We start from the raw sequence: 69,226 nt of genomic DNA, 5'->3' as shown, positions 1-69,226 counted from the left end.
GTTGTCCCTTTTGTTTTAACTGTTCTTGCCTTCTGGAAGTTCTGTGCAAGCGCGCACTGGGAACAGGCTCCCCCGTTCCTCTGCCTCTCTGATGTCCGACTCTGGAGGCTCCGGAGGCAGAACATAACTCCCAAATGGCTCCCTCTCTGCCTCCGACGCAGAGCCCTCGTCCGAGCCTTTTCCAAATGCCAGGACTGGCCCATGTTCCTCCCCAGCCTCCTCACTGTCTGACTCCGCTGCCAGCTCCGCAGAGTCAACAGGTAGCATAAGTATCTAGAAACTAATCAAGGAGAGAAGCAACCTAGAACTAAGGGGGGAATTTCCTGACAGTGAGAACAATTAATCAGTGGAACAATTTGTATCGGGAAATTGTGGGGTGCTCCATCGCTGAGGTTTTCAAGAAAAGATTGGACAATCATTTATCCGGAATGGTATAGAGCACTGATGGCAAACGTTTTCGGCATATGCGCGTGGCGGCCAGCTGGCATTCGGGTTTCCGGTGATCCAGTGCGTGTGAAGACCAGCTGGCCAGCGCACATGTGCCGGAAACCAGAAAAGCAGCTGGAAACGGCGCATTTTCCCACAGAAAAGGCTCTGCATGCTACTTCTGGCACTCGTACCATAGGTCCACCATCACGGGTATAGAGTCTTCTACGTGACCAAGGGGTTGGGCTAGAAGACCTCCAGGGTCCCTTCTGACCCTATCGTTCTATGTTCTTCAAACATGATGGTGTTTCTCCAGTGTCACAGGGGCTTCCTGCGATTTTGGGGGGAGTGATGGCTGTCCCAGCTTCTCCATTTTGAAGTTCTCGCGCTATCCGAAGGTCACCGCTTCTCCCAACATAGGGGAGTTTGACTTTTTGGAGAACCATTATCTCTTGGGGCACATGCATCGTGATTCTTTTAAGTCATGAGGTCTTTGGTGTTCTCTGAGCTTGGTGGTTTTCTTGAAGACCTTTCGTGACCCAACTAGGGAACATCATCAGTGCTAGGAGGGAAGGGGGGGGTTGTTCTCTGTTTATAGCGTTGTTACTTAGTTGGGTCATGAAACATCTGCAAGAAAACCACCAAGCTCAGAGGGCACCAAGGACCCCCATAGTTCTCCTCCTTCCCCCGCTCCTCCTCCTCCTCCTCCTCCTCTCTACAAACGCAGCTCCCTTCTACAACTGATGATGTATCCTAACTGGGTCACGAGACATCTGCAAGAAAACCACCACAATTCAACCCTGAGCTTCAAATATTCTCTTCTACCGATTCTGCAAATCACCCACCCATGTGCGCCCACCCAAAGAATGGGACATAGTGGTTCTCGGGCTTCGGACTGTCTACCCTTTTGAGATGGGCAGACGCTAAAAAAAACCCTCCCATCTCAGCCCAACTCCAGATGTGTCCCTTTGATCTCCTGAAGAACATCTCCAATGTTCATGAACTTCCTGGGGCGACTAAGGTGGTTGACTTGAGAAGTAGGATAGGGAGTCCTGAATCTCTCTCCTCCAGCCCACAGAGGGGTGTGTTGCGTTGTATTGATGTAGGAAACACATCTCTTGGGTGTTAGCGGCAACGGAAACAATGGATTTTATTGTTCTTTCCAGCTTTCTGGTTTTGTGTTCTTTTGGTCCTGCAAGGAGACCAAATGGCAGTTGGGATTGCGTAACCAAACGTCTCCTATTTCTTGCTGGTCCCTGAGGGTGCTTGAAACATCTGGAGAAGATTGGAGAAGACTTGATGCTCAAGCTTCCTGGGGGGTGGGTGGGATGGGGTGTTTAGAATTCAGCCCTTTCCCCGATCTTCTAAGAGCTCGAAACCCCCAGAGGTCCTACATCTGGTCCTATCCTCTTCTGTCCAGCTTCTCTCCTTCTCCTTCTGTCCTTATCCCACCCCATCACCACTTTGGAATAAATTATGCAGAGGGTCTTCCCCTTGCATGAAATATATTCTGAGCACATCTATTCTGGAGTCGGAGATTTCTAGACCGTCGTCCAAAGATCGGCGCTGTTGGGATGGGTGGCCTTGCTAGTCAAGTCCGTTCTCGTTGGATAGGTCTTCTCCCAACTCTCTTTTTATGGCAGTCTGCTCACATTTTAGGACTCTTGAAAGGTCCTTCTCGCCAACCCCGTTTCTGTGCTGCAGGAGATCCCAGTGTCTTGCAAGTTCCTGGAAGAACAGCTTCGTTAGCTTGGACCTGGTGGGAGGAGAACATCTGGGACTCTTGGCCCCTGGAAACGTCTGCAGAACTTTTGGAAAGACCTGGACTTGCTTCTCCCTCAGTTGTCCCTTTCTTTCCTTCTCCTCTTCCATAGGTGCAGATCCAGAACAAGAAAATTGACCTTTCTAAGGTGTCTTCCAAGTGCGGTTCCAAGACCAACATCAAGCATAAGCCAGGTGAGAAATAGGTGGCCACCAAGGGAGGTGGGCTACTTGATGGGTTTGGCTTTCACTTGAGCATCAACCTAGGGTGGTGAATATGGAGGCTGAGTGAGAGACATTGAGGAGAACAGTGTGGGCCTTCAACCCAGAATCCTGATCTTTCTACATTGGGCCTAGAGGTCTTCTGGGAAGCTTCTAAGCAGGTCATGGTGCTATCCTCCAACTTTAATCTCCCAAGAGCATAAATCCAGAGGGACAGGATCTTGGGAGCAGATCTTTGAGCAAAGGAGAGTCCAAAAGACATCCACTGGACAGAAGATCTGCAGCTCCAGAGCCTTGGGTTGGAGGTAGATGATCTCTCAGAAGGACTGGTTGAAGCTTCAGAGGACTTATGGTTGATCTTGGAGAAGGTGTCAAAAGAGCCACCAAGGCAGAAGTGATGACCCTGTCCTTTCTTGTTGCAGCCAGGTAGCAACGTGGTCTCTGTTTCTTGAACCTGGCCTACCTTGAAGAGCCAACCCAAGCCGATGTGTCCTAGAAGAAGACACATCAGTAAATGGTCAGATCCTATCTTAGATACCTCCAGGATCTATCTGTTGGATCACAACCAATCTGTAGCATCAGAAGGACTCGGTGAGATCTAATGAGTATACGTCTCGAGTATACGGCAAAGAGGCTGGTCCTCGCACTTATGACCACTTCCTGACCAAGTCACATGATCACAATTCATGCCCTTGGCCCTTGGCCACTGGCTTGTATTGTAGTGTGCCCTGCAATCATCAGTTTATGACTCGCAACCATTGGTTTTTTTTTCCTGATTTCGCACCTGAAACCCTGGCATTCACAGAACAACCGGTGATTCACTTAGCGACCATGGTAGAAAGGGTCGCCAAATCAGATCTTGGGGACCGTAATGACTTACGATGAAAATTCTGGTAGTTGTAAGTCGTATTCTTAAAGATAAGGGCATGGAGAATTCAGGTGGCTTTGTCTGGTGATCTCCTTCAACCAACAGATCGAACGTTGGCGGAGATCCTACTTGGACCCCCCCTAGAGAAGCCGTTAATGATGGGATGGACTTCCCTCCAGAGGTTCCTCACGGACCACTCACCAATCATCCCTCATCATCATCTCCTTTTAACAACCCCATAATCCCTTGTGGGGTGGAGTCTAGGCAATTGAATGGAGCTAGCAGAGTGTTTTTTAATGGCCGGATGCCCTTCCCTGTCGCCAGTGAGGAGTTTTGTTCAGCAGATACATTCTCAAGAGTGCCCAGAGAGAGAAATATCTGCCTCTACCTAGGATCGAACTCACAGCCTCCTGATTTTGAGGCGAGAGCTCCGCCTCTAGGCCACCACACCACTCCACTCACCCATTAACCCTGCCCCAAGCAGAGCGATTCGAGTTGGTGGTTGGTAACAAGGCTGTTCACCAAGTTGTTGTGGTCAGGACGATGGACCTCTGGTTGAAAATTACGTTTCCCTCTTTTCTTTCAGGCGGAGGAGACGTGAAGATCGAGAACCAGAAGTTGAACTTCAAGGAGAAGGCCCAAGCTAAGGTGGGCTCTCTGGACAATGTCGGGCATGTGCCAGCTGGAGGCACTGTGAAGGTACACTTGAGGCCTACCCTCGTTGAGGTTCCTCACCGTGAACGAAGTTCTTAGTGGCCTGTTGAATCAAATCTCTAGAGCACACTAGGTGGAAACTGAGGACTTGTTAATAATATGGTGGGCCCTCAGGGAGGCTGGGTAACGAGTAGCAGAGCAGGAAGAACCGAGGAGGGAGATCTTGTGTGATGTTCTCCAGCTTCCTCTGCTCACATCTGTTCTTCCTCTTGGTAGCCATGATGTGAGCAGAGAGGAGGAGGAGTTGGCAGGCAGCCTTCCACATGGTCCATCTCCGTTTGGTGCGTCGTCATCCTGTGGGGGCATGAGCAGGACCTCTGCCCACTCCCGTTCTATCTCTCCACCAGAGAAGAGACGTCTCTGCAACATCTCCTAAAGGGGTAGTCCTTGACTTGCGACCGTGCGTTTAATAACTGTTCCGAAGGTGCTTTTTTTTTCTTTCTTTCTTTCTTCAAGAGGCAACTGGATTTCCTCGGTTTTTTCTTTGATGACCTTTCGCTTCTCCTCCGAGAAGCTTCTTCGGCTTCTGAATGGATGGTGTGGAACGGAAGGATTAATACTCCTTGCTGGTCATTTGCATTCTTTTTAGAGAGGCGTTGAAGCTACTTGGAGGTTTGTCGGTGACCTGTTGTGGCCCGTCAGTGGCCTGTGCAGATTGTAGCTGTTTCCGACAGCGAGGAGGCTGGTGTGGTGCTGCGCCAGCAGCCTGTGCAGCCGGCGCTCGAGTCCGACAGCGAGGAGGCTGGAAAAGATGTGCCAGAGGCGGGGATTCAGCCAGGGCCTTCAGAACCTCCAGAAGCTCCCATAAGTGAAGAGGAAGAAGAGGAGGAGCCTCTTCTCGATACACGGGCACGCAGAGCTGCCAAAAGGCAGGAGTGGCTCCTCAGGAGGAGTTTTCCTCGAGAGTAAGGCTTGGGGCTAATTGGCCACTCCCTTCGCCTATTTAAGGAGGAACACCGATTGCAGCAAGCTGTAGGGAACAACTTTAGTTCACTCTCCTTCGCGTCTGGATTCTTTGCAAAATTGCTTCTGGGCTTTCTGCCAACCCTAGTAAGACTGTGATTACCTTATCTCAGAATTCTTGTAGGCTGTTAAGACAGTTTATTAACAGCCTTTGTTTGAAAAAGACTGAGTTATTTGAGTAAAATAAGCTTTGTATAGATTTTGTGTGTGCTGCGTTCTTTGGGGTCCGTAGCTGGGGCAGAGCACCACCTGAGGAGTGTGGACAGGTATGTTACCTTCTTGGCACTGCTGGGAGGACGGTGTTGTGGAGCTGTGTTTTCTGCAGGATGTTCAGCAGTGCCAAGAAGGCTCACCGACAAACCACCAAAAACAGGATGCAAATGACCAGCTGTCTGCAAGGAGTATAAATCCCCACCATCCAGTCAGAAGCTGAAGAAGCTTCGTGGAGGAGAAGCAAAATGTCTTCAAAGAAAAACAAAGAATGTCCAGCTGCCTCTTTTTTTCCTTTTTTTTGTTTAAGCACCTTCGGGACAATCGTGACCCGGGTAACCGAGAGGTTCCATGGACCTTTGTTTAATAACGGTTTTGTTTCGTTACGAGATGGGCGACCGATCAATTCAATTGGTCGATCAATCAACAGGGATGACGGCCTAGGAAAAAGTAGCGTACGACCCATCCCCAAAGTTACGACCGTCACAGCCGCCCCCCTGTAGTCACTTAATCGCAATTGGGCGACTTGGCCACCAAATCCATTTACGACGGGTTGTAACTTGCGACCTTCCCAGCTGACTTCCGATAAGCAAAGTCAATCTGGGAAGACAGATTCGCTTAATGACCATGTGATTCACTTAACAGCCAGGTAGTTCACTTAACAACTACGGGATTCATTTAACGATGACAGCCACAGTAAAAATGGTCCCAGTCATGTGATGATTCACTTAATGTCCATATTGTTTAGGGAACAAAATTCTGCTCCCAATTGTGGCCGTAAGTCGAGGATTGCCTTAAGGTTGTCTTCAATCCTTGATGACTGCTACAAAGACCAGTCGAGTTCCTCGACAACAGAGAGAGTTAACATTTCTAAAAGTCCCTCTCACGGGCGTCTAGAGCAGAAGTCTTCAAATTTGGCAGCTTTAAGACTTGTGGACTTCAACTCCCAGAATTCTCCAGCCAGCATAGCTGGCTGGAGAATTCTGGGAGTTGAAGTCCACAGTCTTAAAGCTGCCAAGTTTGAAGACCCCTGATCTAAACAGTCGGAGTTGCATCCTGGGTAGCTTTAATTCCTCCTAATGTGCCTGTCTTGAGCCTTCAGAAAAGTCTTTGAGTGGGGGAGGGACAGGACAGGTCCCCTCCCAGCATCCTTCTCAACAATCGCCTGTGTCTGTCGTCCCTCCATCGCCGTTCCCCACATGCCACCGTGTTCTCACGTCTCCACTTCACAGCCAACCCAGTCCCCGAGATTGCAGAAGAGTACAATATTTGGGCTGGGATGCAGGACAGAGGAGGTGAGGAGCTGATCAGGAGAAACGAGCCTGGATGAGATTGAAGCGAAAGGGATCAGTTTCGCCCCAGACTAAATGACGATCTTCTCGGAACATTCGTGTTGAAGCCTCTCTGTCTAGGACAACTGATCACAGCCAACTCGCTATAGCCATCACGGTGGGGCCAATCTGTCGTGGCCATCTCGCCATGGCCAACTCGCGCCGGGACAATTCCATGCGGGATAACATGATAAATATTATCCGCTGCTGTTTCCTCAACATTATTTCTGGTTTTGTCCATGGACAAAATGTCAAAGATGTCAGCGTTCCAACTAACTCCTCATTGCAATTCAGAACTCCATTAAAGTAAGATTTTATTAGAGAAGTCATATTGGCACATCTGGGGAAAAGCCGAATCTGAAATCCCGTGTTTTCCCCCACCCACACTAAAACTCACACCCTGCCCTGTCCGGTGACATTCACATCCCATGGCCCAATCCATCCCCTGTCTCAGCGGCTGCCAAAATTGCTTCCCTCCCCTCTAGCCCAGCCTTGATCTCATGTGAAAGAACGTTGTTACGGTTTACTCCCTTCGCTACTCTCCCGTTCCCACTGTGGCAGCCCTGTAATCAAAGATGGCTGACAAAAGAAACATTGGCGGATTACATCATATTATCCCAGGTAGAATTGTCCTGCGGCGACAGCGGTGTGCTGTCTTGAGGAGAGATGGCCGTGGCAAAATAGCCGCAGTGGGTTTGCCGTGATGGCTGCGGCAAGTTGTCCCATTCCGCTGTCAGTTCGTTCCCTCCAGAGAGAGCGGGACCCTCTTCCTCCCAGCCGTCCTCCCGTACATCCCATCCCCTTCCCTGTGTGTAGTGACCCTTCATTGTCCCCCCCACCCCACTGTTTCCTTCTAGACTGAGGGGGGCAAGGAGGCAGCCCCAGAAAACGGAGCGCCCCCATCGGGCAGCAGTGCCCCGCAGGAGAATGGCGCAGGGCCGATCGCGCCCGCGCAGGACAGTGGTGACCAAAGGGAAATTCAGTGCTTCGACACTCACATACAAGAGACAAGTAAGTGCCCAGGGAAACTGGCGGCCCTAGAGGAGGTAGCGGGTCTGGGAGAGCCATTGAATTCTGGTTTTTTTTTTTCCAGGGCTCGGAGGGAAGGGAGGGAAATAAACCCTGAATGACTGCTTGCGGGTGATGTTGTCTTCTGCTAATGTTGTTAATGCAATCAATTGCCTTTTATTTTCCAGGCCTTTAATGCTGACATTCTGGTATCGCCTTCCGTCCCTTGTCTCTCCCCTCCCCCTTTTTACCGTCCCCCCAATGTGTCGCTGCAGATTGAATCCCACAAGCTGACCTTCCGTGAGAACGCGAAGGCTCGCACGGACCACGGGGCGGATTTCGCGGTCTGCGCCGGCAGCCCCTCCACCTCCCCACCACTGAGCACTTCTGTCAGCGAGAGCCTGGGCACCATCACCGCCGCCGCCGCCGTGTCCTCCTTGCCCCCACGGCTGCCCTGGCGGGCTCCCCTTGCAGAAGACACCTCTGCCGCGCTCTCTCGGCCAGGCTTGTGACTCGCTTTCCTGCCCTCTACCTTATCCCAGACCCCAAATATCCCCCAGAACCTCAGCTTGCCTCCCTTAATCCGGTGCCGTCCACCTGCCCAGGCTCCAGTAGGGTTCCAGTAAGTGGTTTGTCCATTGATCCTTCGTACGAGTCTTGGACTCAGATGGGATGGGATGACCTTTCGGGCAGGGGATCTTGCTCATCTCTGGCCTCCCAGATCTCATTTCAATTCTTGCTTATTTGGGTGCCAGGATCAAAGTGCAAATTGCAAATAAATTTGGCTTCGCAAATACTGGATTCTTCTCGGAAACCCGGCTCGAGACACCGAGAAAGGGTTCAAAGGCCGATGAGAGTTAACGGGGGCAAGTTTTCTTCCCTTCTCTTTCCGACTTCCTCTCACCCCATAGATCTCCTTTGCACCCCGTTTAGCGCTGACCTGTTACTCACACATAATGTCATGCTCATTAGCGTACCCCGCAAACAATGCCGTAATTTTTAATTTTTTCGTTCTTCTTCCCCTTGCGCCCCAACTGAGCGGTGTGGCTGTGCCGAGCAGTGGTCCTTGTGGCTTTCCCCCGCTGGCTCATGCTTCCCTCCCTGCTGGTCCCCACCGCCCTTCCCTTTGCCATAGGAGACTTTTTTTAAAAAAAAAAACAAAAAACCGCACCCATTATCTATCTGCTCTTGCAGCGCTGTTGGCTTTGTTATCCACATATCCTGCCATTTTAAACCGTGTTCTGTTTTTGTTTTCTTTTTCTCTTTTTTTTTCTCCCCCTTTTCTTTGGTGTGGTGGTTCTTTTGCGTGTGTGTTTCAAAATATTTGGAGAACGACGGAGCCAAGGGACTCAAAGCCCCCCCTCCCTCCCCCGGGGGCGACAGGGATAGTGGAGATGAAAGTGGACAGGCGAGTGAGTGTGTACGAGAAAATAGGCGATGTAGAGCTGGGTCTTTGCACCAACATGCTGCAGACAAAAGCTTCAAGATGGGCATTGAAAGTCAGCCACTCCTGCACAAATATCGGGTGGGTTCCCCTTTGAGAGACCCCTGCCTTTGCAGGTGGTTTCCAAAAAAAATCAAACACTGAGCAGTCTGTACCGTACGGGGGAATCCGTTCTGGAGATTTTGCGACCACCGAGGGACGTTGAAATATGCTGGAATGTGTGCGAGGAAATCGGGCAGGGGGACAGGGAAAGTGTTTGAGGGTCCGAAAACGTTGGGCTGTGCAGGATGGAATCGGGGGTCCTTCTGGCTTTTGAGTCTCACGGGGAGATCCTCGTCCGTGTTCCGTCTTCCACACTACAAACGACACTAAACAGAGTTGTAAATAAAAGTTTTAAAACGACCTGTGATGAGAGTCTAAGAAGGGGGTACTTCAGGCTTTGGGGGAGGGGGAGGGGGTTTTACGTTGGAAGGCATTGGACAGGAACTGTGTAAAAATAATATTAAAAAAATAACCTTATTCTCTTTCCCACTACCCCGGCGTCAAGATGCTCCTTCAGAGGCTCTTCCAAATAGCCCAGTTTGCATCTTCCCACCGAGAATTCTTACGCTCGTGATTGTTTTATATATATAAATATATCTATTAAAGATTGCATGGTTTCTAATAAAATAGCATTTCAAACTGTTAACAAGGGTTTATTATTTGTTTTTTGGGAGCATCCAAACAGTCTGCTAAATGTTAAAAAAAAAAAAAAAAAACGCAAGTTCCAGGAGAGAAAACGGATGGGTAATAGAAATTTTGCAGATTTTGTTTTTGAAGGAAAGGTACAGTTTAGTCCTCGACTTTACGACCTCAAATGAGCCTGGAATTTATCTTGCTAAACGATAACAATTGTTAAGTGAGTTTCGGCCCCTTATACGAATTTTCCTGCCAAATTCCGGAATCACTGCAGTTGTTAAATTAGCAACCCGGTCGTTAAGCGAATCTGGTTTTCCCCATGGATTTTGCTCATTAAAATGTCACAAAAGGGGATCACACAACACCCAGGACATTGCGACCGTCATAAATATGAACCAGTTGCCAAACATTCAAATCACGGGACTGTGGAAGATGCTGCGCCGGTCATAAGTGTGAAAAACAGTCGTAGTTGCTTTTTTTCAAGCCGTCGTAACTGAATGGTCACTAAATGAACTGTTGTTAGTTGAGGGCTTACCTGTCTTTCATTTCCCATTTTTGCCCTCTCATCTCCCTTCCCCCCCCCCTCCTCCTCCTCCTCTACATTCCAAGTCAGGAGGGGCTCTCTCCCACCCACCTTGTGGGTATCCTGACTTCTTTTATTATGTGGTTTTGAGAAGGGGGAGACAACATCACAACTCGCCTTCCACAAACCCGATAACAGGTGTGGTGGGCTTGGAAGTCAATCAGAATGGAGCTGGAAGGTACCTTGGAGATCCTCTAGTCCACCCCACCTACTCAAGCAGGAGCACCCCAATACCAGGGGTGTTAAAATCAATTTCATTGAGGGTCGCATCTGCTGGCATGTTTCCTCTTCGCATTGGGTAGTCCGGGCCAAAGTCATAAATTGAGGATTACCCATCCTTGCTCCCAACCTTGTAGAGTTAGTCCTCGACTTACAACAGTTCATTGAGTGACCTTTTTTTAAAGTTAACTACATTCTTGGAGAAAATGACTTTAACGGCTGTTTGTCATACTTAACGACCGTGGGTGCATGTTCAAAATTTAGAGGCTTGGCAATTGATTCCTCTTTATGACGGTTCCCAGGAGTCACGTGATGAGTCACATGATTCCCCCCCCTTTGCAACCTGACAACGGGGAATCCGGATTCACTTAACAACCATGTTTTTTTAACCAGTGCAGGGATTCATTTAACAACAGTGGCAGAAAAGTTCTTAAAATGGGACCCAATTCAATTAGCATCTCTCGCTTAGCAACAGAAATTTTGGATTGTATTGCGGTCGTAAGTCGAGGACTACCCGTATATAAGAGCGGTTGGGTCATTATTTCTACAGGTCCTTGGCTTACGACTGCAGTTGTCCCCAAAATTTGTTTAATGACAATTGGATGTTACAACGGCCGGTCATCACACTTAAGGACCGGGGCAGCATGCCCACTATACAGGAAGTCCTCGACTTACGATCACAATAGTGCCCCAAATTTTCATTTGTAACCAATATATTGTTAAGTGAGTTTTGTCCCGTTTTGTGACCTGGCTTGCTGCTAAGTGAATCACTGTAGTTCTCTTTAATCACGTGGTCGTTAAGCGAATCTGGCTTCCCCGTGGACTTAGCTCGTCAAACGGTCACAAAAGGGATCACGTGACTGGTGGGACACTGTGCCTGTCTTAAACACGAATTGGTTGCCAAGCGTCGGAATTTCAATCACTAGGGGGACACTGTTATGGTCGTAAGTGCGAAACACGGTCCTAAGTTGCTTTTTTCCCCCCACCGCCGTTGTCACTGAGTGAACGGTCGTAAGTCCAGGAGAACCGGGGAATGTTTGGCAAGGAGAGTCTATGGGGAAGACAGATGTCAGGCCTGGAAGAAGCCATCTTTTGCGTTGGGCCTTCAGGCCTGCCACGTTGCTTACTGTGGGAAGCTGGGAGGGGGGGGGATTGTATGGAGCATGGGTGATATGTAGTCATATTAACATTCTTTTCTCAGAGTCAAGGACATCTTGCCCTGCACCTGGAGGGCTGGAACTGCTGAGAGGCCTCTGCAGTGGGGACGGTGCTTGGATTGGACCATCTAATGGACTTGTGGGTGCTGGGCAGGGACTTGGAGTTTCTGTTGGGCAGGGGGAAACCTGGAAGCTTTCAGATTTTGGTTTTCCCAGATGTGCCAATATGACATCTCTAATAAAGTGGAACTTTGAGGAACTTCAAGCCTTGGAGTCTTCTTTCGTTGGGGGCGTTACTTGGAATCCTGACACCAGATTCACTGAACAACGGAGGCAGGAAAGCTCGTCAAATGAGGGAAAAACTCATTTCAAGGCTGTCTCGCTTACCGACAAACATTGAGGGGATCAATGGCTGGCTGTATTTTTTAGTCTGTCTTATTTCAAAATCATCCATTAGTCAAGTTTGCTGCTGCCCCCTGGTGGACACAGTAAATCTTTCGGAGACTCTCCGAAGTCTTTGGCTTTTTCAGTGCCATTTTAACTTTGGACGGGCACTAAACGTGTCATCGTACGTTGAGAAGAACGGTAGTCCTCGACTTAAAAATCGTTCATTTACTGACCGATGCTGCAGTGGGACTCAACAATGTGACTTATGACACTCCTTCACACTTAACAACTGTTACATTGTGATCAAAATTCAGACACTCGGTCGCCAATTCACATTTATGACGGTCACGGTGTCCCGAGCTCGTGTGATTCTCTTCTGACAAGCAAAATCAATAGGGAAGCTAGATTCACTTAACCACGGTGTGACTAACCTAACAACTGCAGCAATTCATTTGACCGATGCAAGGAAAGTCGTAAAATGTGACAACTCACTTGACTGTCTCGCTTAGCAGCGGAAGATTTGGGCTCCCTTGTGGTACTAAGTCGAGGATGCCTTTTTTTTTTTTTTTTTTGCATAATGTTAAATTTCAATCATTTTTCTGCTTGCTTTATAACAATCACTGTTGGAAGGGGGCTTGGAGGTCATCTAATCCAGCCCTCTGCTCAAGCAGGAAACCATCTCTAATTTGTGACAAATGGCTGTCCAATCTCTAATTGGACCAATCTCTAAATAACCTTCCAGGTTATCTAAATTTAATAAATAAATACAGGGAATCTTTGACTTAACGGCAATAATTGAGCCCCAAATGTCTGCCGCTAAGTGCGACAATTAAGGGAATTTGGTTCCGTTTTACGAAACCTTCTTGCCACTGTTGTGAAATGAATCACTTCAGTTTGTTAAATTCGAGGCTGATACCTTTATGGCAAGGGTCCATGAGCCACAGTTTGGGGAGCCCTGAATGAGCTTGTCACCCATACAAATCGTGACCCGAGCAGACCCTGCTTAGCTTCCCAAGCGTACAGTCAGCCCCCTGCTCTTTCTAGCCTTGCAAACGGGAAGAAAAAAAGGGGGGCACGTGGAGACCCCATCTTTCTTGGGGAGCAAGAAGAATATGGGGCTATCCCTGCGGAAGAAGTGTGTGGAAGCTGCTTTGTAGTCCAGTTTTGCTTGGGATATGGAATTTTAAGCCCTGCCTGCCAGGTTGTCGGACTACAATTCCCATCACGCTCTCATTGCAGGAATAATACGATTTGCCGCCCGCGGTCGTCGAGTTGCAGAAGGCTTTTTCACGCATCCTTAAAAGCATTTTACCTTTTTTGGTGTCTTCTGCGCATGCGCAACGCTCTCTCCACTCCTCTGCCGGTAGGTGTCGCTGCCGAACAACTTTCCGCCGCATCCGCTCTCGGGCGAGGCAGCGTCGCGCCGGATGAAAAGCGGCATCCAATCGCGTTCTATGTCCCGCCCCCTGGGCTCCGCCCACCCCTCGGGGGGGTTAACTTTCCTTGCTAGAGCGGAGTGAGAAAAGGCTGGGTAAAGTCTCTAGGAGTTCCATCGGCCTTTCTTGCTTGGAAACCCTGCAGAGCTTGGGCCACGGGTTCCAAGTTTTCTCCCATACATGTTGCAATAGGAACGGATTTAATTGAAAACTTTTTAAAGATTTATTGCAAAATCATCTCTATTGCATTTCCCCCATTAGGAAAAGAGGAGCTAAATTTACAGGAGTCATAGGGAAAAAAGCAAATGTTTTAAAAACAGAACTAAATGCAATTTGAATAATTTGCACTAATTTAATCCGTGGCTTTAAAATCCTTTATTCATTTTTTATTCATCTGTCAATAAAAGCACAATATACAGTTCTGGTGTTTCACAATATCAGCAGGTTTAAGGACTGGGGATTTCAACTCCCAGAATTCCCCAGTTAATCCAGCATACTGGCTGGAGGATTCTGGGAGTCGAAGTCCTTCATTATTAAAGCATTCCGGCTGAGGGATTTTGGGAGTTAAATAAGTAAAGTTAGCTTGTATGTGTGTGTTTGTGCAGGAAATGGTTCTGATAATTCAACTTTGGATCTCTCAGGACACCAAAACCCCCAGAGCTTATTTTTAGGGAACCTCAAAAAAACGAAGCAAGTTGAATCTGGGTTGCCTGGGATGAAGTTCAGCTGCTGAGCTTGCAGGGGAAAATCTAATTTTACTAACTTTTCTTTCGTACGTGCCCTAGGCAATCCTTGAAAAAAAATACATATTTTTTTTAATATGCATCGATATCTGGTCAAGATCAGGATCCCAACAGTAAAATCCCATCCATGCCCCCCCCTCAATCAAAGCAGAAGAAGCCTCCCTGTGAATCTCTCAGTGGAGGAATTGATTTCACACCAGCCGGTTGGACACTGGATGGGGCACCACCAGGAAATCCCAGGGGTACAGACAAGGAGGATGGGCTGGAAAGCAAGAGGAAGAAGACAGGAGGCCGCCCCCTGGTGTCTCTTTGAGGGAGAGGGCTGGTTCTGAAATGGGAAGAAAATCGATGAAACAGGTCGGAGAAGAAAAGGGAGCGAGATGGGATGGGGCACCATCAGGAAATCCCTGGGGTGTTAGATTTGGCTGGGAAGAGAGAACCCACCCTGGGAAAAAGAACTTGGCTACAGAGGGCCATGGCAGGATCATTTTGCCCCCAGGGCTTCCAGCCAAAGTACATGTGAAGCATCCCCGGGCGAGGTAGGGAACTGTTGATTTCATACAAGGATTTGGTTTGAAATCGGGTGGGGTACCACCAGGAAATCTCAGGGTACAGGCTTCGGAGGGGAAGTTAAAAAGGGGCCTGCTGAAGCCCACCCCTTTTTCCAGCCCGAAAAGAGGCAGGAGGAAACTCACCTGCATCTCCTGTCTGAGCAAACAGGAAGAACAAAGGAAAAGCTTGGAGCTGGGATGGGAGACCAAGAGGAGATCCTTGCCAGGGTCGACTTGGCTGGGAAGACCGAGGTGAGGTTCAATCAAGCTGAGCCGAACCAGCTTTGCTTCCCCCACCCAAAAGCATGCGTGAAAAGCAGGGAGCTCTGCGGATGTGTGGATTTCACACAAGGAGGTGGCTGGGAATTGGATGGGGCACCACCAGGAAATCCCAGGGATTCAGGATAGTGGTGGCATTGGGAAGCAGGAAGCCAGAAAAAAGACCAAGCTTGGTGCTGGGATGAGGGACCAAGAGGAGATCCTCTCTAAAACCTACTTGGCTGGATGAAGATTGCAAGGATGCACCTGGGAGTCGGATGGGGCATCACCAGGAAATCCCAGGGTAGAGGCTAGGAGGTGGATTCGAAAGCGGCCCAGAGGAAGGCAGGAAGAAACCAACCTGTTTCCAACCGACTTGGCTTGGATGACAGATCCCCAGCTACAGGTAGGTCCTCGTCTTATGACCACAATTGACCCCCAATTGTGTTGCTAAGTGAGACACACGTACCCCATTGTGTGACTTTTCTTGCCACAGTCGTTAAGTGAGTTACTGTGAAGTTAGTTCCACAGCTGTTAAGTGAATCTGGCTTCTGTGTTTTGCTTTCGGTGTTGAAAGGTTGCAAAGCGGGAAATCCCGTGATCCCGGGACTCTGCCTCCGTCATCAATATGAGTCACTTGTCAAGCGTCTGAATTTTGAGCGTTGCGACCACGGGGATGCTGCAACGGTCGTAAGGGTGAAACATGGTCCTAAGTCCCTTTTTTTCAGGGCCATCGTAACTTTGGTCACTAAATGAACTGTTGGACTGCATTGGGCCCAGGGCTTCCAGTACCTAGGTCCGTCCAAAGCATACGGGAAGCAGCCTCCTCAGGGCCAGGATGGGGGACCAAGAAGAGATCCTCATCTTGGGATCTGTTTGGTTGGGAAGGCAGTTCTCCGGCTCCTTAAGTTGCCTTGGGCCCAAGGCCACCAGGACACGCGTGTGAAACAGCATCCTTGGGGTTGGGATGGGTGACCTAGGGGAGATCCTTTCCCCTGGAATCCTCTTGGCGGGGAAGGGAGATCCCCAGATCCTTAGGCTGCCCTGAGCCCGGGGCTTCCGTCCAAAGCAGGGGTGAAGGGGGTTTGCAATGGGGGGACAAAGAGGAGATCACCACTGGGGGGGGGGAGAATCAAAACGGGGGATGGAGTTGGGATGTTGCAGCGCGTGGGTCCTCCTAGGTCTTCCAGGACACGTGTCCGCCCAGAGCACGTGTGAAGCAGCTTCCTGCTGTTCAGGCTGCCTGGGGGACCTGTGAATGGGATTTGGGGGGTGGGTGGGGGGGTGGGGGGGGAGGGGTCTGCGAAGGTCCCGGGACGGGGCGGGGCGGAGGGCGGGGCTGTACCTCTCGAGCCCTGCAGGGGGCGCCTCCCGGCAAGGATTGAGCACCGCCCGAGGCTTCCTGGCCGATCAGACGACGACGCCGCCCGGCCCCGCCGCCCCCTCCCCAACGCCGCCGCCGCCCCCGCGCCAGCGACGCCCGCCCGCCCGCCATGGCGGAGTGGGCCCCCGCCCAGGTGAGAGAGACCCCCGGCCGCCCCTCCCCCCCACAACCCGGGCGGGGGTCCCCCAGCAGGCCCCGCAGCTCCGACCCACTGGGGAGGGGGGGTGGGGGGGGAGGGGGCATCGGGCCGCCTGGGTGGGGGGGCTTCGAGGGAGGAGGATGTGGGGGGGGTCTTGCTTAGCCCTCCCCCCTCCCGCGCCCTCCCCTGCTGGAGGAGGAGGAGGAAAGAGGGGGGGGAGGATGGGGAGGGAGGGAGGGGGATGCCGCTCAGGAGCAAGTTTTTTTGGGGGGGGTCGGAGGGGGAGGGGCTCCCCGCTCTCCCTCCTCCTGCCCGCCCCTCATTCTCCACCCTCCCCTCACGGCAGATCTCCCCTCCCCTCCCTCCCCCCCCGCAAGAGAGCTGGGAGATCCCCCCCTAAGTGATCCCAGTCCTCTCCCCCCCCCACGCCTTTGGATCCCCCTCCCCCATTCCACACGCATCCCCCCCTCCCCCAAGTGATCCAGGAGATCCCCCCACCCACCCACCATATGCCCTGCCCTGCAGTCCCAGGGGGTTCAGGAGATTTCACACACACACACACACACGACCCTCCCAGGGGATCACAGGAGATCCCCCTCCCCTGGCTGCCCCACTCCCCCAAGGGATCACAGGAGATCCCCTCCCCTCCTATCCTCTCCTGACTTCACCCCCCTCCCCCCAGGAGTCTAGGAGATTCCCAGATTTCCCCCCCCTCCTTGATCCACAGGAGATCCCTGACCCCCCCCCCCCACTGCAAGAGGCCCCTTGTGCCCCTCTCACCTCAGGCGATTCCCCCCCCTCTTCCCAGCTGCCTTAGGAGATCCTGGGCTTCTCCCTCACCTGCCTCCTCACCCCCAAGGAATCCAGGAGACCCCCACCCCACAGCCACCCCTCATCTCCAAGGGAGCGAGTAGAAACCCCACCCCCCCACCCCAGGATCGGCCCCTGCCCCCAGGCGATCCAGGGGTTCTCCACCCCCCACCCATCCTAAGGGGTGCAGGAGATCCCCCTGACTGCCCCCTGCCCCCAAGGGGTCCAGGAGATCCCAGTGACCCCATGGTCATTGCCCAGGGCTCTAGGAGATTCCCTTCTCCGTGATTGCCCCCACCCCAGGGAACCCACTAGATCCCTCTCCTCCTTTGAAGCAGCACCTCCTGTTCCTGGCCGGTAAACCCCCCACCCCCCCCTCCACGAGGCAGGCTCTGTAAGGACCCCTCCCTTCCTCCTCCTCAGAAACGTGGGTGAGTCCCATCACAACAACCCTGCAGAGCAGGCCAGGCTCATAAGAAGAGTCAGGCCTGAAGATAGACACACCTTTTGTCTTTCGGTCTGTCTCCTCTAATCTGGCACTCTCCAGGCCTGGGGGACTCCATTTCCCAGAATTCCCAACCAGCCGGCTCGCATTGACCGGGGAATTCTGGGAGTTGTAGTCTTCAGGCCTCCTGACGGTACCGGTCCCTGTTTTATCATCCGCCAGGTGGCTGGTAAATTCCATATACAGGGGGGAGTCCTCGAGTTACGACCACAACCGAACCCCAAATTACCAGTGCTAAGCGAGACAAATTGTGTGAGTTTTGTCCCATTTTACGACCTTCTTGGCCACAGCTGTTGTGAATCCCTGCGGTTGTTAAGTTAGCAACTCGATCACTCCTTAGTTACTCGGCTGTTAAGTGAATCTGGGCTTCCCCCTTGACTTCGCTGGTCCGAAGGTCTCAAAAGGGGGAGATCACATGACCCGGGACTCCGCGACCGTCATAAATACGAGTTGGGTGCCAAGCGTCTGAATTTGGATCATGTGACCACAGGGGAGGCCGCAGCCGTCATAAGTGCGAAAACTGGTCGTCACTTTTTTGTAGTGCCGTCGCAACTTCAAACGGTCATTAAACGAATGGTTGTAAGTCGAGGGCTAGCTGTATAGTACCGGCTGCTACGTCTTTTGTAAATTCAATTTTAGCCGATTTTGTAGATGATATAAGAGCCTCCCTTTTATGAACATAAATTTATCAAGCTGAAAAAGCCACTTGAATTGTGTAGAAGTGTGTTTTATTCCAGATATTACACCACTTAATCGCATGCATATTACCCCTTTTTTATAAATATCCACCATTTAACGCAGGTTTGTAGTCCTCATGAAACGCTGCAATTTCATTCTGATCCCACTGAAGTCTCCCTGTCCGAGCATTGGGCCCCGAGGGAGTAGCATGCGCTAAAACACAGATAATCCTCAATTTACAACCACAGTTGAGCCCAAAATTACTGCCACTAAGTGAGACGGTTGTTAAGTGAGTTTTGCCCCATTTGACAACTTTTCTTCCTGCCGTCGTGAAGTGAATCCCTGCAGTTCTTAATTTAGTGACACCGTTGTTAAGTGAACCCGGCTTTCCCCATGACTTTGCTCATCAGAAGGTCACTGCGACCGTCATAAGTGTGAGTCAGTTGTCTAAATTTTGATGACATGAGCGTGAAGAGGCACCGACGGTCGTAAGTGTGAAAAAGGGTCCTGAGTCTCTTTTTACAGTGCAGTTGTAACTCTGAAAGAACTGTTGTAAGCTGAGGACTTCCTGCAATTGGCAAAGGTTCCTTGGTGAAGGTCACTCAACAAGGGTTGAGTTTCTATCTTCTCTTCTTCCTTCTTGGTCTTCTTGGTCTTCTCCAGCTCCAGGAATGGAACGTGGAAGCTCAACATCTGATGCCCCTCCAACCTCCTCTGGTCCCCGAGCTGAGCCACATGCGAGAAGCGCAACTGCACACCGCTGAGGCCTCCCTCTGGAGCGTGGTGGCCACCGTCCAAGCCATGGAGAGGAAGATCGACCTGCTCGCCACCCGGTTGCTCAGCTTGGAAGGCCGATCCGGGACAGCCGAGAAGAAGCTCTTGGATTGTGAGAAGACAGCTATGGAATTCGGGAACCAGCTGGAGAACAAATGGGCCGTCTTGGGCACCCTCATTCAAGAATACGGCCTCCTGCAGAGAAGGCTGGAGAACATGGAGAACCTTCTCAAGAACCGCAATTTCTGGGTCCTCAGGCTGCCCCCGGGATCCAAGGGAGAAATCCCCAAGGTCAGGGGTCCTCAAAGAGGAAGGGGGAACGGGTCTTGAGTGGAAGACGGAATCCTGGGAAGGGAAGAGGCTGGTTCCTCAGAAGGATGGGTGATGGTTCTCCTGAAGGAACCACAATGGGCTAGATCAGGACATCTTCTCCCCTGTGTTGGTTTTCAGATGTTGGGTTGGGACCAGAACTTCCATAAGTTGTTTCTCAGATGGATGGGATGGGAATTGCCCTCCTGAAACATCTGGAGACTTATGGACTCAGGTCCTCCAACTTTTTGATGGGACACAAACCCTGATTTGATGGGCTCCAAGTGGGGAGATGCCATTTATGGTCTGCCCAGACCTCTTACTTGAGATCAATCCTTTTTTTTTCCCCCCCACCTTAGGCCAACCTACCTCGCAGGGCGGTTGTGTCAGGAGAGATATTTTTCAAAACGAAAGAGCCAAAATTAGGAAAGGAAATTGTAAAAAACGTGTTTTCTGTTTCCAAATTGTGACGGGATTTACGATTGAATTCGCATTTGGTAATTTTTAAATAAGAAGAATCATCTTAAAAAAGGGACTTAGAAAAATTAAAACTACAAACATGGAAGAAAAGAAAAAATCATATTTTTCTATTTATCGTTCAACAATGGAGTTCTAATGAATTCACTTTTTGCAATTTTTTAAATAAGAAAAGAAACTATAATCTTAAAAAGAAAAGAAACTTTAAAAAAATTAAAAATAAAAGCTAGGAAGATTTTTTTTAAAAATGTATCTTATATTTTCTACCAATCAGTTGCCACTGGATTGCCAATTAATTTACTTTTACTAACCAAATAATCTTTAATCTGGATAAGAACGTTTTTAAAAAAATTAAAATATAAACTAGGCAGAAAAATGGAAAAAACATTTTTTTAACTTGTCTATAATCACTGGATTCACAATGAAATCACTTAGTATTTTTTTATTGGCAAAAATTTTTTTAATCATAAAAAAAATCTTAAAACAGAAAATTTTTTATTTTTAATATTTTTAAGAATTTTTAATCATAAGAAAAAATCTTAAAAAGAAAAGAAACAAACTTAAAATATAAATGTATCTTGCTTTTTTTATTTATCAATTGTCACTGGATTTGTAAGGAATTCACTTTTAGCAATTTTTTTAGGGGCAAAACAATCATCTTAAAAAGAGAAAAAAGTTTAATTTTAAAAAGAAAAGAAACTTTTAAAATTAAAATATAAACTAGAGAGAAAAAGACAAAAACTTACATTTTTCTCCTTATATGTCGTCACTGGATTGGCAATTAATTTCACTTTGGATATTTTTTTTTAGCAAAGAAACCATCTTTAGCAACCTCCATCTCTGGCGGGCCAGGGATGGGGGCTGCTCCTCCATCCTGGTCCTTCTTGACCTCTCAGCGGCTTTCGATACTATCGACCATGGTATCCTACTGCAGCGACTCGGGGGGTTGGGGGTAGGAGGCACCGTTTTACGGTGGTTCTCCTCCTACCTCTCGGGCCGCTCGCAATTTGTATGGACGGGGAGAGGGAGATCCACCCCGAGGCCCCTCACATGTGGGGTGCCTCAGCGGTCGGTTCTTTCCCCCTCTGCTCTTTAACATCTATATGAAACCGCTGAGTGAGATCCTTCGTGGTTTTGGGGTGAGGTACCATCAATATGCTGACGACACTCAGCTCTACATCTCCACCCCGGATCACCCTAGAGATGCTCTTTCTGTGATGTCCCGCTGCCTGGAAGCGGTATAGGCCTGGATGGGAAGAAACAGACTCAGACTCAACCCATCCAAGACTGAGTGGCTGTGGATACCGGCATCTCGTGATCTAGTGACCCCGTCACTTGTGATGGGAGGGGAGGTCCTTACTCCCTCAGAAAGGGTCTGCAATCTGGGGGTCCTCCTGGACTCATGGCTATCTTTAGAAGATCATTTGACGGCCGTGACCAGGGGGGCCTTTGCTCAGGTATGCCTGGTGCGCCAGTTGCGCCATTTCCTAGATCGGGATGCCCTTGCCACGGTCACTCATGCCCTTGTTACGTCTCGGTTGGACTACTATAACGCCCTCTACATGGGGCTGCCCTTGAGATGCACCTGGAGACTACAGTTAGTCCAGAATGTGGCCGCGCGGGTTGTTATGGGGGCTTCTCGGTACTCCCGTGTGACACCTCTCCTGTGTGAGCTGCACCGGCTGCCGGTGGCTCTCCGGGTCCGTTTCAAGGTGCTGGTGCTCACCTATAAAGCCCTACATGGCTTAGGCCCGGGGTACCTGCCGGATCATCTCCTGCCATCCTCCCATCGTCCCGTGCGCTCTCACAGAGTCGGCCTCCTCAGGGTGCCGTCAGCCAGACAATGTCGGCTGGTGGCCCCCAGGGGGAGAACGTTCTCTGTGGGAGCGCCGACCCTCTGGAATGGGCTTCCCACCGGCCTCAGGACAGCCCCCGACCTCCTCTCCTTCCGCCGCGAACTGAAGACGTGGCTTTTTCACCAAATGGGCTGAATCCGTAGGGGTGATTTTAAATAATTTTAAATTGATTTTAATGTTTATGTAATTTTTTGTTCGTTCTTGTAAGCTGCCCTGAGTCCTTCGGGAGAAGGGTGGCATATAAATTACATACATACATACATACATACATACATACATACATACATACATACATACATACATAAATATTTAATCTTTAAAAAAAGGGACTTGGAAAAATTAAAAATAGATTTTTTTAAAAAAATTTAAATGAACTTAAAAATTTGAAATTTAAATTAAAAAAAAAATAAACTGGGAAGCATGTCTCATTTTTCTTGCATCTTTTTTGCCAAGTTTTTCAGGGAAGAACCGGAGCGGTGGCCATTCAGGACTGTGATTGGGAAGGCGCAACAAATTCAGGGTCTGGGTGCGAAAGCCGCCTTTTGCCCTTCTTGAAGTCTCATGTGTGTGTTTGTGTGTGTGTGTGTGTTTTTTAATTTATTTTATTTGCAGATGCCGGTTACGTTTGTGGACATTGCGGTTTATTTCTCCGCCGAAGAGTGGAAGAATTTGGCTGATTGGCAGAAAGACCTGTACAACAATCTTCTGAAGGAGAACTACGAATCCTTGCTAGCATTCGGTATAACCAGGTTAATCGGCAGCCGGCCGGTCTCTTTATATGTACTTACAGCTAGTCCTCGACTTACAACCCTGATTGGGATCGGAACGTCCATTGTTAAAGATTGCAGTTCTATTATGTCGTTTTTGTCCACGATTGTTAAGTGAATTGCCACTGTCGTTAAGTGAAGCACATAGCCGTTAAGCGAGTTTGGCTGCCCTTATTTGATTTTAAAGTCCGACGGTCGCAAATGATGATCGTGTGACTCCAGGGACTCTGTCATAAATAGGAGCCCTTAGCCAAGTGCCTAAACGGCAATCAGTGACTCCAAGAATGCTGCGAGCGTCGTAAGTGCGAGGACCGGTTCTAAGTGCTTTTTTTTCCCCCAGCACCATTGGAAGATCAAAGGGACACCTAAACAAATGGTCATAAATCAAGGACTACCTGAAGGTGCATTTTGGTAAATTTTGCCATATTCCAGGTAGTCCTTGACTTACAACCATTCGTTTAGTGACCGAAGTTACAGCACTGAAAAAAAAGAGATTTTTCACTTGTTTTTCTCATTTATGCCTGTTGCGACATCCCCAACATTCATACGGTTGGCCGTTGACTCATATTTATGGCGGTTGCTGTGTCCCCAGGGCCACATGATCCCCTTTTGTGACCTCCTGACAAAGTCACCAGGGAAGCCGGATTCGCTCAACGACCGTGTGACTAGTTCAATAACTGCAGGGCTTCACTTAACAACCATGGTCAGAAAGGCCGTAAAACGGAGCGAAACTCCCTTAACAACCATCTCACTTAATGAGAGAAAGTTTGGGCTCCGTCATTGTTGTAAATCGAGGATTGCCTGTATTGCCAGACTGGAGGGTTTTTCGGGTCGCAACGCCAACCCTGTGAGGTGGGGAAAGCCAACGGGGTAGCAGAGATCCCTTTTCGGGCAGCCTTTTTGATTGCCTCCCTGTTTTCCAGGTGCCAACGTCAATGTTGCCAAACCCGAGGTGCACCCCAGGGCCGAGCGGGTGGCGCCCGAACCCAGCGTCCCAGAGCCGCCGAGCGCGAAGGAGCGCGATGTGATCCCTGAGCCTTGCACAGGTGTGGGGGGGGTGACGGGTATCTGGGGTGGGGTGGGGGCTCTGGTTTGGAAGGGGTGTATTGTCTGAGATGGTCTCCTGCTTGAGCCTGGGGGGGGGTTGGACTAGATGACCTCCGAGGTCCCTTCCAACTTTTGTTATTCTGTAAGGATCTCCTGGTTGGGCGGGGGGGGGGCTGGACTAGAAGATCTTTGAGGTCCCTTCCAGCTCTATTCTGATTCTAGATTGTGAGGTTTGGGTCTCACATGCGTGCGCGCTCACAACACGACACACACACACACACTTTGCTGAGTGCTGGAGATAAGATTCCCACGGCTTAGCAAAAAGCAAAACTTTTGTTTTCGTTCCTTCTCTGCCGGTTCCTCCTCATTCTCTGAGTCTGCTTTTATCTCTCTCCTTCTTATCTTCCTCTCTTCGCTCTGGTTTATTTTTGCCTGCCTCCCTACCTCCCTTCCCTCCTGGCTTCATTCCTTTTTTTCTTTTTTCTTTTGCCTTCTTTCCGTCCTTTGTTCCTGTTTTCTCCCCTCCTTCCCTCCCACCCTGTCTCCCATCTTTAATTTTTTTCCTTTCTCCCTCCCTCCTTCATTCTTTCATGCATTCCTCCTCCCTCCCTCCCTTTCTTTTTTTCTTCCTTCTGCCATTCTTTCCTTTTTTCCTTTCCATTCTTTCATGCATTACTGCTTCTTCCCACTCTCCCTCCCTCCTTCCCCTTCCCCTCTCTTCTTCCTTCTTTCCTCTCCTTCATTTTCATGCCTTACCTCTTCTTCCTTCCTTCCTCTCTCCTCCCTCCCTCCCTTCCTGTCCTTTTTTCTTCCTTCTGCCATTCTTCCCTTTTTTCCTTTCCATTCTTTCATGCATTACTCCTCCCTCCCTCCCTCCTTCCCTTTCCCCTCTCTTCTTTCTTCCTCCCTCTCTCTCTCCTCCATTTTCATGGCTTATCTCTCCTTCCTTCCTTCCTCTCTCCTCCCTCCCTCCCTTCCTGTCCTTTTTTCTTCCTTCTGCCATTCTTTCCTTTTTTCCTTTCCATTCTTTCATGCATTACTCCTCCCTTCCTCCCTCCTTCCCCTTCCCCTCTCTTCTTTCTTCCTCCCTCTCTCCTCCATTTTCATGCCTTATCTCTCCTTCCTTCCTTCCTCTCTCCTCCCTCCCTTCCTGTCCTTTTTTCTTCCTTCTGCCATTCTTTTTCCTTTCCATTCTTTTATGCATTACTCCTCCCTCCCTCCCTCCTTCCCCTTCCCCTCTCTTCTTCCTTCTTTCCTCTCTCTCTCCTTCATTCTTTCAGGCCTTATCTCTCCTTCCTTCCTTCCTTCCTTCCTTCCTTCCTTCCTTCCTTCCTTCCTTCCTTCCTTCCTTCCTTCCTTCCTTCCTTCCTTCCTTCCCTCCCTCCCCCCTCCCTCCCTCCTTTCCCAGAACTGTATACATACAAAACTGTCCAATCCTGGCCCACCTTTTCCAGCTAACCACCAAATAAAACCACGATTGCTCCATGCAGCTCCCCCTACCCACATTCAGCCTTGCCCTTCCCCAAATGCCCCCCCCCGCCCGTCCTGCCCGTTCTTGTTCCACCATGGCTGGAAGGACCCTCTCAGCCCTTCTTCTGCCCCCCCCAACGGGATGCATTTTTGAGTCTGTGGGTGGAGGAGGGTTTGGGGCTGGCTGGCGCCCTCCGACCCATGGCAGGGGTGGGGGTGGGCTCCCAGGTTGTGTTTCCAAGTTGCGTCCCGTCTCTCCTCCCCTTCTCTCCCTCGGACCCAGGACCCTTGGCCTCCACGCCGGACATCCTGACACGCATCAAGCAGGAGGGGGCATTCAGCGGAGGAGGTCCCTTCTCCGAGGACAGAGGCCCAGTGGCTGATCCATGTGCAGGTGATGGGCGAGGGAGGGGTCTGACGTTTGGGGGACAAAAGGGGGGGGGTGTCCCAGATTCTGATCCTCCCGCACAAGGGGGTCGAAAAATGGCAGAGTTTTAATAGCACCGATGCTTTTAATGTCAGATATTTTTAATTTAGGATAGCCTGACCCATTGAAAGTACTGGGTGGTTGGAGAGAACAGCCTGGATAGAATTAACCATGGCTTGTTTGGGTGGCTTAAACCCATTGGATGACCCAGCTTGTTGGTTTAGTGCAGTGAGGTTCAAACTCGGCCACTTTAAGAGGGCTGGACTTCAACTCCCAGAATCCCCCATCCAGCATGCTTGAAGAGGGAAGGACTTCAACTCCCAGAATCCCCCAGGCGGGAATGCTTTAAGAGGGGAAGACTTCAACTCCCAGAATCCCCCAGGTGGGATGCTTGAAGAGGGAAGGACTTCAACTCCCAGAATCCCCCAGGCGGGAATGCTTTAAGAGGGAAGGACTTCAACTCCCAGAATCCCCCAGGTGGGATGCTTTAAGAGGGGAAGACTTCAACTCCCAGAATCCCCCATCCAGCATGCTTGAAGAGGGGAAGACTTCAACGCCCAGAATCCCCCAGGTGGGATGCTTGAAGAGGGGAAGACTCCAACTCCCAGAATCCCCCATCCAGTATGCTTGAAGAGGGAAGGACTTCAACGCCCAGAATCCCCCATCCAGCTGGTTGGGGAATTCTGGGAGTTGGAGTCCAGCCCTCTTAAAAGTTGCCAAGGGAGAGAAAGGCTCATTTTACCTGTGCGAATTGAATGCAGAAGGCCAATTGCTCCGTGTGCAAACATGCGTGATTCTGACCCCTCTGGGTGGGTGGTCCTATGTCGGTGGGCTTGGGGTTGGTGTCTTTCTCTGGGCCCCTCTCCCCTTCTGTCTTTTTTTGGGGGGGGCGTGGGAGGTCCCCGAAATCCTTTCTGTGAATTCAGCATCCCCTCTGTTCTCCTGCAGGGGCCCAGGGGCTCATGTCTGCCCATGATTTTTTATCTTGGATTAAGCAAGAAGAGAGTTCGTGTGTCCGACATCAATGGGACGCATCGGAAAGGGAGACCCTCCCTGCGCATGGGGGCCCAGGTAAGTCCTATACCGACTCGCTCCGTCAGTGGGGTGCTGTAAGTCCTCAACCGCAATTGAGCCCAAAATTCCAGTTGCTAAGTCAGAGACATCCGTTAAGCGGAGTTTCGCCCCGTTTTATGACCTTCCTCGCCCCTGCTGTTCAGCGAATCACTGCCGGCGTTAAGTTAGGAACATAATCTTTAAGCGACTCCAACTTCCCCTTGGACTTTGCTCGTCAAAAGGGGATCACGTTACCCCAGGGACACGGCCACCGTCATGAATACGAGTCGGTGGCCGAGCATCTGAATTGTGATCACCTGACCCACGGGGACACTGCCATGGTCATAAGTGTGAGAAACGGTCCTTAGTCGCTTTTTTTCAGGGCTGTCGTAACTTCAAATGTTCACTAAACAAATTGTTATAAGTGGAGGATTACCCATTATCCAAAAAATGAAAGGAATGCTGAAATTGACAGATTTTGCTGAAATTGACCGGAGGAGAAAAAACCTTACAAGTGAGCCTCAACTTAACGCCCATATTGGGGATGATAATTTCTGTCATTAAGCAAGGCGGGGATCAAGTAACTCATGCTGGATATTGCTATTTTTCACTACAGTAGTTAGGCGAAGCACTGCGGTCGTTAAGTGAATTATGCCATCATTAAGCGAAGCCGGCTTCCGCCTTTGACTTGGCTTGTAGGCAGCCATCTGGGAAGATCCCAAAAGGGGATCACGTGATTCAATGTGACCGTTGTAACTATTATACAGGTTGCAACATGCCCTAATTTTGATCACGTTGGCTGTAGGGATGCTGGAATGGTCGTAAGTTTGAGGACCGGTTATAAGCCACTTTTTTTCTCCCAGTGTTGGAATTTTGAACAGTTCTTAAATGAATGATTGTAAAGAGATTCTGGTTGCTTAAGATCCTCTTTGGCTAGGAGAAAATAGATCCTATACTTAGATCTCCCTCAAGGTAATCTGGCTGACTCTGTTTTTGAGCTGGAGAGATGCAGCTTGTATTGTGTCCTCAACTTACGTCCATTTCTTCTTCAAAGTACTGGGAAAAAATCCCAGTCCTCATACTTATGACTAGGATACCACCTCACGGCCACACAATCACAATCCGGGTATCCTTATGACCTGTCACAACAATCTATTGTTACGTGATCTCAATTTGTGACGCTTTTTGGATAGCTTGCTGCAAAAAAACGCCCGTTTGGAAAAACGAGATTGTGTTTAATGACCATGGTATTCGCTGAATGGCCATAGTAAAAACGGTCGTAAAATCAGGTCTGACTTGACTTTACCACCACAATGACATGTGATGGATGTTTCGATGTCGGTGGCGGTCATAAGTCAAGGACTACTTATAAAGTAAGTGTTTCTCAACACTTGGTCAGGTATAGATTTTGATTCCCAGAATTCCTCAGCCACTACTAAGGTTAGTTACTACTTATGGCTGTAAGTCAAGGAGTGGTCCTTGCCTTTATTTGGGGTTGTGTGTTTTTTTTGCAATTTGAAATATGCCAGCTTTGAAAAGCCCTGGAAGTCTCAAATTTACTTTTTATTTTACAAAAAAGTTTTTATTGATTTTCCACTAATTACATTTCTTAGTGCTTAATAAACATCATGTCCAGGTATTTAATTTGCTTAACAATATAAATTTACATTCTTATTTTCCACCGCTTTTGTTCAACCCTTGGTAAAATAAAATCCACATTTGAAAGTATTCTACATCTTCTTTCTGTTTAATTTTCAATGTCACGCTATCCATTTTTGCACAATCTAATATCTTCCTGACTATCTCAATTTTATTACGGCTTAAATTGTGATAAATTTGAATCAGGCGCCGTGTCCCAACGTTTCCAAAGATGCTTTGTAAATTCAAACCTTGCTTTTCGGCTCTCCGGCCTTGTAGGGCTGAATGTCAGATAAAATAATGGCATTTGCTGATTTTTCTTCTTCCTTGGTATTTAATTACTTTTATTTTGTTTTCAAAAGAGAGAGGCGGGTGAAAAAGTGATTGTGACCCGGGAAGAAGGTCGATTTTTTTTTTTTTGCATCTGGCACCGACAGGATGTCAATGATTCTGGCTGGAAAAATTCAAAGGTTTTTTTGAGTCCCAGAAAAAATCAGCGCTCTCGGTTAGTTGCTCCGTGGAATAAATCCAAGCAATTTGAAGAACTGGTAGATAAAACTTTTGGTTTTTTTTTCCACCCCAAAAAATAATTTCTTATTTTATGTTGTTCTGTCAATGCATTTAGAATTTAGAATTAGAATCATAGAGTTGGAAGGGACCTTGGAGGTCTTCTAGTCCAACCCCCTATTTAGGCAGGAAACCCTACAGCATTTCAGACAAATGGCTGTCCAATCTCTTCTTAAAAACTTCCAGTGTTGGAGCATTTACAACTTCTGGAGGCAAGTTGTTCCACTGGTTAATTGTTCTCACTGTCAGGAAATTCCTCCTTAGTTCTAGGTTGCTTCTCTCCTTGATTAGTTTCCATCTGTTGCTTCTTGTCCTGCCTTCAGGTGCTCTGGAGAATAGCTTGACTCCCTCTTTTTTGGGGCAGCCCCTGAGACATTGGAAGACTGCTATCATGTCTCCCCTAGTCCTTTTTTTCACTAAACTGGACATACCCAGTTCCTGCAACTGTTCATCGTATGTTTTTGCCTCCAGTCCCTTAATCCTCTTTGTTGCTCTTCTCTGCACTCTTTCTAGTCTCTCCACATCTTTTTTACATCGTGGCGACCAAAACTGGATGCCATATCCCAAGTGTGGCCTTACCAAGGCCTTATAAAGTGGCATTAACACTTCACGTGGTCTTGATTCTCTCCCTCTGTTGATGCAGCCTAGAACTGCGTTGGCTTTTTTGGCAGCTGCTGCACACGGCTGGCTCCTGTTTCAATGAAGATTTGTGTGGCATGATCTGTTTTTGACAAAACCATGTTGGCTTTTGGTTATTACTAGTCCTTGATTTACAATCACAATTGAGGGTTGAATTTCTCTTGCAAAGCAAGGCTGCTAAGTGAGCGACCTTCAATTTTACTACCTATTTTGCGACTGTTGTTAAGTGAGTCGCTGCAGTCATTAAGTGAATCACTTGGTCTTTAAGCAAATCCGGCTTCCCCCCCCCCCCGCCCCCCATTGACTTGGTTGGTTGGACGCTGGCTAGCAAGGTTGTGAATGGGGATCATGTGACCTCAGGATGTTATGTAAAGGTAGTCCTCTAATTAAGACTGGACTTGAGCCCAAAATTTACGTTGCTAAGTGAGACATTTGTTAAGTGAGTTTTGTCCCGTTTTTCAACCCTTCTTGCAACAGTTAAGTTCCGAAAAAAGCTGAGTCCTCACACTTTTTTTTTAAAATTTTTATTTTTATATGCCCCCCTTCTCCGGAGACTCAGGGCGGCTTACAATGCGTTAAGCAATAGCCTTCATACTTTTGTATATTTATACAAAGTCAGCTTATTGCCCCCACAAACTGGGTACTCAATTTACCTACCTTAGAAAGGATGGAAGGCTGAGTCGACCTTGAGCCTGGTGAGATTCGAACTCGCAGTCATTGCAGGCAGCTGGATGTTAAATGCTGCTTTAGTAGGAGGCATTAGCCTCCTACACCACTCAGGCTCTTTCTTATTTATTTATTTATTTATTTATTTATTTATTTATTTATTTATGTATGTATGTATGTATGTATGTATGTATGTATGTATGTATGTATCTATGTATCTATGTATCTATCTATCTATCTATCTATCTATCTATCTATCTATCTATCTATCTATCCAATTTATATGCCGCCCTTCTCCGTAGACTCAGGGCGGCTTACAATGCATGATAGCAATAGCCTGCATACTTTTATGTATATACCTGCTTATTAGGGCTTTGCCCCCCCCCCCCCAAGCGGTGTTGTTCTATACAAAGCTGGCTTATTGCCCCCACAATCCGGGTCCTCAATTTACCTACCTCGAAAGGATGGAAGGCTGAATCAACCTTGAGCCTGGTGAGATTCGAACTCGCACTAATTGCAGGCAGCTGGCAGCTAAGGGCTAGCACTTAACAGCACTTTAGTCCGCTGCACCACCGAGGCTCTTAGTATGACTATCACACCACCCCATGGCCACATGATCACAATCTGGGCACATTTACGACTTGTCGCAATGATCTAACATTAACGTGGTCACAATTCATGGCGGTTTTTTGATAGTTTGCTGCAAAAAACCCCCGCCTGTTTGAAAGAATGAGATTGTGGAGTTTGCTTAACCGCCGTAGTAAGAATGATCATAAAATCAGGTCTGACTTGACGTTTCAACCTCAATGACGTGTGATGGAAATTTTGATCTCTGTTTTGGTTGTAAGTCAAGGACTACTTATAAAGCAAATGTACCTATACCCATACCGACCTATAAAGTGTAAGTCTCCTGCTTAAGCAGAGGGTTGGACTAGATGATCTATAACAGTGATGGCTAACCTTTTTGCCGTCGCGTGCCAAAAGCGGGGGTTATGCGGGGGGGTGTCGTGCGCATGCTTGCCCACACCTATAATTCAATGTGCCCCATTCCCCCACGCATGCGGGCATGACCCACTCCCACACTCCCCACGCTTTTGGCACGCGATGGCACGGTGGGCCTGGTAGGCCTGTTTTTCACCCTCCCCAGGCTCCAGAGGCTTTCTAGGAGCCTGGGGAGGACGAAAACGGCCTTCCCCACCCCCCCGGAGGCGCTCCGGAGGACAGAAACAGCCCGTTTCCCAACTTTCGGTAGGCCCGGAAGGGCCAAAAATCAGCTGGCCGGCACGCACATGCACGCTGGAGCTGAGCTAAGGCAACGCTTGCGTGCCCACAGATATGGCTCTGCGTGCTATCTATGGCATGCGTGCCATAGGTTCGCCATTACGGATCTATAAGGTCCCTTCCAACTCTGTTAATCTGTTTCTCAATCTTGGCCATGTATAGACTTCAATTCCCAGAATTCGCTGCTCACTACTCCTGGTTGGGGAATTCTGGGAGTTGAAGTCCCCACGTCTTAAAAGTAACTGAGTTTGAGAAACACATACGTCCTCCTTTCTACTGGATTATAGTGGTAGAGATAGTCCTTGACTTACAACAGTTCATTTAAATTGGGGCCAAATTAATATATATCCTTTTAATTGTTTTTAATGTTTGTATTGTATGTTTTTAGCTGGCTGTACACCACCCTGAGTCCCTCGGGAGAAGGTGCGGTATATAAATTTGAAATCAAATAAAATAAAAATAAAATTTAGAGAGGCATTGAAAAAAATGACTTATAACCGTTTCTCACCCTTTCAGCCATCCAGTGGTGGGTTTCTACTGGTTCGCCCCGGTTTGGGTGAACCGGTAGTGGCAGTGGCGGAAGGCTCCCCACACCCGCCCGGATGTCATCACGGACACTCTGCCCATGCGCAGAAGTGCCACATACGAGCGAAGCAAGCATGCATGCATGCTCCCAATTCCGAACCGGTAGCAAAGGTAAATGGAACCCACTACTGCAGCCATCCCCATGACCATATGATGAAAATTCAGATACTTGGCAATTGTTTCATACTTACGAACATTGCAGTGTCCTGGGGTCACGTGATCCCCTTTTGCAACCTTCTGACAAGCAAAATCAATGGGGAAGCCAGATTCACTTAACAACCTGTAGTACAGTGGACTAAAGCACTGTAATTAACATCTGCTGCTCGCAATTACTGCAAGTTTGAATCTCGCCAAGGCTCAAGGTTGACTCAGCCTTCCATCCTTTCAAAGGTAGGTGAAATGAGGACCCAGATTGTGGGGGAAATAAGCTGATTTTGTATAAATATACAAAAGTATGAAGGCTATTGCTTAACTCACTGTAAGCCGCCCTGAGTCTCCGGAGAAGGGCAGCATATAAATTAAAGCAAAAAAAAAGCAACAAAACAAAACGGGTTACTAATTTATCAACTGCGGTGATTTCATTTAATAACTCTGGCAAGAAATGTTGTAAAATGGGGCAGAATTCACTTAACAAATGTCTCACTTAGCAACAGAAATTTTGGGCTCCATTGTCGTCGTAAATTGAGGATTACCAGTACTTTGGTACACAACTGCTTTGAAATTCATTGGATTTGGTCATTGCATTTTGACATGAAAATTTTGTCCCAGTACTCATCGTGTCAACTAATGGACAGAATGGAATGGAATGGAAAGGGACCTGGGAGGTCTTCTAGTCTAGCCCCTAGTCTGCTCAAACAGGAGAACCTATACAATGTCCAGTTTCTTTTTAAAAACCTCCAGTGATGGAGTGCCCAGGATTTCTGGAGGCAACTTCTGTTCCATTGGTTCATTGTCCTCATTGTTAGGAAGTATCTCCTTAATTCCAGGTTGCTTCTCTCCTTGATCCGTTTCCAACCGTTGTTTCTTGCTTTGGAGAAAAATTTGACCAACTCTTCTTTGGGGCAGCCCCTCAAATACTGGAATACTGCTATCATGTCACTCCTAATTCTTCTTTTGTTTAGACTAGACAGAGCCAAAATCTGCAGCCATTCTTCATATGTTTTAGTCTCCGGGCCTTAGTTGCTCTTCTCTGAACTTTTTCCAATCATATTTTTCTTCTCTCAACTTTTTCTCAACATATTTTTTTGTAGTATGGTGACCAAAATTGGTTGCAGTACTCCAGGTGTGGTCTTAATAGGGTTTTGTAAAGTGGCACTAATACTTCATACTTGATTCTATGCCCTGTTTATACATCCCAGGATTATATTAACTTTTTTGGCAGCTGCTGCTGGCTCATATTCAAATGATCATCCACTAGGACTCCCAAGTTCCCTCTCACAGTTACCGTTTCTGAGCCAGGTTTTGCCTAATGCCTTTGGTTTTTCCTCCCTAAATGTAAATTTTTACTTTTCTCCACATTAAAATTCATTTTGTTGGATAGGGCCCATCCCAAAAGCAAAACTTTATTATCATTTCAGCACTTGAAGAAAACCCAACAAAAAATTCTCCCGCGTAAGCCCTGCGTAGTTAAAGATGAGTTTCATCCCCTGCTCCCGTGGAACAGGTCACATTCTCCAATTGGGAATCAACCTTTTGTTTTGATAACCATGCACATCTTGGCAGACACCTAGAGAAGTGTCCTTGGTTCTCACAGTTGAAGATTGTAGCCTCCACATTCCATCTCACCCTTCCCTCTCCCCCCAGTTCTTTGGCAAGTTGAAAAGGCTAAAACATATGAAGGACGGTTACAGGGACTGGCCATGGCTACTCTAGTGAAGGATCATGGGAGATATGGTATCACTGTTCTAATGTTTGAGGGGCTGTCATAGAGAGGAGGTCAACCTGTTTTCCAAAACACCCGAAGGCCAGATAAGGACTCATGGATGGAAACTGATCAAGGAAAGATTCAACCTAGAAATATGGAGAAATTTTCTGACAGTGAGAACAATCAACCGATGGAACAGAAGTTGCCTTCAGAAGTCATGGGAGCTTCATCCCTGGAGGCTTTCAAGAACAGACTGGACTGCCATCTGTCAGAAATGGGCGGGGGGTTGGACTAGATGATCTACAAGATCCCTTCCAACTCTGTTAATCTGATTTACCAATAATAGTCACAGAAAGCTTTAAACATTTTTCAATCTTGACACATTGTTTGTTTGGTACTAAACGCACAAGCTAGAACTTGTGGTCAGCTACCGTGCCATTCTCTACATTATTTCTGATGGGAAAAATTTGTTTAGTACTCATAGGTTTTGGTACTCCTGAACCAATTAACGCTCGTACCGAGGTACCACTGTAAATGATTTCAGTTTCCTTTCGCTTTCCATTCCAGCTGGAGACACAATGACCATCAAAGCTGAGCAGCCGCGCCTGTGCCCGGAAGAGTCGGTGAGACCTCGGGAGATGCTCTTCCAGGGAGAATCTCCTGCAGCAGCCGTTCTCGCTGTTCCTCCAGCAGCGGAAAGCTATGAGGCTCCTCGTGGGCCGCCTGTCAGCCCCACCAAATGTAGAGCGGGTAAATCTCTGGAGTTAGACAGTGAGCTGCAAAGCATCCTGGGCCCTCCTCAGGGCTCGGCTGAACGGCCCCACGGCTGCAGTGAGTGCGGCAAGATGTTTGGGGTGAAAAAGAGCCTCAAAGTCCACCAGCGCAGCCACCACGGCCAAGCCCGGCCGTACGAGTGTGCCGAGTGCCGCAAGAGCTTCAACTGCCACTCAGGCTTGGTGCGGCATCAGATGACCCACCGGGGTGAGCGCCCTTACAAGTGCGCTGAGTGCGGCAAGTGTTACAGCCGCAAGGAGCACCTGCAGAACCATCAGCGGCTGCACACGGGTGAGCGCCCTTTCCAGTGTCCCATCTGTGGGAAACGGTTCATCCGGAAGCAGAATCTGCTCAAGCACCAGCGCATTCACACGGGCGAGCGTCCCTACCAGTGCGCTGAGTGCGGGCGCAGCTTCCGCTACAAGGAGTCGCTCAAGGACCACCTGAGGACTCACAGCAACGAGGCCTCGGCCCAGCGACTCCTGCCCGGGTTGGGGGGTGACGGTCTCCCTTAGCACCCCATAGCAGCGGGAGAGAGCCCAGCCTCTCAGCCCGTCCATCCAATCGAGCCCCCCCCAGCACTCCCTCTGCAGCCCCCAGTCCCACACCTTAATTCTAGCTGATGTGGAAAAACAGCTGGACAGATGGGCTGCAGTAGACAGACTCATTCTGAGCCAGAATCTGTGCCAACTGCCATAAAACCATTTCTGAAAAAGGACATGACAGTGTGCAGAGGTGATGTATAGCTGTTTGCAACCAACTACTGCACAAGTCTCAGTCCTTTTCAGCTGAGGATGGTACGTGCACGTGTGCAGGATGTTATTCCTTGCATGTAAGACACTTAACGACAAGCGGTCTCATTTTGCTGGACGCTCAAAGACATTGTGTGTCTTTCGGGCTTCTGTTGGATGCCGCCAGCTGCACAGTTATACTTTTCCCATAGGTTTCTGACAGAGTGACTCACAACTTATAGCGGCAGAACTACGCTCCGGATGGATCCTGTGCTTTAAAAAAAAAAAGATGTTTTTCCAGATGTACGGATGGAACCATTTACATGGAAAACTTTACGTTGTGTAGCTCGCATTCCGTGAGACTTCTTGTTCGAGCCACCAATTGTTTCCTTTCTCTTTCTTTTCCTCTTCACTTCCTTTTCTGGTTCCCCGTTTTATTGCGAGCGCGGGAAAATCTTTCGAATTTTTGAAAGAAATGTGGGTCTGACCTGCAGCAACCATATTAATTTGTTCTCCCTGGGCTCTCTCCTCTGCTGCTTTTAGGATTTTAAAACTCCCTTTTATCTCATAAAATGTGGGCCGCCTCGTTTTATTTTTTAAACGAACAATATATTATTCACCCACAGAGAGACGTTCTTTTCAGGATGTAGTTTTGTATTGAAGGTGCATTGCAAATAAAGACAAATTACCAAAAAATGGAAAGAGAATCAGTTGCATTTTTTGTTCATTCACTTTAGGGATGTTTGCAGATAGAAATGGGCACAAAGGCTGGGGAATAATGCAGTTACAGATAAGTCCTAGATTTACGGCAGTTCATTTAGTGACCGCTCAAAGTTACAACAGCACTGAAAAAGTGACTTAGGACTATTTTTCACACGTCTGACCATTGTAGCATCCCCATGGTCATGTGATCCAAATTCAGGTGCTTGGCAACTAACTCATATTTATGACCGTCCTGGGGTCACATAATCCGCTTTTGCGACCTTCTGACAAGCAAAGTCAACGGAGAAAGCCAGTTTCGCTTAACAGCCATGTGACTCACTTAATAATTGCAGTGCTTCACTTAACGGTGGCAAAAAAAATCATAAAATGGGGCAAAACATATTTAACCATCTCTTAGCAACATAAATTTTGGGGTCAATTATAATTGGAATTACCTGTATTTATCACTAAGGAACATCATCAATGCTAGAAGGGAGGATGTAGAGGAGGTGGTGCATTGATGGATGATATTCCATCAAGTTGGTGTTGACATATCTTCCAGTTGCCCACTTCTCTTTCTTTCTATCCTCTCCAGGATCACGCAGTTTTCCAGAAACCAGGCATTATATATTGATGATTAAGTTCCTCACATCAGTTTTAATTCTTAGTGACCACATAGGTAGATCTTCCCCATAGCAATCTCTCCTAACCTGGTCTTTCAGGTCTTCTAATGAGGCCCTCATGTCCATCTACCTTCTGGTTGTCCTCTTTCCTTCCACCGTTCCTAACATTATGGACATCTCCAGAGAAGACTTCAGGTGTCCAAAATAGGATAATTTGAACCTGGTCAACTTTCTTTCCATCTTTCCTACTATTATAGACTTCTCCAGAGAAGACATCGGGTGTCTAAAAAAAAATAATTTGAGTTGGGTCATTTGTGTCTTCAGTAGTTGAATTGATCTGTCCGATGATCCATCAATTTGATTGCTTGGAATTGTCATGAGTCTTCTCCAGCACCAAAATTCAAAAGTGTCAATATTCTTCCTTTCCTGTTCAAACTCTTCCTCAGAGTGTCACAGGGTATACCATGCCTTCTGTGATTTTGATTGTTGTAGGACATATGGCATATGACTATCTTTTCCAAGACATTCCTAGATGTTCTACCGAGGGCTAGTCTTGGTAGATGGAAGTATTTGTATCTCAGTGTTAAATTGTGGGGTCCTTGGTACTCTCTGAGCTTAGTAGTTTTCTTGCAGACATTTTAGGATTCAATAAAGGAACAGCATCAGTGCTAGAAGGAAGGGGGGCTTTCAGGGACGAGGAGGAAGGTGGAGTAGAACTGTGGGATCCTTGGTGCTTTGAGTTGCGTGGTTTTCTTGCAGACGTTTTGTGATCCAACTAGGGAACATCATCAGTGCTAGATGGGAGGGGAGAAGGTTTGCAGGAAAGAGGAGGAAGAGGAGGAGGACAATGATTATGGGGGTCCTGGGTGCTCTCTGGGTTGGATGCTTTTCTTGCAGACATTTCATGACCCAACTGGTAAGATTTTATATCCCTGGATTGATCTTATATTGCACTTTATATGGCTAAGACTTGGATTGTTAAAGAACTATGATTTTGCTTTTCCCTAAAAGTAAAATACTATAAAACCCAGTTTCTATGTTATTCACAATTACTCTCAAAACGTTTCCGTGCGTAAAACTCTTAACGGTACTCTGCTTTATAAACCACAACTTCAGGTGTAATTCAATAATATCCTTAACAGTGCTGGTTGTTGATCCTGAAAGCTGGCATCAACATCCGAGACGTCGGCCACAAACCTTGGAGGGGGCGCACAGTCGGCTGTTGGGTACTGGGTGTTGGCATTAATGCAAACTGGTGGAGGGGCATGAAGGAGAGATAGCTGCAGCCAGATCAGAGGCCATGAAGCCAGGCCCAGAGAATGATTGCTGGAGCAGGCTGGTAGCAGGCATGGGTGGGGCGTGCCAAGCCCTCATAGCCAGCTGGCTGGCAAAATTCGGTCATGCTGGCTAGAAAAGCTTCTGTTGTGTTCACCATGTGCCGAGCCGAGAGACCAGTAAAACTATTTGTTGGACCCCACAGTGAGGTCATTTCTTTTGCTGTCCAAGCTTGGAACAGTGACAGATTGCCAGCATTACCAGCCGGCTGGGATATACTTTGTCCCCCATTTCAATAAATTCATTGCCAATTCTGAGGCCCGATTGTTCTTCTAGTTGCCCTGAATTTAATACTTAAATTCATACTTTAACATTTAATTTTGATTTCAACTATTTCCTATTTCATCCCTAAAAACATTTATTTCATGATTAAATCAGTATATCCCTTGACTTGTTCGGCTATTGAATTTAGTAGCTGGAGCTGGCGAAATGCACAACAGGGCAGAACTCGTAGTTGTGGTCTGTGAGTTAGAGAGGGCTGACTCATGCGTGAGGCAATCTGCGCTGTGATTGGTTGCCATCTGTATAAAGGAGGTGTTTCCCTTTTTTCCCGCCTTTTTTCCTTCTGTCTGTTCACTCTTCAATTTGCCTCATGAAGTTCCTGAGAGTTTCATTTTTCTTTCTTTCTGGGGGATGACAAAGACGGCTGTTAGCTTGAATGTTAAATATACATACCTGTATATACATATATGCTATATATTATATACACATATATACATGTATACTTATACATAACACACATAAATTGGCAGGAATAGTCAACCCCCCAAAAGACAAGCTTAGGATCCAAAATGATGGGTCCCATCGGACAACATGAAATTAAATGTGGAGAAAAGCAAAGTTTTACACCTAGGCAGGGTTTGGGCATGTCTAGTTTAATAAAGAGAAGGACTAGGGGAGACATGATGGCAGTCTTCCAGTATCTCAGGGGCTGCCCCAAAGAAGAGGCAGTCAAGCTATTCTCCAAAGCACCTGAGGGCAGGACAAGAAGCAATGGGTGGAAACTAATCGAGGAGAGAAGCAATCTAGAACTAAGGAGAAATTTCCTGACAGTGAGAACAATTAACCAGTGGAACAACTTGCCTCCAGAAGTTGTGAATGCTCCAACACTGGAACTTTTTAAGAAGAGATTGGATGACCCATTTGTCTGAAATGCTGTAAGGTTTCCTGCCTAAGCAGGGGGTTGGACTAGAAGACCTCCAAGGTCCCTTCCAACTCTGTGATTCTATTCTATTCTGTTCTATTTATATTATACATGTGACACATTACACATAATTATAGATACATACATGTACATCTACAATGTATATGTATAATGTATGTGTGTCTGTATATATAGATACACACATATACACACAAATATATATTTCATTTAATACTTTTTAATAGATAATGGGTAATAGATAAATATTAATATTTGATACCCTGTTTTCCCCCAAAATAAGACATTATCCCCTGATAATAAGCCCAATCAGGCTTTTGAGCACATGGCAATAAGGCCAAGCTCTTATTTCAGGGTTCAGAAAAATATAAGACAGGTTCTTATTTTTGGGGAAACACGGTATCTGTCTGTCTATCTATCTATCTATCTATCTATCTATCTATCTATCTATCTATCTATCCATCCATCCATCCATCCATCCACCCACCATAGATACTGTAGATAGATAGATAGGTAGATGGACGGTTAAATTGATTGATTGATTGATAGAGATAGAGATAGATAGATAGATAGATAGATGGATGGATGGATGGATGGATGGATGGATGGATGGATGGATGGATGGATGATAGGTACATAAATAGATAGGTATGGATGATAGATGATAGATAGATATGGAAGGGTAAGTAGGTAGGTAGGTAGGTGGGTGGATGGATGGATGGATGGATGGATGGATGATAGATAGATAGATAGATAGATAGATAGATAGATAGATAGATAGATACCCTGTTTCTCCCAGAATAAGACATCCCCTGATAATAAGCCCAATTGGGCTTTTGAGCACATGGCAATACAGCCAAGCACTTATTTCAGGGTTCAAAGAAATATAAGACATGGTCTTATTTTTGGAAAAACATGGGTAGATAATGGGTAATAAATATTAAATAATATTTAATAGATACGGTTAATAGCTATTTGATACGTAAATAATATTTATTAGGTAATGGGGTGCCCAGCCAAGTCCCCAGATTCCCTCGACCTGGAGAACCCACCCCTTGTGGCAAAGCGAGCTATCTGCACGTCGGAACGCGGACGCGTGTTGCAAAGACCCGAGTTTGCAACCTGGGAGGTGGGGGGGCGTGGGTGCGGGTGGGGGGGGGCGGTCTCGTTGACAGCCGCTCTTTCCGCCTCTGGGCTGGGCAATATAAATTGCGCTGCAACTCATTCGCGATCCTTCCTCTTGCGCGTCAGTCCGCGGGGTCAACCCACCCGCCGTCCTTCTCGCTACTCGAGGTCCAGCTCGGGTAGCCGAAGAGCCGTCCGGATGGCCGGCAGAGAGGTCGGGGGAGTCCAGGGAGAGGTAGGTGGGCGAATTCCCGCTTGGCGCCCCCTGCTCAACGGGGTTCCTATGCGGGGGGCGCCCGCTTGCAAATGGACCGACGGTCAGTTGCAAACGCTGCGCTTCTCGGCAGTGCAATGCGGGGAGCGTCCCGCGTGGGTGAGTGGGTGGGTGTGTCTCGACTTCTGACTTTTTCCCCCTTTTGGCCATTCCCCATCTCCGGGGTCCGCAGCTTGGAACAGTGGGGACAGCCGGGAACGCAGAGTCCGCGCTAAAATCTTGAGCCCTATTCAGGGTTTACTCTTAGCAGCTAGCAAGTGCGAGGCTGAACTTGAATTTAATTTTATTCTATGCTTTTAAAATGCCTTTTACGTTATAGTATTTTACTTTTTAAAATAGAGTAAACCTTGAATAGGGCTCAAGATTTTAGCCCGGACTCTGCGTTCCCGGCTGTCCCCACTGTTCCAAGCTGCGGACTCCCGGGGATGGGGCATTTTACAGATTATTACTTGATTATTATTTTTATTTATTTATGTATGTATTTGATTTCTATCAGCAAACGACTCAGGGCGGCTCACAATCCATATTAGTTATTAAATGAAATTTCTACACTCTTTCTACCTTTTAATTTTTTACTTTATTAAGTTCTTAATGCCACCTGTCTCTTCTCTAAGGTGACTCTGGGTGGGTTAGAAATTATGAATTTACTGTTAGTCCTTGATTTATAGCCACAATGGAGCTGTAAGCCCAACATTAACATTGCTAAACGAGACTGTTAATTGAATCTTTGCAGTCTTAAGTGAATTCCTGTAGTTGTGTGTTTTTTTTTTGCTTTAATTTATATGCCGCTCTTCTCCGGAGACTCAGGGCGGCTTACAATGCGTTAAGCAATAGCCTTCATCCTTTTGTATATTTATACAAAGTCAGCTTATTGCCCCCACAAACTGGGTCCTCAATTTACCTACCTTAGAAAGGATGGAAGGCTGAGTCAACCTTGAGCCTGGGGAGAATTGAATTTGCAGTAATTGCAAGCAGCAGATGTTAATTACAGTGCTTTACTCCACTGTACTACAGGCTCTTCCTAATTGTTAAATTAGACCCCTAGTTGTTAAAGTGAACTTAACTCTTTTTCACTTTCTTTATTTAAAGTAATTTTATGCCACCTTTATCTCCCTAAAAATGACTCTGGACAGCTTACTGATTATTACTTTTACATTCTACATTTGGCTTTACTAAAATAAATTATTAAACTGAATTAAATTTCTATCCCACCCATGTTGCCTTAAGTGACTCTGGACCATATACCATATTTTCCTCCACTTAAGATCACAAAGGAGTCCAAATTTTTTCTTGCCAATGAGATGTTGGTTAAGTGAGTCTTGCCTCATTTTACAACCTTTCTGGCCACAGTTGTTAAGTAAAGTACTGCAGCTGTTAAGTTACTGATACGATTGTTAGCAAAAGGGGATTGTGTGATCCCAGGACACTGCCACCATTGTAAATATGACTCAGTGGTCAAGCGTCCTGAATTTTGATCATGTGACCACAGGGATGCTGCAGCGGTCATTAAGTGGGGAAAATGGTCATAAGTCCCATTCTTCAATGCTGCTGTAATTTTTGAACAAACTGTTTGAAAAAACTCTTTTTTTAGTGGTGGTGTAACTCGGAATGGTCACTAAACGAATGGCTGTAATTCAAAGAGTCACTTTTGGCTTTTGCAATTTGAAACATGCCGGCTTTGAAAACCCATAATTTTATTATGGCTTAAATTGTGATCAGGTGCCGTGTTCCATAGAAAATTGTGCAGTTTGGGTAAATTAAGCTTTGCTTTTCGGCTCTTCAGCCTTGCAGGAGTGAATGTCAAATAAAGCCAATTTGCTGATTTTACTTCTTTCCGGTGTTTAATTCCTTTTCTTTTGTTTTCAAAAGAAGAGTGATTGCAACTTCAGAGAAGGTCAATCTTTTGCATCTGGCACCGATGAGATGTCAACAATTCTGGCTGGGAAAATTAAAAGTTTTTGAGACCCAGAAAATTTTCACTCTCAGTTAGTAGTCCCGGTAGGATAAATCCAAACAATTTGAAGAATTGATGGACAACTTTAGCTGCTTTTTTTCCAATATAATTTCTTATTTTAAGTGGTTCTCTCAAAGGAGAAGCCGGATTCACTTAACAACTGTATTACTAACTTAGCAACTGTGGCAAGAAAGGTCATAAAATGGAAAAAGAGTCACTTAACAAATGTCTCACTTAGAGACATTAGATCAATTTGTGTGGGCTGAAATAAAAATACAGGTAGTCCAAAAAAAGGCTGGTAAGTGAGCGGCACCCAATTTTACTGCCTATTTTGTGACTGTTGTTAAATCAATCACTTAGCCCTTAAGCGAATCCGGCTCCCCGCACCCCCCATTGGCTTGATTGACTGGAAGCTGACTAGCAAGGTCAGAAACGGTGATCATGTGACCCCAGGAAGCTGCAGCTGTGGTACAGGTAGTCCTCTACTTACGACCAGAATTGAGCCCAAAATTCCAGTTGCTAAGTGAGACATTTGTTAAGTGACTCTTTCTCCATTTTATGACCTTTCTTGCCGCAGTTGCTAAGTTAGTAATACGGTTGTGAATCCGGCTTCTCCTTTGACTTTGCTTGTCAGAAGGTTGTAAAAGGGAGTCCCATGGCCCTGGGAGACTGCAACCGTCATAAGTATAAGTCAATGGCCGAGCTCTGAATGTTGATCACGTGATCCTGAGGAAGCTGCAAAGGTCGTAAGTGTGAATAATGGTTGTGAATTTTTTCAGTGCTGTTCTAAGTTTGGACTGTCACTAAACGAACTGTTGTAAATTGAGGACTACCTGTATATACATGCCAGTTGCCAAGCATTCGAATTTTGGTCATGTTTCCGTGGGGATGCTGTGATGGTCGTAAGTGTGAGGACTAGTCCTAAATCACTTTTTTGCCACCGTAACTTCGAATCATGGCTAATCGAATGGTGATAAGTTAAGGACTCTAAAAATTTTGTACTGCCAAGCATAATCTTACAAATCTTCGTTTAGTGACTATTCGACCTTAGCTTTGTTCCTATGGAACCTTGCACCCGTTTAAGCCGCGTTCACACAACCGGTTAGAACGAGGCTTGAGTTTGTGCAATAACTTGCCGCCAACTAACCAACTTTTAGGTTGTGTGTGTGTTTGTGAACCCTCCACTTTGCAAGGAAGAAGAGTGAATGGTTTGTTCTGTGCCCTCAACCCAGGTTCCAATCCTTTGCATGTGTGAAGGGGACCCCAAGAGTTATCCCAGAACTGATGATGTTTAAGCCAAGATGATTTAAGCTTAGATTTGAAGACCAGACCTTGATCCTCTCTTTCTGTCCCCCCTCCATGCTTGTTTCCCTCCACTCAAAAAAAAAAATATTGGGTTGGGGAACCAACTTGCTTGTTTTTCTCCCATGCAGCCTTTCTCCTTGAAGGGGTCGATGGCGATCAGTTTCGACGACATTGTCATATACTTCTCCCCGGACGAATGGCGGTTGCTAACCAAGGACCAGAAGCAGCTGTACTGGGACATGCTGGAGGAAAACTACCAGTCGCTTCTTTTCGTTGGTGGTGAGCAGGCTTGATGTGGGGCTCGGGATGGCCAGACTGCGGGGGTGAACCAAGGACAGGTTGGTCTATAGAAGCATGAGAAGTGGGTTCGAGTCCTGCTCAGCCACAGAAGAGACTCCTGGGAAGGACTTCCTCTGTCTTGGACCAGGGTGGTTGTTTGGGATGAAAAGGAACAGACAAAGGGTGCGTGATACCACCCCTAATGAAAAGTGGGGTCGAAATGTAACCAACAAATCATTTAAACCAGTGGTCCCCAACCTTTTTATCGCCGCGGCCCGCTGAGCGCGCGCAGGGGTGGGGGCACGGCCCAGGAGCTTTTGCGCACGGCCCATTGTGCACGGCCCAGGAGCCTTTGCGCTGCAGCGTTCATGTCCCCCGGCCGCTGCGCGGCCCGGTGCCAGGTACTCCACGGCCCGGCACCGGTCCGCGGACCGGGGGTTGGGGACCACTGATTTAAACGACCCGTCCCTCGAGAGCTTAATTATAACACCCCTCATCCCCAGCATTTCCTAACTGGGAATGAGGGACAGTGGGTGGAAGGCAGGGAATTCTGGGAGTTTGGAGTCCAAGCATGCTGGTTAGAGAATTCTAGGAATTGAAATCTAGGCATGTCGGCTGGAGAATTCTGGGAGTTGAAGTTCAGACCTGCTGGTGGGGGAATTCTGGGAATTGAAGTCCAGGCATTGCTGAAGGGGTGGGGGGGAGCCCTGGGACATCCTCTCTGATCAGCCTGTTTCCCTTCAAGGAAGATGTCCTATCAGCCCAGAAGAAGTCGTCTCCTGGGTTGAAAATAACGAATATCTGAAAATCTGCATGTTGTCGAGATTCTTAGGAGACCTTCCTCCTGGTATCCTTTTTGTAGGTGAGTGACGCGTATGGAAACCGGACAACGGGCAAACTATCTTAGGGCTGTTCTTACGTTAGCAGTCGTTGCTGCTTTCCTAATTCCATCTTTTCCGATTTACCGTCTCCTGGAGTTCCGAACTACAACTCCCATCGCTTCAGTGGTAGGAACTTCAGAGTCCTGCACGTATGGAAAATGTTTTTGAGGTTGAGCCACCCTTCCCTCAAGACGCCCTCGTGGCAGGCTGCCTGCTTTGGGAAATGCTCTTTTAATTGAGTGGGAAAATTTAATTAAACGTCCAAAGAGGTTAATCATCACCCTTCCGCATTTCTCTTAAACTTCTCCCTCTCTCCCTTCTCGGCTCCTGACGACCTCTCCACGGACATTTCTGTAATTTTTGAAGAAATGATATCCTTGGCTGTTGCCTTTTTTCAACCTGTTTTTGCTTCCCCATTTAAACTACGGCCCTGTGATCTCCTGGTGGTCACTTCTCCCTGAATCAAATACCTTTGGTCATACTTTGCTTCTTATAAAGTCAGCCAGGGTAGGCTGGAGTCCCCCCCCCCCCCTCAAAGACGGGACACACTCCTCTTTTCCTCTGTCACAATTATACATTCTCTTTTTCCTCCAGATAAAAAGCAACCCCAAATGGACAGAGACAGCTTTCCTGAGCAGGTGGGCCCTCTCAAGGCCATCTGTAAAGAAGAGGATACCTACTGTAGCGATGTCGAGGGGCATCCTTGTGTATCGGCAACTGAACAGAGAAGCGTGCCCGATTCTGGCAGACAGCTACGGACAGAATCGATGGAGTGGGCTTCAGGTGACGCGAGCACAGAGGACATCATACGGCCGTGCTACGTGTTGATTGAGCTTCTGCCTGTAGTTTTGCCTGTCGTGGTGCCAGAAAAATCCGCCGAGCTGCCGTCTCGCAACACGACGATCCAGCCCCAGCATGATTTTGCCATGAGTGCGGAAGACCTTGTGGAGGAAATTCAGTTTGCGGATGCCACTTGCGACGAGAACTCCGTGGACGTATGCTGTCAGGCTGTGGCACCAGCTCTGGCACGGAGCACAAGGAAGGCGCAGGATACTCGGCCGTCTCCCCTGGCAGCCCCCACCGAGGAGAGAAAACGCTACTTTTGTGCTTGGTGCAAAGAACCATTCAAACTGCAGATTAACTTGGAAGTGCATTATAGGTATTGTCGTCAGAAGCAAAATCAGCCCAGGCTTCTCTTGAAAGGCCTGAAGGTTCCCTCTGAGCTGGACGCAAGTGGGCCAGGCAGCACTGGGGACTCGGCGGATTCTGTCCTCCTCCCACAAAAGCCTGCCCAAGGCCCATCGTCCAACGATGGCGAGGGGGCCTTCTCGGATTGCAGACTATGGCAACTTCAACAGAGACAGAGAGTGGTAAAGTACAAAGACATGTTTGACGCCAGAAGGGGTACCACCGAGAGAGTGCGCAAATTGGCGGCGACGACCTGTGCGATGAAGAAGCTGTGGCGGTGTCTGGAATGCGAGGAAAAGTTTGTGTACAAGTGGCAATTCATGGCTCATCTGCGAAGTTGCACGGAAAACGTGCCTGGGGAAAACCACCTGCCCCCAGAGTCCCAGGGCTTAGCCGCAAAGGGGCTCTCCGACAATGAGGAAACACAAGAACCGTGTGTCGCACCGGTTCGGCGACCGAGCACTTCTAAAGGCTCGACGCTATATCCATGCGACAAATGCGGCAAGAATTTAAGCAAGTGTTACATACCCACACACCGTGCCTTCCACGAGGGACAAAGGTACAAGTGTATGTGGTGCGGGAAAGTCTTCAACTTTCGGAGCGCGGCAGTGAGGCACAAAAAACAGCACTACAAGCTTGAGGAAGACATCAAGTGTCCCAACTGCGGGAAGCCAGCGGGCGACAATGATTGCTTTTGCATGATCAAAAAAATCACTGTCGCTCCCGATTCGGATGGCGGGGAACAATCCAGGCCGGAGGAGCCCAAGTAGCTTTTTTGCAAAAGACAGGCAGTTTTTTTTGTTTTTGACTGCTGCAGGTTCAAGAGATACCGCAACAGGGGTTTCAAACGCCACTCCTGCGTGAGAGGTTTGGAACTTCGCTCGGCCTCTCTGCCCATCGGGAACACTATGCAAAATATGCTTGTTCCAGATGTTGTGAGAAATGCCTTTTTCGTCAGCCCCTCGGCAGACACTGGGAAATTACACGTGAACTGTATATACAGCTGTACACCAGGAAGACACCACGAATGAAGTTGCCTTTTATTTGCTTCTCACTTGCACCCCGGATCCCGAAGCAGCTTGATATGCTCTGCCTGTGGGCACCGGCTTGAGGATGGATAATAGCCATAATGTACACCAGCAATTTTACTTTGTGCCTTAGCTAGATTTGTAAATATTCTGTGATAAATCTGGTATGATAGAAGGAATGATGACGTACGGATCTATTTCACCAATGTCTTAAGACAATGTTTCTCCACCTGGGCAGCTGGAAGATGGGGTGGACTTCAATTCCCAAAATTCCCCTGCCAGCTATGAATTCTGGGAGTTGAAGTCCAGAACAGACCGTCCTCCAATAGTCCAGTTGAGAAATGTTGTTCTAAGAAATCAAAAATTAGGGGTGGCAAGGGTGTTTGGGACCTGACTCCAGCACATGTGGACAACTTGACTTTTTTTCTTTTTCTTTTTTTAACCTCAGCCCACCCAAATCCTTCTATCCCTTCCCCAAAGCCTAATTTAAGGTCCTCACCATTTTGTGGCTAATTTTGACTGATTACTACACTACAACCCGTAAAAAAGTTGTAGGGAAAAAAAAAGACATTTTCATGGCTGACTTCAAAATAATGTTCTTTATTTTTGGATGAATTGCAAACAAAGAGAAGACTGTTTGCCATGGTTCTGGATGAATTTGAAATGCCAATTCATTGTAGCGTAAATGTAATTGTCAATAAAAGCATAGATGGAAGTCCTTTCTGTGTGTATGAATTCCAAATTCTGGCAATATTAGTACAGGAAGTCCTCGACTTACAATTACAACGGAGCCCAAACTTTTCGTTGCTAAGGGAGACGGTTGAGTTTTGCCCTATTTTGTGAATTTTGTTTGTCTGCCGTTGTTAAGTGAATCACTGCGATTTTTAAGTTAGCCACATGGTTGTTGAGTAAATCTGGTTTGCCCATTGAGTTTGCTGGTCAGGAGGTCGCAAAAACTCTGGGACACTGCAACCGTCATAAATATGAACAGTTGCCAAGCATCCAAATTTTAAATGGTTACTAAACGAAAGGTGGTTATATTGAGGACTACCTGTATTTGCTGGCCCCATGACTTTCCTTACAATAATATATTTTTCAACCACCAATAATAGAAGTGTCCTAGAGTCCTTGAGATCATCTAGTCTGACCCACCCAGCTCAGAAATTAAGCATTTTTTGTGAGTTGACAGGCTGAACTAAGAACTAGATTTCACTATGGAATGGATAACTAGAGAAACAGCATTTCATTCCAGATGCAGGCAGTCCTCAACTTGTGACCATTCGTTTAGTGACCAGTTACAGCAGCACTGAAAAGAGTTGACTTAGGACTGTTTCTCACATTGACATCCCCATGGTCACATGATCAAAATTCGTTACCTAGGTGATCCGTGTTTGATTTTATCTTCTTTTTTTTTTGCCATGGTTGTTAAGTGAATCACAGGTCATTAAGGAAACCCAGATTCCCCTATTGACTTCACTTGTACGAAGGCAGCTAGGAAGGTCACAAAACGGTGATCACATGACCCCAGGAAGCTGCCCCTGTCTTAAATACATGCTATTGGTCAAGCTCCTGAATTTTGATCACGTGACTGACCGTGCAGTCATAAGTGTGAGGACCGGTCGTAAACCACTTTTTTCCAATGGAGAAAAAAAGTTAACTAAATGAAGAGTTATGAGGGAAAATCTGTAGTGCCAAGTTTTTCAAGCTTGGCCACTTTTAAGACCTGTGGACTTCAACTCCCAGAAACCCCCAGCGAGCCTAGATAGAAGAAACAGGAAAGACAACCAGCGAGACTCATAAATAAAACTCCACACAGGAAGGTTTTATTGGTGCTTTTTCTTCTAAAAAATTTTTTACAGATTATATATATATATATATTTATATATTTTTCTGAGGTTTTCGCGGGTGTTTGTAGGTCTTTGGTTATTTGGGTTTTCTCCCGCGTAAAATTGGAAGTGTCTTGGCGACGTTTCGACGAAGTCTCATTCGTCATCTTCAGGCTGGTGTTTTCAGCTTCGTGCTTCTAGGAGCATTCTTCAATGTCTGCGATCACACATTGCTCCTAGAAGCACGAAGCCGAAAACACCAGCCTGAAGATGACGAATGAGACTTCGTCGAAACGTCGCCAAGACACTTCCAATTTTACGCGGGAGAAAACCCGAATATCCAAAGACCTATATTTATATATACATATACATACACCAGTAGAGATGGAAGGGACCTTGGAGGCCATCTAGTCCAACCCCCTGCTCAGCAGGAGACCTGTTCTAGGGATTCAAACCGCCCAACTGCCAACCTTTCTGATCGACAAGCTCAGCGTCTTAGCCACTGAGCCACCTAGTCAGGCTAAACAAGACTACATACATACACACATACACACACACACATATATACATACATACTCATATACACGTTTTCCCCAAAATAAAACCGGGTCTTATATTAATTTTTGCTCCAAAAGACGCATTATGACCTAATTTCTGGTTAGGTCTTATTTTGGGGAAAATGCAGTACTAAACTCCTCTGTTAATGATCTTAACGGGCTTATTTTGGGGGTAGGGCTTATATGACGAGCATCCTGAAAAATCATGCTAGGGTTTATTTTCCAGTTCAGTCTTATTTTTGGGTCTTACACACATATACACATACATACGTACATGGATATGTGCATATTACTTCATGAAATGAATGTTGAGAAACTCAAAGCAGTCATTAAGAATTTATCCTGCCATGGAGACACACTTGGACGGCAAATCTGTTTGAAGGGACACCTTTTACACTGACACGCCTATCCATGCGTGCCCATCTATGCCATCTCTTCCCCGGTTTTATTTGACCGGGGGATTTGACAGTGTCTTCACGGACTCCCAGAGGACAAAATTACCAGATGTGTAAAATATGTCACACTGCGGCCATCTTTGAAATCGGCATAGTTTTGGGATACAATTGATTTTGTTCTGCCTTGATATATTCCTCGACTTACGACCACAATTATGCCCAAATTTCCACAGCTACGCAAGAGTGTTAAGTGGACTTTGCCCCATTTTGTGTTGTTAAATGAATCGCTGGAGTTGCCAGTAACATGGCTGTGAAGCAAATCTGGCTCCTCCATTGATTTGGGGAATCTGACAAACCAGAAGGTCGCAAAAGGGAAATCACATGACCCTGGGACACTGCAACTGTCATAAGTCCATGCCAGTTGCCAAGCGTCTTGCATTTGATTATGTGACTACAGGGACGCTGCAACCAAGTGTTCTGATGTTAGAGTTGTGCGAGAAAACAGTCCCCGATGACTTCCACATTCGCTGGATACCTTGGCTGTTCGGGGCACGTAGCATGCCCAAGTGTCCTCACACATGACATGTCCGTTAATCCTGGGTTTTGCAAGTGCTCATCCCACCTATCTGTTGCTCACCAACAACCTTTTGTGACGAGACACGGACCCTCGGGGACGCCCCCTGCCCCGCTGGGGTATACCCTGAGGACTTCTGAGCCCAATACCCCTCTCCCCCCGCCCACCATTCAGCAAAGATGCTCCCACGAGGCATGATTCGGTTTTGCCGGGGTAGAACAGTGGGACATGTTCAGATGACGGCTTGGGAAGTGATGCCTCGTGTTTCGGAGACAGGCATGGCAAAGTGAGCTCCGCGCCGGTTTGTGAAGCACGTTCCTGGCGGGAAGCTGCTCGTTCCTGCCGCAAACACCGCAGCTCGTCACGGATCTCGGTGAGGACAGTCAGCAGCTGCAGCTGGAGGTCCCTGTCTCTAACCCGCTCTTCCCGTTGCTGGGCTCGTTCCTCTTGCCACACAGCTAACTCATGGTGGTAGAGCTGGTCCCACTGGTCTTCCATCTCCATTAAGCGATAGAGAGTGGCCCTGCAAGGTTCTCGGCGGTCCTCCCGCAGGCGGGAGCCCCCAATTCTCCACGGCAAGGAGTGCGAAGGAGATACCCCCTCTGTGCAAGGTGATATAGGAGGCAGGGACTCCTCTGTTAGAGTCCCCGTGCCGAGTGGAGATACAGATGGCTGCTGCTGCTGATCCTCGTACGGCTGCTTCTCCCACGCCGGACCCATCAGTCCCCGTGGGAAGGAGCCTAGATCAGTATTGGGGGGCTCTGACTCTTCCTCCTCTGTTTGGGGTCTCAGGACTGGAAGGTCAGCACTCCTGTCGTGACCGTACTCAGAGTGATCACCCGCCCGAGTAAGCGTGTCCTCTGACTCAGATGCGAGCGATCCCTGCGAACTCCAGCGATGGAGGAGCATTCCCTGCCGATTGGAGAACTTCAGGTCCTCCTCGGCTGAGAGCTGTGGATCGAGACCCTCATCCCCATCCGGGTCTTCCGCGTCCTCCTCTTCGGAAGTGTAGGAAACCCGGGAGTCATTTCTCAGTGGGGGTGAGACAGTCGACGGTTCGGGAATCTGCAGCTCCGGACCAGAGTCAGCTGGAGGAGAGAAGGAAACAAAGTTGACCTGTCAGGAGTGAAATGCTCCCGGTTTGGACTGGATCGCCCGATCCAGTAGCGATGGAGGCGGGTGGTTCGGAGAACCGGTAGCAAAAATCCCTGTCCCCCACCCCCATGCCCAGCTGAGCCGCGCAATCATCGGAGGCTTTTTTTCTTTTAAATGCCTCTGACGATCCAAGCTAACTCATCAGAGCCTTTTGAAAACATTTTTTTACAACCTCTTCACTGAAGAAGTTGTAGAAAAAGTGGTTTTAAAAGTAAAAAAAAAAAAATGGCCACGCCCACCCAGTCACATTACCCTCCCCCCCCCCAACCAAGCCAGGCCCACAGAACCGGTAGTAACAAATTTTAGATTTGACCACTGGCTCCCATCCCAGGAGATGGTGGGTTCTAGTCCCACTTTAGGCATGAAAGTGAGCTGGGTGACTCTATTTCAACCAACCCACCTCACAGGACTGTTGTGGGGAAAATCAGAGGAGTAAATTATGTTGGATTTGTTCACCACCTGGAGTTTGTTGTCAAAATAATAAAGGCGGATACAAGAAAAAGTAAATTCAACCTCTCTACTTTGGTCTCACACCCTCCGAGCGTAACTTTGAACTATCGCTAAACAAACGGTTGTAAGTCAGGGACTGCCTGACACTTTAGGGTTGTAAGTCAGGGACTGCCACTTTAACGCAGGGGTCTGCAACCTTAAACACTCAAAGAGCCACTTGGACCCGTTTCCCACAGAAAAGAAAACACCGGGAACCACAAAAACCCTTCCCGTGCCTGACTATTTCTTGGAGCGGCTACAAAACGAGCCTATGTAGTCGAATTAAACTGTTTTCTTCTGAAACTTTTCTTTTCTTGGATTTATCCATGGTTGGCCTACTGGGAAGGTTGAAAAGCTCAATAAATCGCGTGCCGGTGGGTGTCACACATTTTGAGTGACAGGGAGGCGCAGCAGAGAAGGGTGAAAGAGCCACATTTGGCTCCAGAGACGCAGGTTGCTGACTTCTGCTTTAACGGATGTCTTTGTGCCAGATATAGTGGGGAGGTGGATGCCAAGAGAAGGGGGCTCGAGCCCAGCACAGAGCCTGCACTAAGCAGAGGACTCCCCCCAACCCTCGGACCGCTCGTGGGTTGCAGCCTATCAGGAACTGGTCCGCATGAGTGGTGGGTCTCACCTGCGGCCGGGCAGCGCACACCTATGCAGCTTCATACGCATGAGTAGCCAACTGGCGCACACATGCCCATGCCTGCCCACCATTCGTGAGTTGATCTGCACGAGGGGTGCACCAAACCAGGGGTCTCCAACCTTGGCAACTTTAAGCCTGGTGGACTTCAACTCCCAGAATTCCCCAGCCGGCTGGGGAATTCTGGGAGTTGAAGTCCGCCAGGCTTAAAGTTGCCAAGGTTGGAGACCCCTGCAGTAGACCACCACTCATGTGGCCCAGTTCCTTCCCCCCTCCTCCCCAAGCCAGGCCGCCAAGCCACAAAGGTTGGGGACCGCTGGACTAGATGAACCCTGAGGTCCCCTTCGAACACTACGATCCTAGAACAGCAGCCTCGCTTCCCTGGTGGACAGTCTAGGCAGCGTCCAGTTGCCTTGGAGGACTTACCAGAGCTGCTCTGCTCTTCGCCTCTGCTGTAGTCTCCAATTAGTGACAGGTCTGGACTCCGGACACCCAGGTGGGGTCCAATGAACCCCTCCATTTCTGGCAGAGTGGACGGCTGCCCGTTGGTGTGGATATAAATACCAGAGTGGCTGGTGGCAGCCTTCATGGGCCCAAACCTCCGTTGGGAGGTTCCTGGGAAGTAAATCTCTGCAAAACAAGATCACCCCGAGTTTGTGATTTTTGGGGTATCCACCATCTGCCACCCACCCTTGTTTCCAAACTGCTGTTGTTTTGCAACAACCGCCACATTATTTTTGTCTTGCAAACTTCTAATCCGCCTACAATCTGAGAATGCAGGGAGTCCTCAATTTACAACCGTCATCAGGAGCAGAATTTCCATCGTTAAGTAAGGCGGTCCTTGAGGGAGTTGCACCCAAAGTTACGGCTTTATCTTTGTCCTGGTTGTGAAGTGGATCGCAGCAGCTGTTAAATCATGCGTTCGTTTTTTGTTTTTTTTTTAATTTGATTTATATGCCGCCCTTCTCCGAAGACTCAGGGTGGCTTACAATATGCTCAGCAATAGCCTTCATCCTTTTGTATATTTATACAAAGTCAGTTTATTGCCCCCACAAACTGGGTCCTCATTTCACCTACCTTAGAAAGGATGGAAGGCTGAGTCAACCTTGAGCCTTGGCGAGATTCGAACCCTGCAGTAATTGCAGGCAGCTGGTCTTAATAAGCTTAATAACAGGGTGCCTTAAACCCCTGTACTACCAAGGGAATCCGGCTTCCTCCATTAGAGTTTGCTGGGTGGAGGCCGGATGGGAAGGTCACAAATAGAGATCATGTAACTCCAGGATGACACAACAGGGGGCATGTCCACCAATGTTATGACTATTCGTTTAGTGACTGTTTGAAGTTACAAGTGACTTATGACCAGTTTTTACTCTCTCTCTCTCTCTCTCTCTCTTTCTCTCTCTCGTCTATTTATCTTCCCATCCATCATCCCATACCATTTATCTATCCATCCATCTACCATCCATCCATCCAGCCATCCATCCCCTATCTTTCTCTCCCTCTATTTATATCTATCATCTATCTATCTATCTATCTATCTATCTATCTATCTATCTATCTATCTATCTATCTATCTATCTATCTATCATCTATTATTTCTATCTATATCTATCTCTAATCTACAGTATCTATATTTCTATCTATATCATATCACTTTTCTATCTATATCTATCTATCTATCCATCATCCATCCATCCATCCATCACCTATCTCTCCCTCTATTTATCTATATCTATCTATCTATCTATCTATCTATCTATCTATCTATCTATCTATCTATCTATTTCTATCTATATCTATATCTATATCTATCTATCTCTAATCTACAGTATCTATATTTCTATCTATATCATATAGCACTTGTCTATATCTATCTATCTATATCTATCTTATCTATCTATCTATATCTATCTATCTATCATCTATCACTTGTCTCTATCTATCTATCTATCTATCTATCTATAATCTATCTATATTTCTATCTATCAATCATCTATCACTTGTCTATATCTATTTTTCTATCTATCTATCTATCTATCTATCTATCATCTATCACTTGTCTATATCTATCTATCTATCTATCTATCTATCTATCTATCTATCTATCTATCTATCTATATCTATCATCTATCACTTGTCTATATCTATCTATCTATCTATCATATCTATCTATCTATCTATCTATCTATCATCTATCACTTGTCTATATCTATCTATCTATCTATCTATCTATCTATCTATCTATCTATCTATCTAATCTATCTATCTATCTATCTAATCTATCTATCTATCATCTATCACTTGTCTATATCTATTTATCTAATCTATCTATCATATCTATCTATCTAATCTATCTATCATCTATCACTTGTCTATATCTATCTATCTATCTAATCTATCTATCATCCATCCATCCATCCATCCATCCATCCATCCATCCATCCATCCATCATCTCTCTCTCTCTCATCTAGTGTTATTCACATTTAACGACTGTTGCAGCATCCTGGGAGTCAGGTGATCAAAATTCAAGTGCTTGGAAACTGACATGTACTTAAGACAGTTGCTGTGTTCGGGGTCACGTCAATGGGGAAGCCAGATTCTCTTAACAATGATCATTGAACAATTAACAACTAGCTGAATAACTGCAGGGATTAATTTAACAAGGGTGGGGAAGAAAGGATCTGAAAGGGGACAAAACTCACTTAACCACTGTCTCATTTAGCATCAGAAATGTTGGGCTCAATTGCGGTTTTAAGTCAAGGACAACCTGTCTGCTTATTCCTCTTTCACTCCCCTTTTCACAGCTATCTGCCCCAGCTAAAATCAAGATAATGACATTTCCTCCCACTTTTTAAATTCAAACTGAAACAAAAGGACTCCCAATGTTTCCACACACTTAACAGTGGTCCTCCCCATCGGGCCCAGCAGTTCCCCCCTCATTGAATGTGCCTTGGACAGTCATCCCTCAGGGATGTTGTAATCCTTTGGGGGGTGGTGGACTAGATGACCTCAGGGCGCAGTTTCCATTCTAGGATTCTCACAGCAGTTTGCTAGTGGAATGACTAATCCAGGATGCGGAAGACCTTCACTGCACGAGGACGGTCACTGGACAGTGACGTTGAATTTAGGGACCGTGCCAAGGAAGGGGTTAGACTAGATGACCTTAAAGGGTCCCTTCAAAGTTGAGATTTGATTCCTTAACAATCTGGATCCTTGTTTCTCAACTTTGGCAGCTTGGAGAGGTGTGGACTTCCAACTCCCAGAATCTCCCAGCCGGGATGCTTTAAGAGGGGAGGGCTTCCACTCCCAGAATCCCCCAGCCCAGATGCTGACTGGGAATTCTGGGAGACCCTTCTGACTGTCCCGCAACTACCCTGAAATGACGCTCCCTATACTTAAGGCCCAAATTTTCCCCACTCACCGGGGTCCAGGACGATCTCCGGTTCTGGGTCATGGGTAGGCTGAAGGAACGTGGAAGCCACCATCTTCTCCAGAGGAGTCAACTGTGGTTTGTAGGGGGTTCCAGCCTGGTGGGCAGCCGGAGGCTTCTTGGCGCTGATCTTCTTCTTGACGTCCAGCCGTAGATCCCGCCATTTGTGCTTCAGATCGTCGATCGAGCGCTCGGTGTAGCCAAGAAGGTTGACGCGGCTTTGAATTTGGGTCCAGAGCTGCTTGCGGCGTACGGGGTGCGCCCGGAAAGTTTCGGAGCCGTACAAGGCGCTAAAATGCCGGACTACATTCCAGACCAAGGCTTCCGTCTCATCGTTGGAGAAGTTCGCTTTTCGTTTGCGTCCAGGAACTACGCTCAGAGATGTCACGGATGAAGTAGATGGGGAAGGGTCAAACTGGACGCTCCATCGCTCGTTCGCCGCGGCTGAGGAAAACATGGGACTCCCGGGCCAAATCGTGGTGCAGGGGGACTGTGAAAATTCAGATGGAGGAAAGACGGGTGGGGTGTGGGGTTAGGCTTGGTGTGGGGTGGTCCCTAATGGGTCTGACGGTCCGTGGGGTCTTTTCTGACTTGTGGACGACTAAAGTTGTGGTCCAAGGTTGTGCAGTGTCATCTCCAGGACGTCTAGCAAAAGGCAGAGAAAAAGAAAAAAAGAAAGAAAAATCACAAACTTTCAAAAATAAGTTGTCTGCATTGCAAAAGCTCATTTAGTGACCGTTTGAACTTACAACGGCCCTGGAAAAAGTGACATATTCAGATGCCTGGCCACTGGCATGTACTTATGACGGTTGCAGTGTCACGGGGCCTTCTGACAAATAAGGGGGAAACCGGATTCGCTTAATGACTGCATGATTCACTTAACAACTGCTGTAATTCGCTTAACAACGGTATCAAAAAAAGGTTGTAAAACGGGGCAAAGCTCACATAACAACCGCCTTGATTAGCCACGGAAATTGAGGTGGTATGTTACTTATATATCTTTGAAGGATGGAAGTTCCTGTCCCGATTGTCGTCGTAAGTCGAGGACTACTTGTAACTGTTTTTAAAAAAATCATCTGGGGAACCCTAGCAAAAAGAAAAAAAGAAAGAAAACCTTGCCTCTAAAATGATTATTTTAGGGTCTAAGAGTTACAGCTCCAAGGAAAAAGGTTAAGGTTAGACTCGAAGGTCTGCAACCTTAAACACTCAAAGAGCCACTTGGGTCCTTTTCCCACAGAAAACAAAACACCGGGAGCCACAAAACCTGAGTGGGCGTGGCCAACTCGACATCACTCACTCCCACCCAGTCACATGACACCCCCCCCCAGCCTCACCTCCCCAGGTTTTGTGGCTCCAGGTATTTTCTTTTAAACAGGTCTCTCTCTCTCTCTTTCTCCCTCTCTCCTCTTTCTCCCTCTCCCTCTCCTTTCTCCTTCTCTCTTTCTCCCTCTCCCTTTCGCCTTTCTCCCTTTCTCTCATCTTTCTCCCTCTCTCTTTCTCCCTCTCACATTTTCTCATCTTTCTCCCTCCCCCCTCCCTTTCTTCCTCCATCTCTCATCTTTCTCCTTCTCTTTCTCCCTCTCCCTTTCACCTTTCTCCCTTTCTCTCTCCTTTCTCCTTCTCTTTCTCCCTCTTACACTTTCTCATTTTTCTCCCTTTCTTTCTCCCTCTCTTTCTCCCTTTCTCCCTCTCCCTTTCGCCACTTTCTCCCTTTCTTTCTCCCTCCCTCCTTCCCTCTCCCTTTTTTCTCCCTCTCTCATCTTTCTCCTTCTTTCTTTCTCCCTCTCATCTTTCTCCTTCTTTCTTCCTCTCTCATCTTTCTCCTTCTCTTTCTTTCTCCCTCTCTCATCTTTCTCCTTCTCTTTCTCCCTTTCGCCTTTCTCCCTCCCTTTATTTCTCCCTCTCTCATCTTTCTCCTTCCCTCCCTCCCTCTCATCTTTCTCCTTCTCTTTCTCCCTCTCCCTTTCACCTCTTTCTCCCTCCCTCCCTCCCTCCCTCCTTCCCTCCCTTCTCTCTCTCTCTCTCTGTCTCTGTCTCTCTCTCGTGTGTGTGGTGGGGAGGACCATTTCCAAAAACAGGTGAGAATTGGGTTTTTTTTTTTCCCTTTCTTCTTCGGGTGCTTTTTACCATACAATTTAATTTTAAATCAAGTCATTTCAGGATAAATGAAACTCTTTTGTCCCCCTGCTGTGGTTCCCTGTCAGCTGGCTGTCTCCGTCCCCCCCCCTCCCTCCTGGCCTGCCCTGAGAAGAGAAGGGCGGTGGAGGCGGATGGAGACTCGCTCCGTATTTCAGAGCGCGGAAGCGAAGTGCCCTTCTGCTTAGTCTTTTTCTCCGGCCCTGGTTGGGAGATGCGCAACTTTCTCCACCCCGAGACACCCGTTGGGCCACCCCAACCCATGCTCCACATCATGATGGGCTCCAAGAGGAGGAGGAGGATGGGACAACATGTCTCCCCCCATTGTGCAGTGCGCTGTTTACTAAACCTACTACCACCAGTAGCCTCCCACCAGCCGGTACGCTCTCATAGAGAGGGGCTCCTCCGGGTGCCGTCGGCCAAACAATGTCGACTGGCGGCCCCAGGGGGAGAGCCTTCTCTGTGGGGGCACCGACGATCTGGAACGAGCTCCCCCCGGAGATACGGAGGATCCCGGATCTGCGCACCTTCCGCCGCGCCTTAAAGACCTTACTATTTCATCAAGCTGGCCTGGCCTAAGTCTTTCCCTCTTTTTAATTACGCAAATTTTAATCGGTTTTTTAAATGATTGGGGTGTTTTAATCTGTCCGGGCGAAATTGTTTAATTCGATTTTACTTTGTTTTTAAATTTTGTATCTTATGTATTTTTATTGTTTGGCTGTTCACCGCCCTGAGTCCTTCGGGAGTAGGGCGGTATATAAATCAAATAAAGTAAGTAGAGTAAGTAAATGCAAGAGCAGAAAGCAGCCACAGAGGTGGAGAGAGGAAGGAGGAGGAGATGCGCGACTTTCTCCGGCTGGGGAGCATCTTCCCCATCTTCCTCTTGCCACCTCCGTGTCTGCTTTCTGCTCTTGCCTTTAAACTTAGCGCACTGCACAAGGGGGGAGATGGCGTCCCATCCTCCTCCTCCTCCTCCTCCTCCTCCTGGAGCCCATACACGCAGCATCGGCTGCAGCCGGTCGGCCCAGCCAGTGTCTCTTTGCTCTGGCGTCTCTCCCAGCGGCCGAGATGCGCACAGCACCAACAAGGACCGGGGGAAAAAAAGAGGGAAGTAGAGGGACGCTTCGCTCGAGCTCCGGACTACAGAACGAGTCTCCATCCGCCTCCACCGCTCTTCTCTTCTCAGGGCAGGCGAGGAGGGAGGGATGTTGCCGACCTCCGGGCTAGAGGAAGAAATGAGCGGGGGGGGGGGGTGTCAGCCTAGATGACCTCTAGGGTACCTTCTAAAGAGAATTCTCCTGATTGATGGGATCTTGTGTAGTCTAAGGCAGCTGAACAATCTCTGTTAGGGGATGCTCATTGTGGGGGGGGGCATATTACACCTCACCTTCTAAGTCTTAACAACTGATGTACAGGTAGTCCTTGACTTAACAAGGAGATTCATTTAGTGACGGTTCGAAGTTACAGCACTGAAAAAAAAGTGTCTCAGGACCGGTTCTTGCACTTATGACGGTCGCAGCATCCTGGGGTCCCATGATTGCCCTTTGCAACCTTCCCACCTGGCTTCTGACAAGCAAAGTCAAGGGCGGAAGCTGGATTCATTTAACAACCGCACGATTCACTTAACAACCACGACAGAAAGTCATAAAATTGGGGGCGACTGACTTAACGGTCGCTTGGCTTAACAAACAATCTTCTATTGTTTGCTGTTAGCAGAGTGTTGGTTACCCAGCTTGGAGATGTATGGACTTCAACTCCCAGAATCCCCCCTCCCAGCCAAGGGGATTCTGGGAGTTGTAGTCCACACATCTCCCAAGCTTCCTAAGGTTGAAAAAAGCACTGCATTAGGAAACAATGTTTTGGACAGTTCGACTCTTTTTTTTTCCTCCCAAAATCATGAAATGATTTTAATTGTTTGGCTTCTTACCGCAAATTTTAGACTGCATGTCTCAAAGCTTTATTTATTTATTTATTTATTTATTATTAAATTCATATACCGCCCTTCTCCCGAAGGACTCAGGGCGGTGTACAGCCAAAAATAAAAACATAAAAATATAAAATTTAAAACAATTTAAAAGTATATTAAACAAATTTGGCCCATATTAATTAAAAGTAGTATCAATTTATATCTGAAGTATCAAATATAAAATTATAGATAAAATTAAAAGTATTTTAAATTTAATTCAAGCTTTATCTCAAGTGTTTTCCCCCAACCCATCTGGGACTTTTTGCAAGGGTAATGATGAAATGAAAAACGGATGAGAAATTTATTAGAAACGAACTGGAATCTCTCGTGTTGGGGACCCAGGCCTCTTCCCCACGACCCCATTCCCTAGCACAGCGCTGACCCGCATTCCGGGTGCATGCCTGCTGATTTTTTAAATTTTATTTTATTATAATTTGGCAAAACAAAAACAGGAATAATATAAAAATACAACGACAGGGACGATAGTCACGTTAGTGCGCTTAAGCACGCCGCTCTATGGACCTCGGTCCACGGAATTGCACGTGTGTACGCGAGATCCGTTTCCGGCCAAGACTCCCCGCAGGAATACAGAGACCAAGTTTTGGCTCCAGCAATGCGAGAGTTTTTTTCTGGCGTTGAGCCTCTTTGCAAAATGGCGCTAGGGAAGATGGGGTGTCTTGCACCCCAAATCATGAGTGGGGCGAATTGGGGCTCTTGGGGCGCACCCCGAAGTGAGCTGCTGGGTGCATTGCAAGCCCCGCTCCATCTTCCGCTTCGGGACCCAAAGCCCCCTGGAAGGAGAAAGGCTCTTCGCCATGCAAGCGGTGAAAGGCCGGTTGCAAATGCGCCCCCCGATCTCCGGGGCAAGAACGACGCCGCCCCAAACCCGGGCAACGGGCCCCTCCATGCAGAACGCGGGGATGGTTGCAAAGGACCTGCCTGGTGAACGGGAGCCCCCTCCGGGCCCCCCCAAAGCGGGTAGGGGGCGCGGAGGGGCTGCCCCGCCCTTCCGGCCAGAAGAGGAGCTGGCGCCCGCGGGCGCCTTACCTGCTGTCGCTGGGCTGGTAGTCCCTCTCTGGCTTGCTTGGCAGCAACGGGGGCTGAATGGCTGTGGGTCCCGGCCGCCGAGGAAGAGGAGGCCCCAACCGGCTGCCTACCCGCCCCCCGGCCCTGCCCTGCCCTCCGTCTGCTGGAGCCCGCGGGGGTGGCGCTGCTGCCCGCCTCTGCAAGCGCCTGGCACGGGGTGGGGCAGGCGAGCTGCCCGACTGGCCTTTTGCAAGAGCCCCCCCCTTTTCCCCCTCCCAAAATTTTGCACACCGGGGAATCCCTTCAAAGGGTCTTCGCGCGCAGACTGGTCAAAAGTGGGTGGCTGGGGGGGGGGAGAGAAGAAGGAAGGAGAGAGTAAGAAAGAAGAGGAGAAGAGAGGAATGAAGAAGAGAAAAAGGGAAGGAGAGAAGGAGAAGAAAGAAAAATGAAGGATAAGAAAAGATAAGAAAAAGGAGGTAGAGGAAAGGAGAAAAGAAAGGAGAAAAAGGAAGGAGAAGAAAGGGAAGGAAAAGAAGAGAAAAGGGAGAAGAAGAAAGCAGAGAAAGAAAAGGAAGAAGGGAAGAGGAAAAAGGAAGAGAAGAGAAGGAGGGGGGAAAGAAGAAGGAAGAAGAAAAGAAAAAATAGAAGAGGAGAAAGAAGAGAAGGAGAAGGAAAGAGAAAATGAAACAAAAGAAAGAAACGAGACAAAAGAGAAAAGAAGTGTATCTTGCTGGTTTCATTTCATTTTATTTGGCTATATACATCTCTCTTTTCTGGGGCTCAAAAGTATTTCCTAGCAAATAAACCTTTAAAAAACTCCAGAGTCCCCCTTAAAACCTGAACTACTGAAGTGCCCCTTTTTCAAGAAAACAGCATAGAAAATCTTAAAAAGTGGATTCAGAGCCTTTGCAAAAAGTTCTACTTTATTTTTCTAGATTCATGGTGATTTTCCATGGAAAGTGAAAGAGAAAAAAAAATTGCAAGAATCTGGAAAGGGCTTGGTTGTCCTTGAAATTGCTCTAAAAGAAGTGGATTATTTCAATTTCAGTGAATTGTTCACTGTCGGGGGCCAGATTAATAAATCCAGTAATTTCTTTTGGGGCTTCAGTCAGAGAGTTTACTAATACAAGCATCAGTTTAACAGATTACCAGTTAGAAGGGACCTTGTAGGTCATCTAGTCCAACCCCCCTCAATCTACACCAGTTCTGACAGATGGCAGTCCAGTCTCTTCTTGAAAGCCTCCAGTGATGAAGCTCCCACAACTTCCGAGGGGAACTTCTGTTCCATGGATTGATGGTTCTCACTGTCAAAAAATTCCTCCTTATTTCCAGGTTGAATCTCTCCTTGATCAGTTTCCATCCATTATTCCTTGTCTGGCCTTCAGGTGCTTTGGAGAACAGCTTGACCCCCTTCCTCCTCTCTGCGGCAGCCCCTCAAATATTGGAAGATGCTCTCCTGTCTCCCCTGGTCCTTCTCTTCCCTAGACCAGCCATGCCCAGTTCCTGCAACCGTTCATCGTATGTTTTATCCCCCAGTCCCCTCATCATCCTGGTTGCTCTTCTCTGCCCTTTTTCTAGAGTCTCAACATCTTTTTTATAGTGTGGTGACCAAAATTGGATGCAGTACTCTTAAGTGTGGCCTTACTAGGACTTTATAGGGTGGTATTAGTACCTCCCTTGATCTTGATCGTATCCCTCTGTTAATGCAATTTAGGATTGCGTTGGCTTTTTTGGCTGCCGCTGCACACAGCTGGCTCCTATTGAGCTGGTTGTCCACTAAGACTCCAAGATCCCTCTCACTGTTACTGATATTAAGCCTGGTTTTCCCCAGTCTGTATGTGTACTTTTGATTTCTCTTGCCTAACTGTAGGACTTTATTTTTCTCTGCATTGAATTCCATTTTGTGAGATAGGGCCCAGGGTTCAAGTCTGTCAAGATCCATCTGGACCTTGAGCCTATCTTGTAGGGTGTCGGCTATTCCTGCCAGCTTAGTATCATCTGCAAATTTGATGAGTTCTCCTTCTATTCCCTCATCTAAGTCGTTCATGAAGATATTGAAGAGTCCTGGCGTAAGACTGAACCTTGTGGCACCTCACTCCTTACTTCTCTCCATGTAGACTTGGACCCATTAAAGACTACTCGTTGAGTACGGTTTGTCAGCCAGTTGTGAATCCATCTGGTGGTGAAGCTATCCATCCCACTTTTTTCTAGCTTACAGAGAAGTAGGTTGTGGTCTACTTTGTCAAATGCCTTGCTGAAGTCTTAAGTATATTATGTCCACAGTATTTGTCCTTTGCTTGAAAGGAGGTTTAAAATTTGGAAAAAAAGTGGATTTTATTCCTGACTTCTTAGAACGGTGCTTCTCAAACTTGGACCTTTTAATATAGAGGGCTGGACTTCAATTCCCAGAATTCCCCAGTCAGCATGATGGGGGGGAAAATACCCCAAAACTCCATCCGGCCTTCTTTTCAACTGACTTTGGTTCCGAGCCGGAGGCATTTGGAAATGGACCTTCCTGTTTCAAAGATGGCCACTGCCAGATCAGCAAAAGCCCAATTTTGCAAGAAGTCGAAAAGGGAGGCGTCAGGAGTTTCTTAAAGAAATTTAATTTTTAATAAGAGCAAAACTGCCTAATGTGGGGGTTTTTTTTCTCCCTTGCAAAGGCTAGTTAAAGGAAATTTTTATTTTCTCACAACCATCTGGAATGCGGTTGCTAGCACTAACAAAGCTTGCAAAAATGCGGGTGCGTGCAAAATATAAGGGCTCCTACCCTGACGGGGTTGGACTAGAAGACCTCTAAGGTCCCTTCCAGCCCTATGATTATATTCCTATTCCTATTCATTGTGAAAGGAATTGTATTGTAGACTAGAAAGTTTCTGCTCAAGGAGGAACCAGATCAGTTGGGGAAGTTGAAGTCCACTTCCATGGCTGGGGAATTCTGGGACTTGAGATCCAGGCATGCTGGATGTAGGATTTGGAAAGCTGAAATCTAATGCATGCGTGTCCAGGGAATTCTGGGAGTGGAAGTCTTAAAGTCGCTAAGATCGAAAGACACTGATCCGACGCTGAAATGACCGCCTGTCATAACAACAGGGACTAGTACGGGCCTGGTGGCTCAGCAGACTGATAGCATTGTGATTAAGACCAGCTGCCTGCAATTACTGTAAGTTCGAATCTCCCCAGGCTCAAGGTTGACTCAGCCTTCCATCCTTTCTAAGGTAGGTGAAATGAGGACCCAGATTGTGGGGGCAATAAGCTGACTTTGTATAAACATACAAAAATATGAAGGCTATTGCTTAATGCATTGTAAGCCGCCCTGAGTCTCCGGAGAAGGGCGGCATATAAATAAAAAAATAATAAAAATAAAAAAAATAGTGTTTTTAAGAAAGCCTTTTTTCCTTTCAAAGTCTACAAATCAGGTATGTTCCTTGATAAGCTTCGCTGAAATGCCTATGTTTAAGCTAGGTATAAGCTTTAAGAAAACACGCGTCATCGGAAAAACAGCTACACATGTTCTTTTGCTTTATGGTCTCTGACATGTGTCTCTCTCTTCCTCCAACTTCGATAAACGTTTTCAAGTCGGAGTAATTACATAGAGCTGCCTCCAGAGGGCAGCAGCACACTCCCCGGAGGACCAGTGCCTTCGCATAGTTCAATTCTGAGCTACAGATATTTTTTTTCTTTCAAAATAACATTTCCTATTCACAACTTATCGTTGGCTCCTCTTAAGGAGATGAACTGTTTAGCTAGGTTTTTGTCTTGCAATATTATATTGATTTTGTTTTTTAAGGAGAGACTGGACAGCCACTTGTCTGAAATGGTAGAGCTGGGGCTGGACTACAAGACCTTAAAGGCCCCTTCCGGCTCTATTCTGATTCTGATTCTCAACTGGGAGGGATTTGTGTTTATAGAAATAATCTCAATAAACAACTGATTTAAAAAAAAACAAACCTTTCACTCGGTGAACCTTTAAAAGTTGCCTTGTTTTTAAAGTTATATTTAAAAAAATGCAAAAGTCTACGGACAGTCCTTGATTTATGACAGTTCATTTAGTGACCGAAGCAACAACAGCACTGAAAAAAGGGACTTTTTCACACTTACGACCGTTTGCAGCATGATCAAAATTCAGGCCTCTGCCAACTGACTCATGTTTATGACAGTTGCAGCATCCCGGGGGTCAGGCAGTCCCCCTTTTGCGACCTTCTGATGAGCAGAAGGTCAGCAACGGGGAAAGCCAGATTCGCTTAACGACCGTGTGACTCACTTCACAACTGCAGCGATTCACTTTTAACAACCCTGAATTGGAACCCTGAATTTGAATTTTTAAAGAAAAGACTTGAAAGGGTATCAGGTTTCTTGCTTGAGCAGGAGGGGTTAGTCTAGAAGACCTCGAAAGGTCCCTTTTAGCTCTGTTCTGATTGATCGATCTTCAACAAATTTGACCCCGAAAATATGAATCCCCAATTAAGTGATCCAACAGAAAGTCATCACATACAGCTAATCCTTGAGTTACGATCGTGACAGAGCCCAACATTTCTGTCGCTAAGTGAGACATTTGTCAGTGTCACCTCAGTTTATCAGCTTTCTGGCCACAGCTGCCAAGCAAATCACTGCCATTGTTAAGTTAGTCATGTTTTTTAAGTGAAACCGGGTTTTCCATTGGACATGGCTTGTCCGAAGGTCGTAAAAGGGGATTGCGTGACCCTGGGACGCTACAACTCTCAGTTGTAGTCAGTTGTCAAACATCTACATGGTCACTAAACGAAGATCTGTAAATTGGGGACTAATCTGTAAATTAGTTTCTAAGTTGGTATGAAAGTTAAAGATTTGCCAGAAAAAAAATTGGAAAGGAATGCAAATGCAGGAAATTCTGACATAATGGGTAGTACGAAGGATAAACTGGACTTTCTTAGCAAGGGGAATGCTCTGTTTTTATGAATTTTTCAACAGGATGTGGATGCAGAGCAATTTACATTTATGCCCTTTGGGAGGTAGTCCTCGACTTACAATGGTTCATTTAGTGACTGAAGTTACCTCGGAACTGCATAAAGTAACTAATGAGGTTTTCAGTTCCATTGTAACTTCAAACGGTCACTAATTGAATCATCGTAAATTAAGGACTACCTGTATTTCAAATGTATGTTGGAAATGTAAATGCAATATTTACATTTAGTGACCAATGTTACAAAGGCACTAAAGTGACTTAAGAGAAGTTTACACACTTACGACCATTACAGCTTTCCTATGATCACGTGATCAAAATTCAGACTCTTGGCAACTGACTCGTATTTATGATGGTTGCAATATCCTGAGGTCACGTGATCTCCTTTTGCGACCTCCTGACAAGCAAAGTCAAGGGGGAAAGCCAGATGCACTTAATAACTATTTAGTGACTGTTCAGAGTTACGACGACACTGAAAAAAGTGATTTAACAACCATTTTTCACACTTAGAGACTGTTGCAGCATTCCCAGGGTCACATGATCGAAACTCAGATGCTTGGCCACTGACTTGTATTTATGACGGTTGTAGTGTCCCCAAGTTCATGTGATCCCCTTTTGCGACCTCCCGACCGATAAACCCGATGAGAAAGTCCGATTCGCTTAACAACCATGTGTCTAGGTTAACAACTGCAAGGATTCACTTAACAACGGTGGCGAGAACGGTCATCTAATGGGGTAACACTCACTTAACAAAGGTCTCACTTAGCAACAGATTGAGTCAATTGTGGTCGTAAATTGAGGACTGCCTGTATTTGAACCTGGATGGATCAGGCATAATGAGATGATTTTGGTGATTTTTGGTAGATAAAAAACCAAGTAAAATACAATAACAGATTTATTAATAGAGTTCAAAAGGCCTGAACTTTAACTCTGCTGACGTTTAATTAGGTCACTAGTTAAAGACAATCGATGACAGATCAAATCGGGTTGCAAATAGATCTAGAAGTTAATAAATTTTGAACCTATTTTGCAAGAGGGGGAAGTCATTGTTGCTACAATATTCAACTAAGCGAAATAACGTGCATTTTTGTTTTTGGTCCTTTTGATTCGTATTTTTTCAATGTTCGTGACTACTTTCGTTTTGCTTTTGCTCATATTTTTTCCTCCTTTGGATTTTAATCTTTTGAATAAAGTCAAAATTAAAAGTCAAACAAATCCAAGGGCTGGAAGGAACCTTGGAGGTCCTCTAGTCCAACCTAGTCCCAACCCTACCTATACAGGTAATCCTTCATTTAACAGCCAGAATTGAACCCCAAATTTCTGTTGCTAGGTGAGACAGTGGTTGTGAATTTTGTCCCATTTTACGACCTTTCTCGCTGCATCACTGCAGCGTGAATCACTGCAGTTGTTAAGTTAGTTGTTAAGTGAAACCGGGTTTTCCATTGACTTTACTCATCAGAAGGTCGCAGAAGGGGATCATGTGACCCCGGGAACGCTGCAACCGTCATAAATACGAGTCAGTTGCCAAGCGTCTGAATTTTGTTCACGTGACCACAGGGAGGCTGCAGCGGTCTTAAGTGTGAAAAATGGTCGTAAGTCACTTTTTTCCAGTGTCGTCGTAAGTTTGAAACATCATTGAATGAACTGTTGTAACTTGACTACCCATAGACTCTAGCATGCCAGCTTGGTGGCTTCCGCAGAACATAAAAGTAAATAAAATACGGCGCTACCACAAAACAACACAACGCTGACAAAACTAAGCAATAAAGCAATAAATAAAGATGGCGTAATCAAACGGGATCAAAACATCAAGGTGCCTTCATGGCTTGAGACCAGGTGATCTGAGGGACCATCTCTTGCCGGTCACATCTACCCAACCCATCAGAGCGGGGAGGCAGGGACCCAGAAGAAGGGCCTTCTCCGTGGTGGCTCCCTCTCTCTCTGGACCATCATCCCCCCAGAGATTAGAATGCCCCCCCCCACTCTTAACTCTCTTCCGGAAGGCGCTGAAGACATTTGTTCTGCCAGCGGGCCTGGGGAACACAGAGCGGGAGGGAGCCCATGAAACGGCTCGTGTGATCGGCTGTCGCCGGGGCAGGAGGTGATTTTATTATATTATATTAATTTATTTGATTCTGGGTTTTTTTAGTTTTTATTGTTTTAAATGCGGTCGTTTATTCTGTAAGCCGCCTTGAATCGCCATGGGAGAATAGGCGGCAATACAGATTCAATAATCTGTACGTCTGGACTATTCTAACACTCTCTACATGGGGCTCCCCTTGAGGTGCACTCGGAGGCTCCAACTGGCGCAGAGTGTGGCCGCGCGGGTGGTTATGGGGGCGGCGTGGAGCTCCTCTCCTGCGCAAGCTGCACTGGCTCCCGGTGGTCTTCCAGGTGCGCTTCAAGGTTCTGGTTACCACCTTTAAAGCGCTCCATGGCTTAGGACCTGGTTACTTACGGGACCGCCTACTACCATTAACAGCCTCCCGACCAGTACGCTCCCACAGAGAGGGGCTCCTCCAGGTGCCGTCGGCCAAACAATGTCGGCTGTCAGCCCCTAGGGGGAGAGCCTTCTCTGTGGGGGCACCAACGATCTGGAACGAGCTCCCCTCAGAGATACGGAAGATCCCGGATCTGCGCACCTTCCGCCGCGAGCTGAAGACTCTTTTATTTCATCAAGCTGCCCTCGCCTAAATCTTCTCCCTTTTAAGTGCAAATTTTAAATTTTAATGTGTTTTAAAATATGGGTATTTTAAATTATGGGTATTAATTCAGCCAAATTTATTTAATTCATTTTATTCGATTTTAAATTTTTATATGTATGTGTTTT

The 69,226-nt window shown here is 47.1% G+C and overlaps 4 protein-coding genes across 56 annotated transcripts in view; 3 read left to right on the top strand and 1 right to left on the bottom strand.

Annotated features, from left to right (window-relative positions):
• The window catches only part of LOC117658030 (uncharacterized), a 131,527-nt gene extending 119,684 nt beyond the window's left edge, over positions 1-11,843 (top strand). For 26 of the 50 annotated variants that reach the window (XM_087893200.1, XM_087893198.1, XM_087893188.1 and 23 more), the window contains 3 exons: positions 2,301-2,382; positions 3,864-3,976; positions 7,779-11,843. In XM_087893200.1, the coding sequence (XP_087749326.1) occupies positions 2,301-2,382; positions 3,864-3,976; positions 7,779-8,015 (432 nt within the window). In that variant the 3' untranslated portion in view covers positions 8,016-11,843. Of the gene's footprint in view, positions 1-2,300; positions 2,383-3,863; positions 3,977-4,207; positions 4,372-7,352; positions 7,507-7,691 lie in introns of all 50 variants that reach the window. The other 24 variants (XM_087893203.1, XM_087893205.1, XM_087893201.1 and 21 more) reach the window with 8 other exon arrangements.
• A 4,459-nt stretch (positions 11,844-16,302) lies between these two features.
• LOC117658024 (zinc finger protein 783-like) lies at positions 16,303-38,525 on the top strand. 2 transcript variants are annotated; one of them, XM_087893207.1, is made up of 8 exons: positions 16,303-16,476; positions 19,139-19,540; positions 22,504-22,630; positions 23,582-23,704; positions 25,459-25,569; positions 26,551-26,673; positions 34,463-34,960; positions 35,613-38,525. In XM_087893207.1, the coding sequence occupies exons 1-8, from the start codon at positions 16,453-16,455 to the stop codon at positions 35,618-35,620; spliced, it is 1,416 nt and encodes a 471-aa protein (XP_087749333.1). In that variant the 5' UTR covers positions 16,303-16,452; the 3' UTR covers positions 35,621-38,525. The 2 variants fall into 2 exon arrangements, with proteins under 2 accessions (XP_087749333.1, XP_060539271.2); XM_060683288.2 differs by having other exon boundaries at positions 16,312-16,476; positions 34,463-38,525.
• A 4,703-nt stretch (positions 38,526-43,228) lies between these two features.
• LOC117658028 (uncharacterized) lies at positions 43,229-47,971 on the top strand. 2 transcript variants are annotated; one of them, XM_034406158.2, is made up of 3 exons: positions 43,229-44,159; positions 44,909-45,021; positions 45,635-47,971. In XM_034406158.2, the coding sequence occupies exons 2-3, from the start codon at positions 44,973-44,975 to the stop codon at positions 46,996-46,998; spliced, it is 1,413 nt and encodes a 470-aa protein (XP_034262049.2). In that variant the 5' UTR covers positions 43,229-44,159; positions 44,909-44,972; the 3' UTR covers positions 46,999-47,971. The 2 variants fall into 2 exon arrangements, with proteins under 2 accessions (XP_034262049.2, XP_034262048.2); XM_034406157.2 differs by having other exon boundaries at positions 44,905-45,021.
• A 1,832-nt stretch (positions 47,972-49,803) lies between these two features.
• LOC117658027 (uncharacterized) lies at positions 49,804-61,655 on the bottom strand. Of its 2 annotated transcripts, XM_034406155.3 has the most exons (4): positions 61,476-61,655; positions 56,318-56,971; positions 53,322-53,525; positions 49,804-51,696 (listed from the first exon to the last, which is right to left on the bottom strand). In XM_034406155.3, exons 2-4 carry the CDS (start codon positions 56,781-56,783, stop codon positions 50,657-50,659), a joined length of 1,710 nt encoding a protein of 569 aa, XP_034262046.2. In that variant the 5' UTR covers positions 56,784-56,971; positions 61,476-61,655; the 3' UTR covers positions 49,804-50,656. The 2 variants fall into 2 exon arrangements, with proteins under 2 accessions (XP_034262046.2, XP_034262047.2); XM_034406156.3 differs by lacking the exon at positions 53,322-53,525 and having other exon boundaries at positions 61,476-61,652.
• Positions 61,656-69,226: the final 7,571 nt, after the last annotated feature.

Source organism: Pantherophis guttatus, chromosome 4 (genome assembly GCF_059756535.1).
Source record: "Pantherophis guttatus breed Tessera chromosome 4, ASM5975653v1, whole genome shotgun sequence".
Taxonomy (NCBI): Eukaryota; Metazoa; Chordata; class Lepidosauria; order Squamata; family Colubridae; genus Pantherophis; species Pantherophis guttatus.
The sequence above is the reverse complement of the archived record's forward strand: the minus strand, read 5'-3'. Positions and strand labels throughout refer to the sequence as shown.

What these genes read in the sequence shown, in the direction of transcription:
- LOC117658028 (XM_034406157.2), top strand. Translation starts at nt 44,003, where the DNA reads ATGCAGCCTTTCTCCTTGAAGGGGTCGATGGCGATCAGTTTCGACGAC. An exon ending in GTCGCTTCTTTTCGTTGGTG is followed by an intron (nt 44,160 to 44,904) that starts GTGAGCAGGCTT and finishes TTTCCCTTCAAG; the next exon opens with GAAGATGTCCTATCAGCCCA. An exon ending in TCCTGGTATCCTTTTTGTAG is followed by an intron (nt 45,022 to 45,634) that starts GTGAGTGACGCG and finishes TTTTTCCTCCAG; the next exon opens with ATAAAAAGCAACCCCAAATG.
- LOC117658027 (XM_034406155.3), bottom strand. Translation starts at nt 56,783, where the DNA reads ATGTTTTCCTCAGCCGCGGCGAACGAGCGATGGAGCGTCCAGTTTGAC. An exon ending in GGAGATCGTCCTGGACCCCG is followed by an intron (nt 53,526 to 56,317) that starts GTGAGTGGGGAA and finishes CTTGTTTTGCAG; the next exon opens with AGATTTACTTCCCAGGAACC. An exon ending in CGAAGAGCAGAGCAGCTCTG is followed by an intron (nt 51,697 to 53,321) that starts GTAAGTCCTCCA and finishes TCTCTCCTCCAG; the next exon opens with CTGACTCTGGTCCGGAGCTG.
- LOC117658024 (XM_060683288.2), top strand. Translation starts at nt 16,453, where the DNA reads ATGGCGGAGTGGGCCCCCGCCCAG. An exon ending in CGGAGTGGGCCCCCGCCCAG is followed by an intron (nt 16,477 to 19,138) that starts GTGAGAGAGACC and finishes GGTCTTCTCCAG; the next exon opens with CTCCAGGAATGGAACGTGGA. An exon ending in CCCTGCGCATGGGGGCCCAG is followed by an intron (nt 26,674 to 34,462) that starts GTAAGTCCTATA and finishes TTTCCATTCCAG; the next exon opens with CTGGAGACACAATGACCATC.